This window comes from Mangifera indica, chromosome 4 (genome assembly GCF_011075055.1).
Source record: "Mangifera indica cultivar Alphonso chromosome 4, CATAS_Mindica_2.1, whole genome shotgun sequence".
NCBI lineage: Eukaryota > Viridiplantae > Streptophyta > Magnoliopsida > Sapindales > Anacardiaceae > Mangifera > Mangifera indica.
The window spans coordinates 10,069,811-10,141,899 of NC_058140.1; the positions used below are offsets into that span (position 1 = coordinate 10,069,811).

General features: G+C 32.8%; 4 protein-coding genes, 1 long non-coding RNA gene and 1 pseudogene across 9 annotated transcripts in view; 5 read left to right on the forward strand and 1 right to left on the reverse strand.

Annotated features, from left to right (window-relative positions):
• Positions 1-10,748, forward strand: part of LOC123213971 (dynamin-related protein 3A-like) — a 12,965-nt gene extending 2,217 nt beyond the window's left edge. The window contains exons 2-21 of one of the 5 annotated variants that reach the window (XM_044633628.1): positions 1,577-1,859; positions 1,943-1,971; positions 2,080-2,181; positions 2,564-2,632; positions 2,724-2,783; positions 3,113-3,226; positions 3,552-3,600; positions 3,746-3,855; positions 5,889-5,981; positions 6,124-6,216; positions 6,307-6,444; positions 7,638-7,751; positions 7,862-7,957; positions 8,128-8,170; positions 8,278-8,426; positions 8,547-8,693; positions 9,240-9,292; positions 9,434-9,533; positions 9,880-10,129; positions 10,235-10,748. In XM_044633628.1, coding sequence (XP_044489563.1) covers positions 1,577-1,859; positions 1,943-1,971; positions 2,080-2,181; positions 2,564-2,632; positions 2,724-2,783; positions 3,113-3,226; positions 3,552-3,600; positions 3,746-3,855; positions 5,889-5,981; positions 6,124-6,216; positions 6,307-6,444; positions 7,638-7,751; positions 7,862-7,957; positions 8,128-8,170; positions 8,278-8,426; positions 8,547-8,693; positions 9,240-9,292; positions 9,434-9,533; positions 9,880-10,129; positions 10,235-10,248 — 2,106 coding nt within the window. In that variant the 3' untranslated portion in view covers positions 10,249-10,748. Of the gene's footprint in view, positions 1-1,576; positions 1,860-1,942; positions 1,972-2,079; positions 2,182-2,563; positions 2,633-2,723; positions 2,784-3,112; positions 3,227-3,551; positions 3,601-3,745; positions 3,856-5,888; positions 5,982-6,123; positions 6,217-6,306; positions 6,445-7,637; positions 7,752-7,861; positions 7,958-8,127; positions 8,171-8,277; positions 8,427-8,546; positions 8,694-8,833; positions 9,119-9,239; positions 9,293-9,433; positions 9,534-9,879 lie in introns of those variants that run through there. The other 4 variants (XM_044633627.1, XM_044633629.1, XR_006501783.1 and 1 more) reach the window with 4 other exon arrangements.
• A 6,646-nt stretch (positions 10,749-17,394) lies between these two features.
• On the forward strand, positions 17,395-18,096 carry LOC123212760. Its single transcript, XR_006501609.1, has 2 exons — positions 17,395-17,632; positions 17,720-18,096. It is a non-coding gene; the product is annotated as an uncharacterized LOC123212760 (long non-coding RNA).
• Positions 18,097-18,707: 611 nt separating this feature from the next.
• LOC123214261 lies at positions 18,708-19,868 on the forward strand. The gene has a single exon (XM_044634036.1). The coding sequence runs from the start codon at positions 18,708-18,710 to the stop codon at positions 19,866-19,868; it is 1,161 nt and encodes a 386-aa protein (XP_044489971.1).
• Positions 19,869-21,262: 1,394 nt separating this feature from the next.
• Positions 21,263-24,444, reverse strand: LOC123212680 (annotated as a pseudogene).
• Positions 24,445-32,283: 7,839 nt separating this feature from the next.
• LOC123214262 (NAC domain containing protein 50-like) lies at positions 32,284-32,835 on the forward strand. The gene has a single exon (XM_044634037.1). The coding sequence runs from the start codon at positions 32,284-32,286 to the stop codon at positions 32,833-32,835; it is 552 nt and encodes a 183-aa protein (XP_044489972.1).
• A 13,419-nt stretch (positions 32,836-46,254) lies between these two features.
• On the forward strand, positions 46,255-48,188 carry LOC123214263 (L-type lectin-domain containing receptor kinase IX.2-like). The gene has a single exon (XM_044634038.1). It carries the CDS (start codon positions 46,255-46,257, stop codon positions 48,022-48,024), a length of 1,770 nt encoding a protein of 589 aa, XP_044489973.1. The 3' UTR covers positions 48,025-48,188.
• The last annotated feature ends 23,901 nt before the right edge of the window (positions 48,189-72,089 follow it).

Below are 72,089 nucleotides of genomic sequence, written 5' to 3' on the forward strand. Positions count from 1 at the left end.
TTGTTTGATGGGGTGAGAGTTGAGATATTGATGTTTTTGGGTAGATTTTCAACATAACTGTTTTTGGTTGGACTTTCATTTTTTTACTGGTTGAATAATGAATTTGGACTACTTATTTAAGAAGGGTAAATCTGGCGATTGTCAGTAGAAGACTGAAGTAGGAATAAAGTTTACAACTTAATCTCAACCTTAACTGTACAACAATTAAATTGCCAAAGTTTTCCATCATAATTTTGGAATATAAAGTTGTTCTAATACCTAAATCCAGGAACATTGAGTGGCAATGACATAATGATGGCATTTGATGTATATATGGCTCCATTGTCATTTTTGGGTTCCAAGTCATCCTTAAGTCTCCATGCAACCTTTGAAGCCAAGAAGAATGAAGTTCCAGCAAATCCCAGGAAGCATTGCACCTTCAATTTTGGCCCAAAACCACTTTTGGATATAGTCTTATTACATCCACCCAAGGTCCAAATGAATAGCTTGCTCCAATTGATCCAAAAGTGTAACTTTTGAAGTCCATCAATGGTCCAAACGTCCAAGCATCATTTTGAGAAGCCCACTTGAAGCCCAAGTAGATGAGGCAGCCCTCTATCACTTAAATGGAGCCCAAGATGCCATGAAGCCCATTTAGTTGGATTGCAACTAAATGGGAAGCAACCAACTAAATTGGGAAGCAAGTAACTTTAGTTGGTGGACATAGTTCCACTTTTTAGGGAAAAGTTGTTCCCTTTTGTTGTTTTCTTCAATTAATATGGTATGACTTTAGTATTAAATGAATGGTTAAACTTAAATGAAGGGAAAAACTTCCATGTCAAATTAATGCCCAATTTTTGCCACCACTTGCGCTTGTATATGAAAGTGGATTTTCACTTGTAAAGGGTTAGACTTCTTTGATAATGAAATATTCAAGTAAAGCTTTGTAGCTTTTCTTTCGTTGCTTTTTTCTTTATCCAGTTCATCTTGGAGAAAGAATTGGTGGTGGAAGACCCCAAGGTTGGTGGAAATTTCCTTTATGCCTTGGTTAACTTTCTTGTTACCCTTGAAATCCAAAGTGTGAATGTGTGTTGTATGCCCGGATACTGTTCACAGTATGTAATTTTGCCATTTTCAGATTTTTCCATCAAAATTTGAAACAAGTTTTGAATGCCTTGTTGATTGAGTTGTGATTGCTATAATATACCATTAGAAAGCTCTTTGAATACCCTTTCCAATGATCTATCCTTTTTATGTTTTCGAGGTCATTTGATTGGTTAAATTGGAAGATAAAGTGTTGCTGTGCCATATGAACATTAATTTCCAGATTTGAGTTTGTAAATTGTTGCATTGTCTTGATGGATATGCACCATTATATACAATTCACAAGTATATAGCTAAGATGGTTAGTTAAAGCTCAGATGGTAAAGTCGAATGAGTTAAAAGATGTATATTCTTATTAATTATATTTTGATAATTAAAGCTTGCATCAAACATTTGTTAATTTATTGTATTTTTTTCTTTTAGAATTATTAATGCTTTTCTGTTCTTTTAATCATCTTCTTCTTCTCTTTTCAATAATTCAAAATGGGTATAGGCTCAAACAGACAAGGAAGCAGGAGGAAACAAAGGTGTATCAGACAAGCAAATCCGTTTGAAGATTTTTTCTCCTCATGTTCTTGATATTACACTTGTTGATCTGCCTGGTATAACAAAGGTTCCTGTGGGTGAGCAGCCTGCTGATATTGAATCACGAATCAGAACAATGATTATGTCATACATCAAACAACCAAGCTGTCTCATTCTAGCTGTTACACCAGCAAATTCAGATTTAGCAAACTCAGATGCTCTTCAAATTGCTGGAATTGCTGATCCAGATGGTAATTCTGCTTGCAGTAGCCATAGTAGGTTGGCATTCAATATTTGTTCGGTTTGTACTTACCACTTGTATTTCTGTCTCCAGGTTACAGAACCATAGGTGTAATCACAAAGGTGATTATTATGGCATGAAATTTGCTTTCTTTATTTGCTGTGTGACTGACTTCCACTGGTTTTTTTTATTCTCTAATGAGGTTTTACATATTTTCCCTGTGGCTTCAGTTGGATATTATGGATAGAGGTACTGATGCTCGTAATTTGTTGCTTGGTAAAGTAATTCCCCTCCGACTTGGTTATGTAGGCGTTGTGAATCGTAGTCAGGAGGTAACTTATTATCTCATAAGAATCATTTTAATAACTAATTTTGTCTTATCTATTAATTTGTTTATATTTTACAAAGTTCAGGCTAACTTGTTTTGTCTCATTACAGATTAAATATGAATCTATAAATTTACTTATTCTCCTTTATTTCTTTCTGGTAGTTTAAACAATACTATGGAAAATGATCTTTTAGGCAATGGCGTTATCTTATATGCTATTATTCTTTTAGTGTTAGTGCCACTTCTAATATTGTGTTCATTATAATTCTATTATTGTGCTGTTGATTTGCAATAGTTTTCAATAATTACGCATAAATTGTGCCTTCAATCTGTTTTATTAGTAGACTATGATCTTAATGGACTGTTAATTGATATTCTCAACACAGGATATTATTCACAACCGAAGTATTAAGGATGCTCTAGTAGCCGAAGAAAAGTTCTTCCGCAGTCGTCCGGTATGACTTTACTAGCTATTGATTGTTATTCATGACTGTGGTGTTGGATAGCATCATCTAGTTGTCCATTTATTTTAGTGTTGTTGTTCAGGTATATAGTGGTCTGGCAGATCGTTGTGGTGTTCCTCAGTTGGCAAAGAAATTGAACCAGGTATAACATTTGAATTTTGATTTTCTAAAATCCCAGAAGTGTAATGAGCATAATTTGTTATTTGGGCTAATAGCTTATATTAAAGCATTTCCATCAGCAACTTCTGTATCTGGAAAATTCTTTGAATTATAGCAGATCATAATTTTAACATCTGTATTATGTAGAGGTGATTCTTAAATCTAAATCTGAGTTTTAACTTACTAAGCTTACTTTCTAACTAGATGGAGTTGCCTGTGTATTGGAATGATACATATATAGCCCTTGTGCAGGTAGTGTTGATATTCTCCAAATCCCTTACTTGAACCTTTGTTGTTCTATTCTCTTTGCAGATTCTAGTACAGCATATCAAGGCTATACTTCCAGGGTTAAAGTCCCGCATAGGCTCTGCCCTGGTTTCTGTGGCAAAGGAGCATGCAAGCTATGGAGAAATCACAGAATCAAAGGTACTTATGATTTTTCTGCAAGAGTATTTTCACCACGTCCATTAGTTGGTTCGTTATTTTCAGTTGAAAATTTGCCCTAGAAGGAAAAGTGGACTCTTACATCTGGACTTCTGTAAAAACTTAAATTTATTGTTGTATCATGATGAGTGATTGCTGCTTGAGGTTCATTATTTGTTATTTAATGTCAGGATGTTGACAGCCTCGTGCTTGATCATGCATTAATTTCTTTTACAGACTCTGACACAGTGTAGACCTTACTTTCTAATGGATGATGTTTACTATGTGTTTGTACTAATTAGTTCTTGTTAACTTTTGTATGTGATAGGCTGGTCAGGGAGCTCTTCTCCTGAATATTCTTTCTAAATACTCTGAAGGTATGGAATGTGTATGCCTACTTCTTGGTTTGATTTTCTCTCTAGGACTTTTTCTTTCTTTAATAGATGTTTGAACCATGCCTCAGTCTTGTCTATTTTATTATTATTTGTGTTGTGCTTAACCTCACTATTTTGTTGGGAACAGCATTTTCTTCAACGGTGGAGGGGAAAAATGAGGAAATGTCCACATCTGAGCTTTCTGGTGGTGCAAGAATTCATTATATATTTCAATCAATCTTTGTGAAGAGTTTAGAGGTGCGTATATGGTCATGCATGCAGGAATAGTTTTTGTTCTATCAGATTTTGAGTTCGGCACTCTATGTTAGAGGTTCATTATTTTGGTTCTCTTCTTTGTAATCAGTTCTTTTGCAACATTAGTCCATAACTTGGAAAATTTGTTTTCACTGTCGTTTTTTGTCATTATATCTCCACCAATTAACTATGGGCTCTATTTCTCTTCTTTAATCACTCGTTTGGTTGCTTGTAGAATAGGAAAAGAAGAGAAGCGTAGCAACCATTTTAATTCAAAATGGTTTTAGAGTTGATGTTAATTTCTCTTCTTCATCCCCCTTCAGCATTTACTGTACTCACATTAATCATTACATGATTTCTTAGATGTTGAATATTTTCTTGAATAGGGCCAAATTAGTATTCAAAATACTTAAACCAAACTCCTGAATTATATTACATACCAATACTACCTAGAGGAAAATTCTTTGCAGGTGTTGAGGATAGAAATACTGCTGTAGAAGATTTTCGATTATTTGTAGGTGAGATAGGAAGAAAGGTGTAACATCTCTGGTCCAATAACCCGGCCCACTGTCAAGATATTGTCCACTTTGGACACACAGTCCATCATGGGTTTGCTTCTGGGTTTTGCAACCCAAAACTCGTCTTAACAGTTTAAGGAGCTCACAGATTATTTAACCACTCAAATTCTCCCACCACTAACCAATGTGGGATACATAGACAGACCTAGCATCTCTCTCGTACTTTGTCGATGTGGGATTCGCCTAAGGGTATCACATACACCCCCTTACGGGACTCAGCGTCCTCGCTGAGGTTTGCCCCACCATCGTTCAAGAGGACACGTGGAGCTGCTCTGATACCATTTGTAACATCTCTGGTCCAATAACCCGGCCCACTGTCAAGATATTGTCCACTTTGGACACACAGTCCATCATGGGTTTGCTTCTGGGCTTTGCAACTCAAAACGCGTCTTAACAGTTTAAGGAGCTCACAGACTATTTAATCACTCAAATTCTCTCACCACTAACTAATGTGGGATACATAGACAGACCCAGCATCTCTCCCGTGCTTTGTCGATGTGGGATTCGCCTAAGGGTATCACAAAAGGTGAAGTAGGAGAGAAGCAGAAAGGGATGTTTCATGTGGAAGCCAGTTTGGTGGGGTTGTAAATTGTGAATATTTTTCTTGTGCATGAATCTTGCAGAACCTCTCTTTTTTTGTCCCAAAAGAGCCAATGCTAGATTGATCCCTTATCATTGGTCAACATAGAAAATTACTCAAAGAATTTCTGATTACTGATTATTTACCAATTAATGATACTCAACAATTGTCTCACTTATTGCCAAGGTTTAGATAAAACTTTAAATGCTTATTTGGACCTTTCTGCAGCAATTTCTAAGATCCTATACAGAAAAATATGGACTGAGTTGGGGTGGAGTATGGGTACGCTTGTGGTCTAATGTGTTGAACATATTTGTTTGTTGATTTTGGTGTTTGTGAAGGAAGGTAGTGTCTATGAGTAACTGATGATGGTAACAATTACTGAAAATAGTTCTTTTTTTCTTTGGTAATCGGTAGCACAGTTTTCTGAGAGAGAGAAACATTTTATTTTGTTTGTTTTAGTGTGATAATTGCTCTGCCTTATTTCCAAAATTAAAGTTGAAGAGTATGTTTGATAGTCCAATGCCTCTTGTGCGTAGTGAGATTCAGCTGGGCTTTGCCGACTTAAGGACTTTCTTGGATGCTCTAGACTCTTCAAATTTTTTTATTTGATTCTTTTGTGCTATCTGACATGTTGTTGTGCATTTTTCTTGTGGCTAGCTTTTTCACTTTCTTGTAGATTTTTTATATACTGAATCTATCATCAGTTTTTATCCAAAAAAGAAAAAAAATGCTGTTTAGCATTGTTGCCTCCTTTGTCTAATGAATTTTAGTTTTGTTTATCTTGTTGGCACAAAAAATTTCTGAATTCAGTCTATATTGCTAGTTTTCAGACTGCTATTAGCTGTGGAACTGATGTGGTTTAATTACTAATGCAGGAAGTTGATCCATGTGAGGACTTGACTGATGATGACATTCGAACAGCTATTCAGAATGCAACTGGTCCTAAGTCTGCACTATTTGTACCAGAAGTAGGTTTTATTGGTTCATTTTCTAAGGTTAATTAGCTCTATTTATGGCTCCCTGAAAAAGTGAATATTATTATTACTTTTAGATTGGACAGTGAATCTTTTTTCCTGTGATTGAATTATTTTGTTCTGACTTTGTATATAGGTACCATTTGAAGTTCTTGTTCGACGGCAAATTGCTCGTTTGTTAGATCCAAGTCTTCAGTGTGCCAGGTTCATATATGATGAGTTGATAAAGGTAGAGTGGCGCATTCATGCTATATTTGTGTTCTTGATGCACTGCTCTTTGCAGTTGCAAATATCCTAATAAGATTAATTCTCCGTTCAGATTAGCCATCGCTGTCTTGTGAATGAACTGCAACGCTTTCCTGTTCTCAGAAAGCGTATGGATGAAGTTATAGGGAACTTTCTGCGTGAAGGCCTTGAACCCTCTGAGACAATGATTGGACACATTATTGAAATGGAGGTATACCGAAACCAGGATTTCTTGAAATCTCATTGCTTTTTATATCTAAAATTTATGTATTGATGGTTAATGGTTTATTCCCTTTTTAGAAAGGACATTGTCTTTCCCAGTTCCTTTAAAAAACTGTGGTGTTGACCATCCTGTATATGTCTTGAAACATATTTTATTTTGGTGATGGGTGTGTGATTTATTTTTCACTGGGCTACAGTGGCTTAGCCAGAAATTCAAGTGAGGTAGGGTGAATGTTAAAAATAATATAATTAATAATTTTCAACATAATGATAAATGTTAAAAAATTAATAATTATAAATATTTTCTAATTCAAGATAATTGCAATTGTTTTCAACGTGTTTTAATGTTTTTAAACTATTATTGTCAACACTATTTAGCAAGTCAAATAAAAGAAATGATACTAAGTTAAAAGAATTATAATTTTCATATTAGAATAGATATTATAAGATAATTACATGTTTTGTCCTACATTAAAACCATGCTATATTAAGTTTAGAAAAAAAATATTTGCTTTATAATTTTTATACATGCAATGAGTTGATTTAAAGTTTTATAAAATTGGCCTTATTTATTTATTATCTGACTATCTTATTTATTTATTTTTTTTGAACATGATTATTGAAATTGATTATTTAAAAAATATAGACACTATTTGGAGTGTAATAGTAATTTTATAAAATTTATGGGTCTTTTAACAGTTTCAGGAATGGTATAGGTCCACCCTTGGCCAATACTAGCTCCAGCCCTGGTTGGCTAGTGCTTGATTTTTCTACTTGAGTCATAATCATCAAGCAAGTTGAATTCTTTAAGTTAACTTCCACCTTATGTGCTTATGGTCTCCATCTTCCTTTTTATGTTCTTGTTTTCCTCATTTCTGTGACAATGTTCATCAAATCTGTGATTGAAATGGTGTTTCCTTTTTACAAATATTATTGTCATTGTGATCATCAGTCCCCTGCAAAATTTTTTTGGGCATAATTGCTGTGGCTGCAAGATAAATAATTTTAGTTTTGCGTCTGTTTACATACACTTTTTTCTAGCTTTCCTTGGTTATTTATTTTTCATTTTTTGATTATGTTGGCTCTTTTTAACTTTTCTGGTCTGATATCCTTGTTTCATGAATCTATCTTTGCTTTTCAAAGATTCACAGAGATTTACAATCTAAGTGATTTAAACTGTAGATGGACTATATAAACACTTCCCATCCAAATTTTATTGGTGGAAGTAAGGCTGTTGAGATGGCTCTGCAACAGATTAAGTCCACTAAGATTCCTCTACCAATGGGGAGGCCAAAGGTAATTCTGTTTATGCAGAGTGGATATTTGTTATTATCTTTTTCTATTCTGCTAACCTCTTGCTCAGTCAGATTTTTCTTTTTTCCCCTTTTTGTCTTTCGGTTAACTAGGATGGTGTGGAGGTTGATAAGGCACCAACATCTGAAAGAAGCTTAAAGTCTCTAGCTATTCTGGCAAGACAAGTTAATGGAATCATGTCAGATCAGGTTAGGAAATTTGGTTTTGTTGCGTGATCAAGCATCCTTCTTCCCTCTACCTTCTCTAAATATTTGTTTATTTCTGGTTGCTCTTACTTGTTAGATCTGGAGAAGCAGATTAAAAATGTTGATGATCAATCACTCTATATTTGTCTAATTAATTGTTGGATTGCTTGCAGGGAGTTCGGCCTATGGCTGAAGTTGAAAAGGTTGCATCCTCTGGTAAAAATGTTGCTTGAGATAATTCACTTACAACATGTTCTGATTCATTATCATACGCTATCAAGCATCACTAGACTTAAGCTCTGAGCATTATAATGATTGATCAGGAAACACAAGTGGTTCAAGTTGGGGAATTTCATCAATTTTTGGTGGAAGTGATAGTCGCACATCTGCTGCTAAAGAGAGCTTAACAACCAAGCAATATAGTGAACCTCAGAGCATGGAGCAAGTTTTCTCTATGATCCATTTGAGAGAGGTAATAAGAGGATATCTGTTTGGGAGCCTCTAATCTTTGCAAAATTGTTTATTGTTAATTCATACGTATTTACATTTTTTAAATTCATACTAACTAGCATGTGTTTTATATACTTCTAAGCCCCCAACTGTGCTTAGGCCCTCAGAAAGCCATTCAGAGCAGGAGTCTGTTGAAATTGCTGTGACAAAATTGCTATTGCGATCATACTATGACATTGTTAGGAAGAATATTGAGGACTCTGTACCTAAAGCAATTATGCATTTCCTGGTAATTCAACTCTATGGATTTGTCATCTACTTTTGTTTTTCAATCGCTCTGTCAGATGGTTGAGACAAACTATTGAAGTATGATGAATTTTAATGAGGATCTTCCATATTTTAGTGGCCAAATTAAACTTCTTTTCTCAGGATCCAATAGGGCGTTTATGTGGTTTGGGTGAAGACAAAAAGCAACGTGTGTCAATGAGAATATTATACATCTCTCAGGCTCTGGTTTATTTTTACCTTTTCTTTAGTCATTAGGATACACCTATTATTTGGTACTGTCCTCATTAGTAAAGTGAAGACTGAATCTCAGGTCTCTGAGACAATGTATAGATTTTAGCTTCAAGGCCTGCTGTTACCTGTTATTATGCTCTTTAATTCTTTATTTATTATGAATCTATGTGGTGGTTATGCCTTTGATAATGATTATTAATATTATCTTGTTCTTTACTTGCGTTTTTGGCTCTGATAATTGTGTTTTGGAACTTGAGTTCTTGCTTATTACAGGGATATTGACATCTCTTTTTCCATAATTGATTTATGTCTCCAGGTGAAGCATACAGAACGTGAACTGCATAATGTCTTTATTAGAAAGCTTTATAGGTGACTTTGATCAAAATCATTTCTTCTTTTTGTCACTTTGTGTCCCTATTCTCTGTCCATCTTCTTTCAGCCTGTTGAGTTGTCTGAATATTTGCACCTCTGTTAATAATTGATTGCATTGCATCTAATGATCCAATACAGAGAGAACCTATTTGAAGAGATGTTGCAGGAGCCTGATGAGGTAGCAACAAGGAGAAAGCGCACTCGAGAAACACTTCGGGTTCTTCAGCAGGCTCTCCGGGTGGGTTTTTCGTGATTATCTTTTCTGTTTAGGACAAGAAAACAGAACAGATTCCTGTCAATACTCAACTATAACTAGCTTTGCTTTCAAGTTTTGGCTCTTAGGAGTATTTTGGTTTTCAGCTGTCCTTTGGGCAGTTAGGATTAAGATTTTGTTTTGATTTTTCTGGAGGACATTGAAAAAAAAATTTTAATATTGAATAACTTGGCTGCTTGCAAGTATTTTTCATGACTAATTGAACCTGGTATGTGATTTTCTACGTGGAACTATTTTTTTCTGAAAAACTATGATAGTGAATGTTTTGGCACTTCCCAACTTATTTATTGATTTTCGTTCTCACTACCAGACACTGGATGAATTGCCGTTGGAGGCTGAATCAGTTGAGAGGGGATACAATATGGCTGCCGATCCAACAGGGTTGCCAAAGATCCATGGGCTATCGACATCATCAATGTATACCACTAGCAGTTTTTCCAATGATTCTTACACAGCTTCTCCAAATAACCCTAAGTACAGGAAGTCATCTAACTCAGGGGAGCTACAATCACATTATACTACTGCTGACTCTAATGGAAGTGGGCGAATGTACATGCCAGGTCTCTATCCAACAATTGATATATAAGCCATTTGAATGTTGGTGTCCTCATTTGATTGCGCTGTTTCGTTTAATCCGACAATAACATAAAAATTTCTGCCTTCAGGAGCTGGCTCATAAAGTGGAGTCGATGTTAATGGCTGACATCGTCCGTTTTCTTGTCTGTCACTTGCATATATAGGGGTTATAAGTGCATTGTTTACAAAGTTCTGGAAATAATAACAGGGAGCAAAGTATCCCTTATTTTGTCACATGCAATAGTTCTCAATATATATTTTTTTGGGAAAGGGTTTTGGTTGGCGATTTGTTGAGCATTGATGATATGTTTTCTGTCAATTTGGCAGCTGAGATGATCTTTCATTTCTATCACATGATCATCAACTTAATCAGTACTAGGATATTGCTTCTTGAGGTTTCATGTAAATATGAAGTAATGTCTTTTTGTATGGTTTTGCTGCTTTGTATTTAAGAGACAGGCTTCATTTAGAGGGCCTTGTTCTCTTTTTCCATTGGTTTGGTTGGATGTCAAAGTGCCATGTTTTTTGGATCAAGCTGTTTGCTTCAATTGAATATTTTGCATTCATTCTTTGTAATAAAATTTTGATTTGTTCTTTGTAAAATTGCCTTCAAATTCAATTAATCTCTAATTCGCTGACAATTAAATTTTTTGTAATAGATCAAATGCTCTGGTTGTGGGATGCATGAATTTTTTGTCTTAACATAGTTTGTTCTTGAAACAAAATTGTAGGCCCAAACTGTGATTCAAATAGAATAAATTATTATCTTTTAATTTTATTTAGTTTGATTTAAAAGACTAAATCTTCAGGGGGATAAGCCCCAGAGAGATAGAAAAAAAGGCATGCTGCTGAGCAAAACTAAATCAATAAACGAATAAATATTAGGTTTGGGTCCACCCATGTGGGTCGACTCAACCTTGATGCAAGAGAAACTACCAAAGGGCAGTTGGGGAATAGTTGGAAGGCAGTTAGACTGCTATATTTATGTCCAAAATTGCCTCTTCAAAATAACATAAAGCGAACAAAAAAAAAAAGGATGTTTTTTGCTCCTCCTCCCTAGAACAAATACATAGATAACCGTGTCTCCCAAAATTGTGTCGTGAAAAAGTCTTATTGTAGATCTTCGAAGCTCATTCGAATCGGTAACACAACTGAATTCAAAGTTGAGTACATCACATTTATTTTTCCATAATTCAATTCATAGAACTAACATGCTCAATATTTTCCAACAACTTACAATGATAAACCTAACAAAACTTGGAAGGGATAACAATTTTTAACATGTTATGGATCATGTTAAACTATTGATAATCGATTAGTAATTAATATCAACATTCAACTGAAAAGTAAGTTCAGGGATACCCTAAGCATCTCAAGGTTCAAATTTATCATGAAACGAAACTATTGGAAGATACAACGCTTGTGAAAATGATGATGCTACTGAAGTCGTTGCAATAACTTTATAGAAGCGCTTTCTCCTCGTCTAAGGCACTCATTATTAGTACTTAGATGCCAACTTTCTTTGATGGGTTAGATGATAAGGAGTTTTATAAGATGTTTTTCTTGAGAATGAAAAAGAGGTTCTTTAGATTCCATGAGTTCGGATGATAATGGGCATTTGATGAGCTCATTGCCTATGGAGATTTTATAAAGCTTCTAACTAGTATTTTGCCATTGTTTTTCTGATTTACTTTTCACTTGCAATTATATTATTGGTTATTTTAAAGGGAGATATTAATTAAAATAAAAAAAGCTTTATAAAATAACATTAAATCAAAAAAAATAACGTGACAATCATGAGTTTTAAGACCAAATAATTTGTATTGCTTGTGAACACATCTTGATATGTTTGAGGCATAGCTATTTGAACTTTCACTCTCTCCAAAACTTTAGAGAACAGTTTATTCTCATATGTAGCCATAGTATAACATGTAGGAGACAAATATGTTCTTCTAGAATCCTATTGTGGAGACTACAATTCTTTTCTTATATTCATCTCTTACAAGTCCTGATGAGCATTTACGTTATCCTTTGACTTTTTAGCAATATTGAGTATAGTATTCACCACGTTATCACAAACATTCTTTTCTATATGTATTACATCAATGTTTAGTCGTATTAAATTATGCTTCTAGTAAGAGAATTTAATAAATATACTCTTCTTTTTCCATGTTTTTTGTCTAACCCCACTAATTTCATTGTTCATTTTCCATAGGTAAATTTTATATCTTTTAATTGATCTAAAATTTCTAATTCAGATGGTGGAACAAGAGTAGATCTCAATTTAATAGTCTCATCAAATGATCTTGCATCAAATTAAAACTTATGATTTATATCTAAGAAATGTCGATAACTTATAAAAACAAAACTTTTAACTACTTCTTAATTGCCTAGAGCAAGTATCTATATTGGAAGGGCATGCAAAACATCTATAAGTGTTCCAACTAGAATGATCACAATAAGTTATGAAATCATTTATTGTCCATGTAATAGTTGTATGCAATTGAAAACTTCCTTAGATGATGCATCATAGGTATCCACCCCTATTCCCCATAATTAATTCAACTCCTCTATAAGAGGTTGCAAGTAAACATCAATATCGTTTGTAGGAGCAAATGGACAAGGAATTAACAATGAAAGCATAAAGAAATCTTGTTTCATACACAACCATGGTGCTAAGTTATAAGAAATTAAAATAATCGACCATGTGCAATGAGTGCTTTGCATTATATCAAATGGATTGAATCCACACTTGCTAAACCCAATCTAACATTATAAAGGTCTCTGGCAAATTCAAGGTATCTAGAGCCAAAATTTTTCCATGCTTCTAAGTCAGTTAGATGTCTCAAAGTACCATCCTTAGTGCAGTCTTTGTCATGTTATGTCATTAAATATGAAGTTTTAGATGACATGAATAATCTTTGAAGCCTATGTTTTAAAGGAAAATACTATAACATCAAAATTTTCTTTTTTGTCACAAAATTCAAATTTGATGCAGTATTACAAGAATTATTGTCACTAGTTTTCCAATGAGAAGCCCCATAGACACATCATCATAAGACTTTTCTTTCCAAAAAAACATATAATTGTTAGGACAAACATCAATTTTTTTTTTTTAATATTTAAGACCTAATGCATCAACAATCTATTTTGTTTCAAGGAAAGAATTTGGTAATGTCTCACCCCACCCTCTAAAAAACCATTTTTCATAAGCTTAATTAGACATTAAGTGATTCATTGGACCAACCAAAGCAACATTTTAAATTTTGGAGATGCAATATGAAAGAAAATGTATTAAAATTCTTAGACCTTGATATAATTCCTTTTTGACATCTTCCATTAATTTTCAAAGTTTTCGATTGATGCATGAGATTGTCCTATATTTTCTTGTGGTGGAATATGCTTAAAAATAGGCTCCAATGAATCCCTTATATCCATATCTACATTAACATTTTGACCCAACACCCAAAAAACATTATATAACATTCCCACTATGACATAATCTCTAGACATTTCTTGTTCTACTTAGACATCTATGTGAAAACATTGCGTTGGCATTGGTTCACTATAACAAAACCAAGTATGACACCCTTATATAATACTATCAACCAAAAGATGTTCATATATTAATATTTTTGTTTGATCTCTATGGTGGCAAAACTCACACTTTTTGTAAGGACATGAAACCTTTTCATTAATTGATTTGTTTCTAAATGCAACATTTACAAAGTTATTCGCTCCCTCAAGGTATTTGTCACCTAGTACATCAAAATCTATCTATCTTTTACGCTTGCGATTATCCATTAAAGATAAATAATAAAATAAACAATATTTTAAATTATGCATTTATATTTATAACAATTAAAGTAAAATGATTACATTTTTCTGTATATAAAGTAACATGCATGTATAACTATAATATATTGTCGTAGTTTTTTGTCTAGCGCTAAATGAAATCATCATAACTAAACAATCATCAAACAAGTTAAATTTCAATTATAACTATAATATAGTTAAAACTATCAAAATTAAAACTATAAAACACACCTAGATTGTAGATTGTAGGTTAAACACAAATATATGTCAAAGTAGCAACTCTTTTTTCTTGTGTAATGAACTGTAAAAGAGATCCCACATGCAAGCCAATATACTAATTAAAATAGTGATGAAGGATAAGACATAAAAGTCAAGACATGAAAATATATCAATTTTAATGATTAAAAGTTTCTATTAATCAACACATTGACATTTTAAATTGCACTAATGCAATCACTAGTTTACAAAATAAAAGTATAGGACAAGCTAACAAGAAAGCTTGATAAAACTCACGAATCATCATTTCATGTGCTATTTTATTATCATTTTTGGTTTGACTATAGTATTGAGTCTAGCTTAAAACTTAGCTCGATTCAATACTCGAGTCGAACTTAAACTCAACTTCACTTAAACAAGTCGAGATCAAACAACTTTAAAGAGATCTCCATGAGCTTGAGCATAAATTGGTTATTAGCATTGGTTATCTTAAATAGCTCTTGGTTGCTGTTCGCTTTAGCTAGGATTAAATGGTACCACATTACAGTGGGGATTCTAGAACTCATTGATACCATTGAAAACATGCAAGAGTAGATCAATTACAATATAAGGGTGAATGCAAATAATGTCTGTACACTATTTTACAGATAAATTATACCAAGATTGGCAAATCTAAGTTCAATTTGAATTGTTCCTCCTTCATGCACAAGGTATGCAAGGTAACCATGAGTTTGCATAGTGGACATTTAAATTTCACTATGCATTTAGTCGTTTCACTTTCTTAACCATGGAGCTTGAAAATCTTGTTAAGTTGCTTTGAATGTGTACAACTTCAGTTTAATATCTTTATGCAACAATGGAGGCAATTCATATGAAATAGATGCATTAACATTGATTGGAAAAAGAAACTATCATATATCAACAATGTGAGAGGTAAATGCTTTAATTTGGATTAGTTTGTAATAAATTTCAGCTTTATAGATTTATTAGATTTGAGTGAAGAAACTTAAGCTCAGTACATTTGGACACATGCAACATGAACCCATTGAAAAGTTTCTTGGTTCTTTTGCATAGTCAAAACAACACCTATACCAACTCTTTCATTGCATACAGACATGTCAACTATCAAACACTTGGTTAGTTTTAGAAGACTAATGGCATATTTGGGGTTATATATCATGGTCATATGCATAATTCATTTACCCCTTTAAACCTACAATAAATATTCTTCTTTCTTTGACTTAAGGTTTGATATATTTTATTTCTCGTAAAGGATCATACATTCTATATGTCTTCTTTCTAAGCCAACTTTCACCAAACACATAACAAATCTAATACAAAATTACAAATTTATTTTATTTACATGGAAAATAATAAAACTGGAATCATAGCTCACTGTTTCACACAACTCTTTAGGAACTTCTCAATACAAATTCACTGTTGGCAAAGGGATCAGATTTATTTTATGCACGTTGGTACGTGCTGTCGTTGACACCCAAATTAAATCCTAAATTCCTGTAACAAAAATGTAGTAAAGGAAAGTAGGGATCGATCCCTCGAAAAGCTTTGATTAGTATGTCGTCACAAATAAATCGAAACAAATAAATAAAAAGGGGGTTTTGAACTGAATGCAAATTATAATGGAAAACAATAAATAAAAATTCAGAAAAGTAATCTAAAAGGAATAAATCGATTTAACAAACCTTGGTCTTCGGTCACATCCACCATTGGAACTACGATTGATCATCGAAACAAAATATCAAATTAATTAATTGAATATTCGTTGTGGTATTAAATTAACATGTCCTTCCTTACGATTAGTTAACCAAAAACATGTATTCCAATTAACCCTTATTGATTAATAATTTGGATACGATCTCGAATTTAATTAAACAATAGCATTACGAATTAGAAAGACCAACGAAGCAAGACAACACAAACGTACGACGTTGCATTTAATCTAGTTGATTATTTTCCTAGGATTAAAGTTTCTGACGCAGCAAACGATAAACCTAGTTGCCACTTCGATTAGGTGGATTGAACAATTACGGATTCAGCACCTAAACTAGCAATAGATTATATTAATTGATAAACTAATTGCGCACCTTAGAAATCAACCAACACAATCATGAAAAATAATTCAGAAAGATAACCAATACTCAAATAATTAAAAGATGCATTAAAGAACGAAAATAAATCTCACAATCATTGTAGTTCTATGGTTTCAGATCCCTTCAACCAAGATAAATTACTCAGCCACTGTAGAACATGTTTTGCTCTCTAATTCTCTCAATACAATGGTTGATAATTCTCAAATAAAAATAAGAGTATATATATTTTCTTCCTACTAAAAATCTGGAAATTGAAACTAATCCTAATCTCCTAATCCAATCAAGCAAAGTGATACATATCTTCCCAAAAAGAAAGGAAAAGATATGTATTTTTAATATAAATCCTTCTTCCAAAAATATCATTCCTTATTTAGCTCAATCAATCCTCTTTTCCAGCTGGTGATTATCCTTTTTCTAGGAAGCAAATCTTAATATTTTCTGGACTCTTGCAACAGATCTGGACATTCAGATCTGCTTTCCGGATTCTGCTTTCATCTTTCACGTGCCCACGCCTAGTCTGCATTACGAAATTTCCAGTTTAATATATCTGCTGCAGTTTTTCCTCTTTTTGGCCCTATTTATTCCAAAATTGCTCAAAGCTTCCTAAATGCAAAAAGATAAGTAATTCCATTAGATTAAATCAAATTTCCACATAACACAAGGGAATTATAAATCAAAATAGTAACAATTAATGGCCTTATCACACGTTGTAGAAATAACGTGCTAACCTCAACCCTAAGATCATTAAAATTTAAAAAAACTGAAACAAATCCTATTATTAGAATTCATCAATCCTACATGGAATATTATTGGACAAATAAATTTTACATATAAAAAAACACATGCTGTAGCAAGTATGAAGCTGCTGGCAAACCATTCGAATAAGTTGTTCCCATTATGGATTTCCTCTGCATTGAATAGTTATTTACACCTGGTTCATTCCAGTTCTTGCCACTGATATCAAGCAGAGATCATTAAGTCGATAAAACATCTTAGTTACTTCAGTTTTAGTTACTCATAGCATATTTCTAGGTAACAAAAATCTAGATTATAAATAGAACATAGAGGAGATGAAGTTATTGTCTTGTCTGATAATATTGGTATATGGCACTGCGGCTTGAAGTAAGCTGACTGCATTTAGTTAAGGCTTACTGAGTACCCAATAAACATAATTTTCTTTCCTTTAAATCTTATAAGAAAATTTTCACCATCAAACTTGTTATGTGCTTTTATAGTTTAATTTGTTGAAGTGTGGAGATTGATTATGTCTAAAGGATGCAGGATTGGCCAGGAGTTATTGCAGAGTGCAACCCCACAAGCAAGGGTCAAAGGACAGTAATAGACGTAAGGATTACCCTAAACCCTAAACCATGTAAATCTATCTTGTTCTGTGTGGTTAAACATTCACGTCTTTCACGTTTTTTTTTGAAGTTTAGAAAATATATCTTGGCAAGTCACAGTGAGTGGGTTGCCATTGATGAAGCTATGGAGCAGTGAAGTTGGCTGTTAGAAAATTCTGAATTTTTGAAGATGGTTTTGGTGCAGAAAGTTAAAGCTGATGTGGATTATTTTTGTAGCCTTAAAGTGATGACAAACTTACTTAACCATTTTGTAATGTTTTTTCTTAGATTGCAACCAAACCGAAATTGTAGTAGTTGTGTTTGGTGTACTTTGATAATGAAGGTTTGGTTAGTTTGTAAGAAATTGTATGGGTAAGTTTATTTTAAGCTGCTGTTGTACATGAATTTAGTGGAACTGATGTAAATATAAATGTAACAAAAAGAATAGAAAAAAGTAGACTTTTCACAGCCAAAAGCTTATTTCGTTCCAGCTCTCTGTTTTTGCATTTTTTCATGTTTTCTTTGTATACAAATCTCTATTAAAAATCAACAATTGGTATTAGAGTTTTCAATTCTTTGTAAGGGCCTGTGCCAAGAAAAAAATTTGAAGCAAAGGAAGGCTAGTGTATGCAATAGGGAGAAAAAACTAAGAATACAAACCATGGCTTCAAGCAGTTTTACAGTGGTATTTGCACCAGTTTTTTCCGATGAAAATTATGTAGCCTAGGCAATGAAGATGAAAGCCTACTTAAAAGCTTTTAATTTGTGGGATGTAGTTAAGATGGATAAGCAACCGAATCTAATACTAGAAAACCCAACATTGAATCAAATAAAACACCATTCTGAAGAAGTGGCCAAGAGCTATAAGGCTTTGTCTTGTATTTATTTTGCTGTTTTAGAGCTAATGTTTGCAAAGATCATGGCCTGTGAGACAGCAAATGAGGCATGGGATAAGTTGAAATTGGAATTCCATGGAAGTGATAAATCAAAGCAAATGCAGATTTTCAATTTAAAAAGGGAGTTTGCCTTGCTTAGAATGAAAAAAAGGTGAATCAGTTAAAAATTACATTAATAGGCTAATGAAAATTGTGAACCAGCTTACTTTTCTTGGAGAAGTGATTTCTGAAAATAAAGTTGTGGTGCAAGTGTTAGTGAGTCTGTCGAAAAAGTTTCAGGTAAAGATCTCCTCATTGGAAGATTTGAAAGACATGAGCACCATGACCATTTCAGAGCTTTCAAACTCCTTACAAGCTGTGGAATTGAGACAAGCATTCAGAGATAAAGTTATAGTATATGAAGGGGCTTTTGCTGCAAACCAAACAACAAAAATGCATGCTGGTTCTAGTTCAAATAAGCAGCAATTTGGTAAAAAAGGGAAAGAAAAGAAAGAGAGCTTTGATAGAAGGCAAAAAGGGAAGAAAAGTAAATTTCCACCTTGCCAACATTGTAAAAAAACCAGCCACACAGAGAGGTATTATTGGTATAGACCTGAAATGCAATGTAAAGGGTGTAAAGAATTTGGTCATATGGAGAAAGTATGCAAGAACAAGGGTAAAACAAATCAGCAACAAGCTCAAGTTGCTAAAAAATTACAGGAGAAGGAAGAGCAACCTGAGGAGCAGTTGTTTACAACAAACTGTTATAGAACTCAACTCTACTCTCAAACTTGGTTATTAGACAACGGATGCACCAAACATATGACTTCAGATGAAAGTCTTTTTGTCAACTTGAAGAAGAGCAAAATCTCTAAATTTAAAATTAGAAATGGGGAGTATTTGCAAGTGAAAGGAGTTGGCACAATTTTTGTCAACACATCATCAGGTACAAAAATGATTAATGATGTCTTATTTGTGCTTGGTATAACTCTCAATTTATTGAGTATTGGTCAGATGCTAGAAAAGAATTACTTTTTAAAATTTGATAATAAAAAATGCTTTGTGTATGATTTGGATGGGGTTGAATTAATGATAGTCAAAATGATGCATAGAAGCTTTTGTTTAGAGTTAAGTGAGTTGAATGCTCAAACATTTGTTAGTAGTGATCAGGAGTCAGTTAAATGGCATAAAAGACTAGGCCACTTTCATGGAAAAGGGCTCAAACTTTTGCATGAAAAAGAGCTCACTGTTGGGGTGCCAAAAGTGGCAATGATAGAAAGAGTATTTCAAGCTTGTCAATTAGGCAAGCAAACCAAACTCTCATTCTCAAAGAATGAAACATTGAAGGCCAAAGAGAAACTATAACTAGTGCACACTAATGTGTGTGGTCCTATGAAGAACAGTTCTTTAAATGGAAGCAAATATTTTGTTTTATTCATTGATGATCTCAGTAGAATGTGCTCGGTCTACTTTATGAAAATGAAATTGAAGTTTTAGATTTGTTTTTGAATTTCAAGAAACTTATGGAGAATGAAAATGGATGCAAGATAAGAATAGCAAGGAGTGATAATGGAGGGGAATATATCAGTGAAAAATTTGAAAAAATTTGCGAGGAAAATGACATTAAACATCAACTCACAACTTCTTACAACCTTCAACAGAATAGGGTGAGTGAGAGGAAGAATAGAACAGTGATGGAAATGGCTAGATGCCTTTTGTTTAAAGCAAATTTTCTAAAAAGCTTTTGGGCAGAAGCTGTGAATACAACAGTCCATTTACTAAACAGATTACCAACAAGAGCTTTGAAGGAAATGACACCTTATGAGGCTTGGTTTGGTTCAAAGCCAAATGTGAGTTATGTGAGGATATTTGGCTGTGTCTGCTAGAGTTATATACTAGAAATGAAGAGAGAAAAGTTAAGTAAAAAAGCTGAATTAGACATCTTTGTTGGCTATAGTGACTTATCAAAAACATATAGAATATATCATCCTTTAATTGGAAAATTTAGCATCCATAGAGACTTAAAATTTGATGAAGAGTCAGTATGGAATTGAGAAGCCAATGAAGTACATGTATAGGTGAAAGATGAGCCTAACTTGCAAAGTAAAGAAGTGCAAAAGATGAGCTACAAGGTAATAGTGATGATGAAGATAAAACACCCAAAATGAAATCACTTGTTGATATTTATAGCAGGTGTAATGTAGTTGTATTTGAGCCTACAACATATGAAGAAACATCAAGGTTTTCTAGTTGGAGGGCTACAATGCAGGAGGAGATAAAGATGATTGAAAAGAATGAGACTTGGAGGCTTGTAAAGAGACCTCCTAATAAGCGTGTAATAGGGGTTAAATGAGTGTACAGAACAAAATTGAATACTAATGGTTTTGTAAACAAGTTAAATGCTAGGGTTGTAGTGAAAAGGTATACTCAAAAGGAAGGTGAAGACTACTCTAAAGCCTTTGCTCTAGTTGCAAGGTTTGATTCGAGCTCATCTTTATCTAGACCTTATTCACGATCACTTGGATCGAATCCACCATTCCATAACAGAAACTTAGTATTTACTCCTACTATATGGAAGTAAGTAATTATATTTGGTTGCATCAAATCAAAACTCAATAGCATTTTCTTTATATCTCGATATATTTTATCCTAGCTTCAGATAACTTATATATAATGCATTGCACTATAGAATGGACTGCCTCAGACAAGCTATTTTTAACTGTGTAATAAATTTTTCTATGTATTATTAACTTGGGTTTCTAACTGATGAAAGTTGCATACAGAAGTTGATTCCATATGTCTGGAAGGCCAGCAATACACCAGTGAGTGTAGTCCATGCCCTTGAAGCCATTATAAGAGCTAGGATGTGCATCTTTTCTTAGCTGTGAAAGAGTAGTTATGTTAAGGAGATGAACTGGTTTCTTAATAGTACTTAACACTTCTTGTAATACGTATGATGCCGCAGGCAAGCCACTCGGATACGTTGTTCTCGTTGCAGGTTCCTCCTCCACCAAGCAGTTTTGCACACCTGGTTCGTTCCAGTCCTCACCCATGATCAAACACAGATCATATAGCCAATAAAAAATCTCAATAACAAGGAAATCTAAAATGCAGACTTGAATAGAGCAAGCAAGGTGACTAACTTGTAATGAGAAGGCGAGATTCCTTGATAAAAGACTTTAGTTTTTGTGGTATCTACATCTGAATCAACCCATTTGGCCCAAGTTGTTAAAGCTTCTCAAAAAGCAACCATACGATCTATGTCCTTCAGAATCCTGCCACTAGATTGAATATAGTCCCATCTGGGTGGTTCAAGAGGCATATACAGAATTAGCTCAAGTTAAAATCAAGTGAAATAATAAATAAAGGGGTGGATTCGAATCAAACTCAGAACGACCAGTTCAAGATCGAACTTAGGTCATTTGGATCATCCAAGAAAAAGAAGACTCGGATCTGAGCTGAAGCGGATGAACCCCTATTATTAATGCCAGTGGTACTAATCAGCTAAAGTCTATAAAGCTCTTGCGGTTGTTTAACTCTGCGGTACCACCAAAGCCAGGAATTGAAAAACCAAAACATCAACATCCTTCCATATATTGCCATTCTTAATCGAATCAAGTTTCAGAACTCGACCAATATTCTCCACTTCTGTGTCCAGCAAGTATGCTGAACCAAACAGTATCACCGAAACATCATAGTCCTGCAAAATCAAACAAGTGATTATATTTCTAATAAATTTCCAGTTTATAGTAATTAACAGATTATAAATAGAACCTGGAAGAACACTGTGGAGGTCGAGCCATTGTCCTGACTGATAATATTGGCATTTGTATCAGAGGTTTGAAGTAAGCATAATAGCGACTGCATTTGATTAAGGCTTACTGAGTCACCTATGAACATAATTTTCTTGCCTTTAAATCTTTTTAGAAAATCTTCAACATCAAACCTGCAAGCAATGTGAGTTTACAGTATAATTAAAACCTTATGCCAGTTTTTGAAGCAAAATACATCAACGGGTAGTAGGAAACGACAAGTCAGTCACATTTCTATGCAAAACTTGAAATGTTTTTTTTTTTTTAAATCCTTGGAGTAGGAAACAACAATTTGTCTTTTAGAAACTAGAAAGTAGAGGCAGTCTCGGCTCAACCCATCTCACTTGTGGGCCATGTCAGGTCAAGATTTATTATGATACGAGTTTTATGGGTTAGGCCGACTCACTGTAAAGTGAAGGTCTATGATACAGCCCAAAACCTCTTAGGTTGTATTGTATCAGACTTTTAATGGATTGATTTGCATGCGTTTACGGATTGACTCATCAAATTTTAATATTATAATATTATAATATTTAATTTTATTTTTTTTAATAATTTTTTATTGACTATATTAGACGACCCACAAGTTTATCTTCAGGCCTCAATATGACCTGTATGACTTATGACTCTAATTTAACCGGTTATAATAATGGACCATACCCCCATGAGCCGTGCTAAGATATAGGGAGTTTGGGCTGTACAATGGGCCAGCCTAGACCCCTTGGCATGTCTACTAGAAAGTGATACTGACTTCTGGGTTTTAGATTAAGGGAGAAAGGAGCCACTAATTACTGGATAAGTAATGACAAGTCGGTTTTTCCTTTATTAGAAAGTGACAGATTGGTTACATTTCATAAATAGCATAAGACTAAACTAACAAAATTTCTAAAAGCTACCATAATTGTAACAAACTTTTGTTGATTATTAAAGATATATTATATTTAATTCAAAATTATTAATATAAATAAAATCTTGTCTATAAATAATATCTATAAATTTTGATATGTTATTATTGAGTGTTGTTGTACCTCTAATTTAAAATTATCTAATTACATACTGATAACAAAAAAAGACACATCATGAAAATGATGCACATTTCAAATACCAAATGTAATCACTTTATACATTTTATATACATCACCATGTGTCTTTTTCATCATAAAAAATTATTCTTCCACATAAACTTCTCTGGCTTTTACACTTTAGAGGGTGAAATTTTGTATGTTGCACTAGATTACGTGGATAAAAGTAATTGGGTCAATAATGTCTATGCTTACACTTTTATTAAGTTTTTTTATTAAATTTAGGTTATAAAATATAACTACGATAATGTGTTAAAACAAATCTTTCCCTAAACTTAAGTTAAAGTTTATTAGGAGTAAATTTGAAACGAGTCTACACTAGAGTTATAATTTGATAAATCGGTTAGAGTTTAACATTTTCAGTGATATTATTCATTTTATTGATGATATTATTAATCATTTTGAGAATTTTATTCATCATATGATATTTTTCAATGTCATTATTCGAAATAACCTCAAATTAAGTTCAAGGGAAACTTTGATTCAGTTTGGCTCAAAACTTTTACCTCGATCCCACTCACTAACCGGGCAATAGGACCTCAGCGCAGGGGAGCTTTGCCCTTTGACCCTGACTCACTTGTCAAGATTTCTCTTAAACATGGCAAGACACCACGCTCCAATCAGATGGCTCTAAAGAATGATAAACAATTAAGCAAAAAGAAGAAGCAATGTAGATTTATGTACCTTGGCAAGTCACAGTGGTTGGGTTGCCATCTGTATTTGAGGTAGAGATGATCGGGGCGACCGTACTTCTGGCAATCGAATTCCCGTCGAATGTTCGGGCAGTCCCATGAATTGTAGAGCGGATATGACTCGTCGTACACCATCTCCCTTCATATATATTACAACTCCTCTTCTCTTTACTCCATTTCCCCACGTTTTCCGAATTCGCCAGACAAAAACATGACAAAACAAGGAACATTGCAACCGAGAAAGAAGAAGATCTGAGAATCGCAGAAGTCATTTTCATTGCTCAATTCTTGAGACTGAGGGGAAGCAGAAAAGAGATAGAGAAGGTGAGAGTTTGGTTTGAAGGTTTTTTACTGAAACTCTCTCTCTCTCTATATATATATCTATCTATTAACTGTATTGAGTGAGTGATATAATTTATAGACAGAAACAAACTAACGAGTATTGACTGATATAATTTTTACTTTGTTAATACTAAATGATTTGTACCCGAAATATTATTGCAGAAATTAATATGAACCATGACCCATTAACATTCAATTTGTTTATTATTGTATTATGTAGACTGCGTCATGGTTCATGAACTACTGATTTCGATTTAGAACCATCGGTTTACAGTTCAAAAAAATAGAAACCCTGAACTAAAACTGTTACAGGACGGTTCAAAACCGATATTAAACCAACGGTTCCAGTTCATGACCCTAGTTTGAAATTGACATTAAACCATCAGTTTTAATTCATGGCCTCTATTTATTTTTTAATTAATAATTATAATAATTAAAAATTAAAAAAAGACTCGGACTTAATTTTTCAATTAAACTTTCTACTTATCCTCTTGGGATTTAGAAGAATCAAATCCTACGTAGTTCTTTTACCTTTGCATATCCGATAGCTGACGGTACCCTCTTACCTTATCATTCACCTTCATTATTTTGACTACTTGTTCTTGTCATCGAATTATCCATGGTTAAATTAAGGGGTTCTTTATTGAAATCCACTTTTATATCTTGTAGGAGTAATTCAACTTTTGTCTAATTGTCCACACGTACTTGAGCTTCAATAGATTTAGGAGCCAAACTTGATTGCCTCTTGTCCAATATATTGCTTCTTTAACTAAAAGTTTGTTCCACTACGACAGTTGATGCTAGTATTGCTAGGACTTGTTTAGCAATAACTGCTAATGTTGGAAAGATTGATGCATGTCGACTCTATTATTGTAGAATTGGAAAGTCTTTTCCTATATTACTGTCACCAAACTCAAAAATAGTGGTTAGATAAATATCAAGCTCTGAGGTGAAGTCTGATGTTTCTCTTGGTCTTTTATCCTTTTACATCATTATACGATCACTATAACTAATATTTTGGATTGGTTATGAGGCAATAGGTGGTAGAAAGGAAGAAAAACCACCTTAGTTACCATAAACTAATGAATATTCAGTATAAATTTCTTTAATTAAATTTATAATGGTAGTTATAATTAATGAAATATTAACTTCATTCTCATACTCTAATTGCACGCATTCATAATATAATGTTTAATAATTTGTAACACTATTTAATTTAAACCTAAGATCAATAAAACAAGCAATAAAAAAATTTTTGGAATTTTTTTATAGCAATTTAACCATTTTATTTCAATAAAAAAATAGTTTATTTTAAAATAACATTTGTCCAGCGTCTTGTAAAAACTCAATAATATTAAGGGTTTCATTTAAAAATAAAAGAGAAGTGAGATAAAAGCCCCACTCAAAGTAAAAGTTGTATTATTAAAATTTTTTAAAATGTCTAAAACTGTCTTACAAATATCTCAATGCTAGGAATATAATATAACTTGTGACATATTTTGTGAAATAAATGTGTACAATAATTTTCTATTATCAAAAGACTCGTTGAGTAATTCATATGTTGAATTTCAATGAGTTGACACATCTTTATAAAATCTTTTTAGTCTTCTATTATGTGTTTTACAAAATTTATCTCATTCTTTCATTGTTTGTGGATATGTTCATAAAAATGAAATTATTGTTTTTATTAGACTAATATAATTATTAAAATATCTTAAACCATTTTGTACACATAAACTAACATATGATATGCACATCTAATATGAAAAAATCCATAGCCTAAATTGGGTTTGTAAATTTTTGTTAAATTAGTAATTGATGTCGTATTTGCAGCTGTATTATCAAATGAAATTGAAAAAAATTTAAAAACTAATCTATATTCTTCTAATATTTTTTTAATTATTCTATAAATATTATTGATTATATGTCAGTCATCAAACACCCTAAATGCTAAAATTCTTTTTTGTAATTAAAATTTATCATTTATCCAATAATAAGTTATACCCATATAAGAGTAAATTTGCTAATGGTCACTCTAAATATCACTATATATAGATACACGTTCATCTAAATTTAAAAATAATTAAATTAATTCTTGTTTTGTTTTTTATATAGATTTAATAATGATCTTTTTAATGTGTTTCTTGGAATAGTTTTATATGCATGATTTAATACAGTTTTATAATAATTATTAAACCCTAAATTTTCACTAAAATTAAACGCTAAGTGATCTATTGCTACTAGTTATTTGTGTTATTTTTTTGGGATGCCTCAACTTCAAGTGTCTTTTGAATGTCCCGTATCTACCTCTTTGCTTGAATTTATAAATTTGTTTACAATAATTGCGAGCAACTTCAAAAATACCATTTTTTTTGTATTTTCTTGAAATGAATCTTGAAAATATAAGTGGTAAGAATTTTTTGGGGTTGTTGTTCCAACTCCACTTCTTTTTGTTGTTGTTGTTGTTGCTTCACCTATACATATTGACTTCCATTTTTTTGTGTTGAAAAATCTTTTACAAATTGATCTTTATTCACATTTGATATATATGAGTATTGACTAAATCTCCTATTACCTAAAAAATTTTCACTACTTGCCATTTTTTGATAATAAATAAAATTAATTATATAATTAATTATAAAAGATAATGAGAAAAAATAATAATAAATAATAAATAAAATTAATTATAAAGATAAATTTTATAATTAATTATGAAATTGTATAATAGAAAAATAATAATAATTAAATTATAAAAATTAAAATTGGAATTAATAAAAAAAAGAAAGAATTTAATTCAATTTGATTGAAAGATTGAAAGAGTATTGAAAATTAAGAGAATGAGAATAAATGCACAATAGTTTTACTTTTACAAGTAAATTTTTTTGTAACTCCAAAAATACCCTCTCAGCCCTATAGGTGTAGACGCTGGAAGGAAGGTGTGATGCGCGCGGTGCGCACACCCTCATATATATATATATATATTAAATAATATAATAAATAAATATATATTAAATATTATAATATTTAATATATATATATATTAAATAATATAATAAATAAATATTAAATATTATAATATTTAATATAATATATAAAAATAATAATAATAATTTTTAAATATATATAATAATATAATATAAATTTAAAATTATTATTTATGTATATTATATTAAATATTATAATATTTATTATATTTTTTAAATATTATATTATACTATTTAACATATATATATATATATATATATATATATATAAGAAAGGGTGCGCGCAGTTGTTTATATATATATATATATATATTATATGAGGGTGCGCGCACTCTGTACGCACTGCGCACTGGGTACGCACCGCACGCACTGCGTACGCACTGTGTGCATTACACACGCACTGCGCACACCACGCGCGCTCTGCACACATCACACGCACCATGTCTTCCTTCCAGCGCCTGCACCTACAAGCTTGGGAGGGTATTTTTGGATTTACAAAAAAATTTACTTATAAAAGTAAAACTACTGTGCGTTTGCCTAAAAAGGTTTAAGCGAAAAATTTTTTGCCTATTTTAATTAATATCTCAAGTATTTATAAGGGAAATTTAAAAAAAAAGGGGCCTAACAGATAATTTTAGGGACCAATGGTCCCCTACAAAACTTAAACATTTGTAGGGACCGTTGGTTCCCTTTTTTAAATTTAAAAAATAAAAAAATTTAAAAAGATTTTAATAATCCCGGTTTATGAACTGGTTATGAACCGATGGTTTGATGATTTAAAAATAGAAAAACCTAAACCAAACTATCATAATCTGATTTTGGTTTCAGTTCAGACCGGTTTTGGTTTTGACGGTTCCAGTTTTGGTTTTATATCGATTAATTTTGGTTTTATATTAATCAGTTTTAGTCTGGTTCACAAGCCAAATCAGCCTGTGACTGAGACTGGTATTATGAATTGATGGGTCAATAAAATTTTCACAATATGAATAACAAACAAAACAAAATAAATTGATTAATATAATATGTATATGACATTTTAAATATATCGCAGCTTATTTTTTTTCATATTTTGCACAGCGAAACTAAGTTTCCTCACCGATTCATTTAAACAGAGGCATTAAGAAATCCTTAAAGCTTAGTTTTAAGGAATTAAACTATGTCTAGTCTTAAGGGAATCATACTTTGAATTTGTCATATAAATCAGCCATACTGACCTTTTGAGGTTTTATTTTTAGATAAATTAAATAATAATTTTTTTTGTTGCTATTTTTAGCAGAACAAAATCAAAATTTTAATGATTGTCATTACAGATAATAAGTAATTGTAATCCTAAATTTATATCTTATAGTCCATGAATTGACATATTGAAAGGGTCGGTGACCGTAACTAAAATTTTTAGAGATGGGAAAGTTGAAGATCTAGTGGTTCATAATTCTCTCCAAACAACTCATTTAGTCAATTTGTTGATACCCTGAGTCTTGCATTTTTCTGTGGCTATTTGCTAACCCTAGTATTCTATATACCCTATAATTGCCCTTGGCAAATTGAATTTTGAGCTGGACCAGCTATAGGTTGTGACTTGAAAGTTCAATTGAAGTCCATATTGTAAAGCCTGGAATTTCGGAGCCCAGGCCCATTAAAGCTTTTCGTTCTTTCGCTTTCAGAATCTGAAAAACCTAACTTTTTTTCTGATTTTTTTTTTCTTAAGTTGACCACCTTGCAAACCATCTCAAGGAAAATTTAAAATTATGAATTACCAACCACAAAGACGGAAATACCTATAAATCTCACAAATGATAACCACTAGGTTGTCAATTTTTTACATGATTCGGTAACCTGAAACAATATAATATGGAAAAAATCGGTTTAAGGTTGAGTGTTTTTTATATAAAAATTAATTTGGGTTGGCTTGACACAATTCAAAACAAAATAGGATTATGTTAAGGTTGATACGGTAGTAACCCAAATTGATTTGAATTTTTTAAAAAATTGTTTACTGTAGTAGAATTTGTTATAGACAAATTAAAAAAATTATTGAAGGGTAAGTTTAAAATCCTTATATATTCTATATAGTTATATCTTCATATGGTTATAATTGCTTTGATTATTTTTTAATCTTATTTAAAAATTTTATGTTGTTTTTTGATAACGAGAATGTGATTTGAATATTAAAATTATTGATGTGTTTTAAAGATTTTGATATGTAAATTTTTTAAACTATTTATAAATACGATAAAATATTATAATGTGTATAAATATAATAGTGAGCTATGCTTAGTCATATTAGATCGAATTGGGTGCGGCTCACATACCCCTGGATGTATCATGCGCAGGCCCATCAAATGCTGAGCCTCGCAAGCATAAAAGGCCCATGACAAAATCAAGGCCTCTTAAGTTGTGTTTTCATAAACCTCTTAAGGGCCGACTTGCAATTATATATATATTTTTAAATATTTTTTAAGTTTATATAACCAGAAGCATATTTGGATGGGCAAGCAACTCAAATTGATCCATTAGGAAGGTAAGGAAGTCATTCAATGACTTCGTCCACAATGTCATGGTAAGTGAAGAAAAAGTGATCGGCTCCTTGAGTTCTGTTCCAACATGGGTACTTGCGAAATTAAGCTCTCCGCGCACTCTTTCACAATCATAGTCATGTTTCTTCACTACAAGGAAAACAACAGATTAAATATACCTTTCATCAGACAAAATTGTGGTTCTGCACACAAGAATAAACAAAATGTGTGAGCTTCAACACCAAGTATAGCATTTCGGAAATGATACTAATATGTGTAGTTAGTTCTCATGTACCAGAAAATTCGGAACTGTACATCTGGAGGGCTATGAAGCCAAAGATCATATATGAACATGTGAAATGCATCATATTCGAAATGGTTCTGAGCCTAATTGACATAAACAACGGATTCATAGAAGATCGAGTCACATGCGAGAAAATGTTAAATTGTACAAAAGTATGATTAGACATTGGGCAAATGTTATTAGAAAACAAAACAAGAGTTGCTTTTTACAGGGAATTGTTGAGCTTCTGATATGCCTTTAAGAATGCACCTCAGCATATTAACATGTTTCCTCTTGATTGTAACAGAAGATTTCTTCCAGTCAAGAATCACCATGAATGGCAACTCGTAATTTGTAGACCAAATAACTGCAGACAGACAGTTAATTAGCGAAAGTTTTCTTCCAATAAACACTAGATTTGATGGAAAGAGTAATATTTACCAGGATCACATCCATATTTAATTAAATCTGCAACGCAGACGCTATCAGCAGCACTTATTGCTGTAGAATTTCCTTCTGAAAAACAAAATTGCATCGTCGTCACTACTATCACAAGCAGTAGGTCTTCTCAATTGAGAAACCAAAAGGCAACGTAAAGATAGTCCTGAAAATTGAATTATGTTTCGATCATCATGATATGAATGTTTATACATAGTAACTTATAAAAAACATTTTCCAACTCAAAGTTTGACCTAAAAACCCGCTTCCACCCCTGGTTGGCATAGATAACATTTTCTCACCCAAAATGGCATATATAATATTTCATGAATATCCAAAAAACTAGAACTTTTCAAGGTTCCACTAAACTTCACCAAAAGGCTAGTGCATCGCTTGTATTAATTGCAGAAATTGAGTATTCAAGTAATTCTGTATAAACTTCACAATAATCAGTTCAGAACAACTACTAAATCAATCAACTGTTTCAAATAATTCTGTACTTTACGAACATGATGGCGCAGCCTGAGGTCATACATCACCATGTGAAATGCATCACACTTCACCGGAAGTGTACTCCAAAGGAAATGCCACTGAGCCTGATTCACAGAAACAAGGCAGTGATACAAGATCGAAGGTAAGAAATATACTGCTGGCTGCAGAAAGGAGTTTCTGGCATTTAAAAAGTTTCAAAAATTATACCCCATTTGATTAGACATATTCATTAATCTAAGAAAAGTTAAACATTATTTCCTTATGACAAGGTCTCTCAATATTTATTTACATTGATTGTGTTTCCAAGCAATTCAATGAATTGTTGAGAATCTGATATGCCTTCAAGAATGGTTTTCACCTGAGAAACATTATCCTTCTTGAGTATCAAAGAAAAATTCTTCCAATCAAGAATGTCATTGAATGGCAAGTCACAGTGCTCTGACAAAATTACTGCAGACAGAAACACCAATTAGAAAGCCAGGGATTTAGATCAAAACAACTTTGACACATTTAAATGTTTGTTTATAAGAATGAAGAGATCTCCCTCAATGTCATGCCAAGTGACAAAAAATTGACCAGTTCCTTGAGTTGTTTTCAAATATGGGTACTGGAAAATCAACTTGTCCAGATACTTTGTGACAAGTAATTATACATACCTGAGAGGAGTTGAAGTGCAAAAAAAGAGCAAGAGACCATGAAAGTTTCAAGTCGTTCAATTGGATTGGACCAAATATTATCGTAATAACTGCATAATCAAGAAAGAATATAATTGGTGTGTTTAATTTCTCAAATTTTATAAAAAATAAAATTGAGTTTTATTTCAAATATTCTTTTAATATTAAAATTAATTAAACAAAATTTTAATTAATGTAAACAGATTAGCAGAGGTTTCCTATCCTATTTTGATATATAAATAGATCAAGAAAATAGAAAGTGAAAACACAAACAAGAATCTTCAGTGACCCACTTCTCCAAGTCAATGGATTTATATAAATTGCATTCAAACTCCCGTTATCACTCACTTAGCATCACATTCTTTTACTTTCACGACAGAAAGCCCTTTTTCTTTTTCTCAAGAGACTCAATTCCCAGAGAATCCTACTTTTTTTTCTCGAGAAACTCAATTTTCAGCTGATTCCATGGCCTCCATGCAAATTCCAGAAAACTTTACTGCGATTATTCCCGGCTTAAGGTTTCGTCCAAGTGATGATGAATTAATTGGTTATTACCTGCACCGCAAGATTTTTGGTTGTTTGCCATTGCCCTGTAATATCATTGTCAAAGTTTGCGATCTTTATGGTTCACAAGAACCTTGGGAGATATGGGAATTTTATAAAAGAAACTTTGATGACAATGAAGATCTTTACTTTTTTACTGCATTGAAGAAGAAGTCTAGTATGAGCAATCGTATTTCTAGGAAAATTGGTTCAGGTTCTTGGATGAGTGAGGATGCAGCAACAGAAATTCGAACTGATGGTAAGGTGATTGGGTGCAAAAAAAGATATAGATATGAAAAGAAAGGGTCTGAACATGATGGAGGTTGGATAATGCATGAATATTCTTTATTGGGTCATGGTAAGTATGTACTTTGTCGAATTCAAAAGAATGATAGACTAGCTAAGAAAAGAGGTTGGGCAAAAAAGACCCACGTCAATATGAAGACCCTCCTAATAGTAGTAGGGAAGATTTAACAACTTAATTAGATGAATTGGATGATGAGTTTTATGACTTTACACTTGTTTCATGGTAATATATCGATACTCTTCGATTGATTTTTTGTGAATTTAAATAGATTATAAAGGATATTTAAGTGTAAAGTTAAATTCAATGAATATATTTTTCAAAGTGTTTTTTATATATACTTACTTTTACTTGCAATATATAATTAGTCTTTCTGGGCTTAATGATCTATGCTAGTTTTTGTTGGATTCTCTATTGAATCACACTTGAATTTTTTTGGGGGTTATTTCTTGAAGAAAATTTATTTAAGATATTTAATTACTGAAAGATTTTTCTCTATTTTGTTGAGAAGTCATATTAATTTTTAGATAACCAAAATAAGAAAACAAGTGAATTCCGATCATAGCTCATCTTGAGTGCTCCCAAATTTCACAGAAATCCCAATTTAATAATATTTTAGAGAAGTAATGAGACCACAAACATTACATATTGCCTTCCCTGCTGAATTGTAAAAATAGAAATATGAAAGTAAAATTTACCCTTTACTCTTTAGTGTCCAAACTTGAGGCTGAATTGATTTCTTAATAATTGTTAAGTTTATTTATTATATAAAATTCATCCCGTTAAAGCATATAAGAAGGATAAATATATTCCTTTCAATTGTACATAAATAGGGACATAAACTTTGTATCATTATACCTACAATGAGACAAAACAATTTTATTTCAACGAGGCATGTATTTCCTGTACATTAATGAGAAAATCCTTCCATTATTGTGTCACTGTTTTAGTCTGGGTGTAAAACTGAATTCTAGCCTTGTTGGCGACTCAGAGAGTTTCCTTCTGAATTTTTATATAAATAATGTTATGCGTACTCATTTCTTAATATGCAAATACATATATATATATATATATATATATATATATATATATATATATATATATATATATATGATTTATCACTAATATATTTTAATTTGATTATTAGTAATAAGTAATTGTGATCATAGTTCATCTTATGTCAATTGAAGATGTTAGGAATATCTTAGTTCATTATTATTATTTTTGTTTTGAGTAGTGTTATATGCATTAGTTAGTTTTTAAATTAGAGATAAAATAACATTTAATCATATGATAACATATATATACCCTTATTATCTATTTAGATAATGGAATTAATTAATAAAACTAAATGACAAATAAGAATTAAATTTTTTTTTTAAACAACGAAAAAATTTTAGTTAAGTTTGATATTTTTTTGGATAAATTCACTCATATTAAGTAAATAAAACTAATAAGTTAAAAATGATAAATTTCATACTCATTAAAACTAATAAGTTAAAAATTTAATATTAAAATATTATTCAAAAAGATATAATTTTTTTTTATATTTGAAATCTCATTTATTATCATTTCAACTAATCGTTGAGTCTTAAAAAAAAAAAAAAAAGAGAAAAGAGCATACTCGGTTTCACTCTATAGTGGCTGTAAAGTAGTCGTTTGCTGTTTTAAGAGATATATTCGAAGTATCGACAGGCAACATGGTTGCAATTGCAAGAAATTCAGTGCCAGATAGTTGCATTTTTATTTAATTATAATTATTAATATTATTTTTTATTTTTATTTAAATATTTTATTTCATTATTAAGTTGTAAAAATTTGATTTATATAATTAGATTATTGATGCATTTAAAAAGTTTTCACATATAAATTTTTAACTATTTGTCAATAAGACAAAATATTATATTGTGTGTTTTATTAATAATATGTTGAAGTAATTTGATGAAAAAATTAAAATAATAAAAACATTTTAAAAAGTAAAAGCAATAGATAATTTGAGACAAATTGGTCGGGTCAGATCAATTCGAATATTAAAGTATTGGATTAAGATTAAAAATTTTTGATATAATTTGAATTCAAATTGAGTTAAAGTTGAATATCTCTGACATGATATGAATACGACTCCCATGACATGAATTTTTAGGTCTAATCTCTTGTTTACTAACACTTTTGATGATTAGAATAACTACATCAATGGTATAGTTAATGATTGATGTGTATTACAACAAAAACATCGAGATGATCTAATAGCTTGTATGACTCTCTTGTACAAACTTTTGTTTTTGTTTTTCTTCTCCATTTTCTTTAGTAATCCTCTCTTATTTATAAGATTTTTAAAGGGAAATTACACTCAAATTGGTTGGATTAGGACTAAGTCCTAGTGTGATTACAACAAATATGTTCCTATTTAAATTTAAATATAAAGGGATATGGTGGATGCCAAATTAGTCTAGTATAGGAATGTGAAAATATCTTCTTGTTTATTGTGTGATCATATGAGAATATTTATAAAATACACTTAATAGATTCCTCTTTAGGTAGAAGTGAAATTGTTGTCTCTACTTAGGGAAACTTTCTTTTTCTTGTAAAGTATCAGATAAGAATTGTTTGATCACCAGTCACTTGTTTGGACAACTTGGGTTTATTTTGAGATGTGCCTCAAGTAGAGTGCCTATGAGCTACAAACTATCATATGACAGTTGCCCCTTAGTTTTTGAAGTGCAAAAAGGACTTCAAAAACTTTGGAAATCTTCTACTATGATATTGTGTACAGGCCAGGTTGCCAAAGCAAAGCAATAGATGCACTATCAAGGAGGCCGAACGGTAACAAAGAATTACATGCTATATCAATCCAAATTCTTGTCAGTGTAGAAGAAGTGAAGAATAAGGTGGCAAAAGATGATAAACTATGGTGCATCTTGCAAGACTTGTTAGTTGGGTCTAATACAAATGGTGGCTATGAATTGAGAAATTGGAGTTTAATGTACAAAAATCGAATAGTGGTTCCATGTCACTCTAGGTTGATCCCAATTTTTTTAGCAAAGTTCCATTCTTCTCCCAATGGTAAGAACTTTGGATTTTTATAACACACAAGCAAATTTCTTCAGTTCTCTATTGGGAAGAGATTCAAAAGTGATGTTAAGCAATTCGTAATTGAGTGTAAAATTTGCTAGCGAGCCAAGTATGAAGTGACTGTCTTTGCTAGTCTCTTATAGCCTCTCCCCATCCCAGCAGAAATTTGGGAAGATCTATCCATGGATTTTATTAGTAGAGTGCTGAAAGTAAAAGGGTATGACACTATATCTGTAATGATTGATTGACTGACCAAATATGGACATTTTGTTTCTATTCTCCATCCGTATACATTGAAGGATATCATAGGCATATTCATTAAAGAAATCTTTTAGCTTTACAAATTTCCTCACACTATAGTTACAGATCGAGATTGTATTTTTATGAGTGGTTTCTAGTTTGAGTTGTTCAAAGCATTAGGGATAATGCTTAAATTTAGTTTGGCGTATCATTAACAAACTGATAGGCAAACTAAAGTTGTAAACCGTAGCCTAGAAACTTATCTCTGATGTTTCTGTTTTGAGCAGTAACACACATGGCCAAATTGGCTACCATAGATGGAGTATTGGTATAATACTACTTTCAATGTATTGGTGGACATGACACCATTTAAAGTAGTCTATGGAAGAGATCGTCCCCCACTCTTAAGGCTAGTGGAAGAAACTTTAAGATTAGAAGAAGTAGATACATTAATTTGATAGAGAAATATGGTCTTGGATAGGCTAAAAAGAAACCCCTTTAATGCTAAACAAGAATCAATGAGAATTAGAATACTCTATTGGCGATTAGGTTTTTTTAAAGCTATAACTATATAAACTATGCTCTTTGGCTGCGAGACCGAAAGAGAAGTTTAATCCTTGCTTTCATGGACCATTTGAAATTGAGGAAAAAACTAGAATAGTAACCTACAAATTAAGGCTTCCAAACATAGCAAAAATTCATCCTATTTTTCATGTCTCGCAACTAAAAAAATGGGTAGGACCTTTGGTGTCTAGCATGCCTCTTCTGAGTTGCTTGAATGATGAGGAGAAATGACAACACAACCTAAAGAGGTCCTGAATTTCAGGTTCTCACAACAAGGTGACTTAGAGTTACTCATCAAGTGGCATGAGTTATTAGCTCATGAGAACTCTTGGGAGCTGTATAAAAAGCTTGATTCAAACTTTTCCACACTTGTACCTTGAGGACATGGTGCCTCTGGATAAGAAGGGTAATATAAGAGTTCGTGTGCATATTAAGAACAAAAGAAGCAGAAGAAAGGTTGTTTCAAAGGAGCAAACAATAAAAAGGGCAAGTGGTACCATTGATAACAGTGTAGATGGAAATGTTAAGGAAACAACAATTGGTAGTACCCATAAATAACATATATTGCATAACATCATCAATAACACAAGGGTATACAGGAAAAAGGGGGAACCATGAATATTTTGCAAGATGAGTTGGCGTACTTGGATTGGACTAGTAAAAGTGTTAAACAAGGGGATAAAAAGGACCTGGAGAGAGGAAAGATGATAGAGAAAAATTATCTTGAAGAAAAGGGATTCAAGGGAGAGAAATAACCTCTCTAAAATCGGGGTAGAAACTTGATGAAGTTTTTTGAGTGTGGTTCATTTTATATAGTTGTTGTAGTAGTTGAGTCCATGAGTATGGTTTTGTGCACTTAGTTGAAAAATGTACTTTAGTCTTGTTATTGTTTTTACTGTGAAAAAACTACTGGAAGTTATTTTTGTATGAACGTTAAAAGTATAATGCTCAACTAATTTTTTGTATTAATTCTATCAGAATATTAATACAACAATAGTTATTATTCAACATTGTTACAACATAACCAGACTGTTACAAAATACCAATATTCAACAACATTTTTCTATAATTACGAGCTTTACGAAATTGAGAGTAATTAGAGCTACCTTCGAACCTAGCTTAAGAAATCTCCAAGTACCTAACAAATTGGTATCAAAGCATGACGAGAATGAAGAATCGATTAGAAGGACTTAAGAAAAAAATAACAGTGGTTCATGAAAAGTTAATGGAAATAGGTAACCATTTGGAAGAAATGAACAAAGAATTTGGTAAATTTAGTGTATAAATCATGAAAGGATACTTCCGAGACCTTAAGGAGGCCATGGATAGGAAGGATGCAGGCGACAAAGTGAAGACCATGAGGGGTGTCTGTGATACCCCTAGGCGAATCCCACATCGACAAAGCACGAGAGAGATGCTGGGTCTATGTGTGCTCTATCTTTGGATCCCACATTGGTTAGTGGTGGGAGAATTGAATTGGTTAAATAGCCTGTGAGCTCCTTAACTGTTAAGACGCGTTTTGGGTTGCAAAGCCCATTAACAAACCCATGATGGACTGTGTGTCCAAAGTGGACAATATCTTAACAGTGGGCCGGGTTATTGGATCTGGGGCGTTACAAATGGTATCAGAGCAACTCCGCGTGTCCTCTTGATCGATGGTGGGGCAAACCTCAGCGAGGACGTTGAGTCCCGTAAGGGGGGGTGTATGTGATACCCCTAGGCGAATCCCACATCGACAAAGCACGGGAGAGATGCTGGGTCTATGTGTGCTCTGTCTTTGGATCCCACATTGGTTAGTGGTGGGAGAATTGAATTGGTTAAATAGCCTGTGAGCTCCTTAACTGTTAAGACGCGTTTTGGGTTGCAAAGCCCAGAAGCAAACCCATGATGGACTGTGTGTCCAAAGTGGACAATATCTTAACAGTGGGCCGGGTTATTGGACCTGGGGTGTTACAAAATATGTGATACCCTTAGGCGAATCCCACATCGAGAAAACACGGGAGAGATACTGGGTCTGTGTGTGCTCTGTCTATAGTCCCACATTGGTTAGTGGTGGGAGAATTGAATTGGTTAAATAGCCTGTGAGCTCCTTAACTGTTAAGACGCGTTTTGGGTTGCAAAGTCCAGAAGCAAACCCATGATGGACTGTGTGTCCAAAGTGGACAATATCTTAATAGTGGGCCGGGTTATTGGACCTGGGGTGTTACAAATGGTATCAAAGCAACTCCGCGTGTCCTCTTGATCGATGGTGGGGCAAACCTCAGCGAGGACGCTGAGTCCCGTAAGGGGGGGGTGTATGTGATACCCTTAGGCGAATCCCACATCGACAAAGCACGGGAGAGATGCTGGGTCTGTGTGTGCTCTGTCTATAGATCCCACATTGGTTAGTGGTGGGAGAATTGAATTGGTTAAATAGCCTGTGAGCTCCTTAACTGTTAAGACACGCTTTCGGTTGCAAAGCCCAAAAGCAAACCCATGATGGACTGTGTGTCCAAAGTGGACAATATCTTAACAGTGGGCCGGGTTATTGGACCTGGGGTGTTACAGTGTCAGACCTTTCTTATCTCAAACCCCTGTATAGGGAAATACAACCCTTATGAAGAGGGAAACCACACCATTTCATCATCCTCCTATTGGAGAGACATTAACTCTACCAATAGCAAGAACATAAGAGATTGTCAGGGATGATGAAGTGATAGAGGGCGAAAGAAAGAAAAAGAACTACTTAAGAGTAGGAAGGAGAGATATATAGTTTAGGTGACTTAACCTACCCTTATTTGACAGAAAAGGAACTTTAGATTAGTTGGAGAAGATTGAGAGATATTCTGATGTCAATAGGATAGTTGAGAGAGATAAATTAATAGTGATAAGGGTAAGTATAGAAGGAGTAGTGTTTCACTGGTTCTGATAGAAAAGGATGTTAGAAATTTCCTGATATGGGCTAACATTAATTATAGTTTTGTTTAATAAAACTGCGTAATAGAATAATCCAATATCAGTTTACAGATGAGCTTAAGTGATCAATAAGGATAAACCCAATACACTTAAAAATTATGATCTGGGTGGTAGCATAAGTGTGGGCCTTGAAGTTTATTGGACTTTGATAGAGGGTTAATTAACCTCTTATAAATTGGTTTGGTCTTTGCTCCAAAACCTAATGCAGTATACCTATAGTATAGCTTACCCATATAAAATTGTCATTCAGAGAGGTTTATAGAGTAGAAGACCAAGTTACATTGAGAGGTGATCTTGGTAGGTAATTCAAGTGATTTCTTAAGGTTTTTCAGTTACAAATTGTATAGTGATCCAGGTATTACTAAAAGCCCTAAAGTTTTAATTCAATATTTTATAATCTATAGGCAGATTTTGGGATTTTAGTTGATTAATTTATTTTATTTAATTTATGAAAAATAAATCTTATATATGGTATCAGAGTGAACGCATTAGGTTATAGAATCTGAATTAGATAATTGAAATCAGGATAAATTTTATAAGACAAGTTTTGATTGAAAACCCAAATTAGCGTTTATTTCCATTAAGGTTTGAGATTTAATTTGTAATTTGGGTTTTCAATTGAGAAACCAAATCCTAGCATTAAAAACAACATATTGAAATTGAATTTGGAAAATTGGATTTCATGATAATTATGAAATTTTATTTAATTCTTGAAATTAAAATTAGAATTCCTAAATTCTGAAATTAGGGTTTGTCAAAATCCAATTAGGATTTGTTTTTGGTTGCGTTTAAAATTGAGAATTCAAAATTAATCCAACAATGATGGCGAATAATTTTGTAAATTTTTTGATTTTGTTAATTTAAAATTGATTTCAAATATAGATTATACAATTTTTTGAATTGAAAATAGTTTCCCAGCCGAAATCAAAATTGAAAAACAACCTCCCAAGGTAGCTTTCTTATCGTGATTTGAGACAAAATTGGTAGTGTTCAAGCCAACACTGACGTGAACCATTTGTTCATGTCCATTCCCCATCGGTCGGAACCACCACATGTGACGAAATTGAGCTAAAAATGGGTCATTGGAGTCACCTTTTTTCCTCTTCTTTCATCTTTTTCTGAAGTGATTTTGAGACAAGGACACCGATCCTGATGACGCCGATATGAGCCCTTGATTTATCGTCCATTGGAATCAATAATCATTAAAGCAATTGCCAGAATTTTTGTCAGAGTTGTTGAATCGGCTAATTAAGGTTTTTTTTTTTTTTTATGTTTGTGGGTCAAAACCAAGTTGAGAAAACTCAATCAAAGTCAACTTGGGTCATAAAGATCCAGTCAACATTCTATTCGGGCATGGTTTTACCCATTTACTAGAATCATTTTAGCTATCTGACTCGACTTGGAGCATGAGTTACACGTGTGATAGATGAAACATGATGCATGGAACGTGCGTGCACAAAGAATTATTTGAGTCAAGCATATGCACGCTCATGAAGGCATTTGATGAAGACCTTGAAGAGCATAAAGACGTATGATGAAGACCTTGAAGTGCGTAGAGGCACATGAGTTAATTCTAGAAGAGCATGCATCATTATAGAAGTACGTGTGAGTGTGTTACACTCTTCCAAGGCGTGTGTAACCTTTGTGGATAAGGATAAGGCACGTGAATGTACTTTAGAGGTGTGTTTGGTGCATAATATCATTTAGTTAGTGTTTTGGTAGTCTTTAAAGGCAAGTATAGGCTTATAATAGGTGTAAACAACATGTAGGATCATATAGACATATTAGTGTGTGTGAATGTCTTATAAGAGTGTGTAATAAGATTTTAAAGTTCTCCTGGGGTACACAAGACACATGAAAGGTTCTATAAGGTGTATGTGAGGGCATGAAGGTGAGTTAAGCATGTTAGAGTGTGCAAAAGTCTAAGATAGCATGTGAAACCCAATAAGAACATGTGACCATAAGTAGTTTAAAGGTTAAAGATATATGTTGGATTCTCTAAAAGACAAGCAACAATCTATGACATGCATGGAAAACTTATGGTAGCACTTGAATAGGTTGTGGTGGCATATAAAAATATATTAGGCATCTTGTAAGTCTCAATTTGAAGATGAATTGAATTTTAGGTTAAACATTGTGGCATAAAATACTCCTCTAAAGTAAAGATTATTATTCATTGGGGTAGATGCAATAATTTAAGGAAGATTGTCAAAGACAATAAGGTATCATATTTCATGAAATCTTAATTTAGGGCAATAATATTTAGCATTATTGAAATATTTTGTGAGTTTTATGATAGTAACCACTAAAGTGATATATTATTGAGACTTATAAGATTTTTCCCATGGTAATGATACATTTTTTATTTCTAAAACATAAGGTTAATTTTGAAAATACACTGGTTATAAAAAACTCAATACACTTAAAGGTGTTTGGGCTTATTCAATTGACATGTGTTTTCTTATTAAGTAGAGGAGGACCAGTGGTCTAGAAAGTTTTATTTGCCCAAAGGTGATATTTCTTTCAAAAATTATATGTTCTAAAGGTCCTCAAATGACTTTAACCTTGTGTCTAGGGTTCTAATAACATGTCATTTTTTTGCCCAAAGGTGATTTAATAATGATGCATCAAGAATCCTTATAAGGTGTGACTTATATAGTTTTAAAGCTACCTTAGTTTTTGGCTAACATGAATTTGTTGCAATATTTAATTAAGACTATTGAGATAATTTGGAGTGGTATCTCACGAAATCTTAATTTTGCCAATATTATTTAGTCTCAGTAGAAGTTATTGTAAGTTGCTAAAATGTTTAATCACCAAAATGATGCATTCATTAAAGTTTGCAAAATTTCTATATTTGGTGAAAAAGATATTCTTCAATTGACACATACAATTTCCTGCCTAAAGGTGGTTATTGTGTGTTAAAATTGATGTTGCATAAGGTGTTTGTGGAATTACAATGGTTGTAAAAAATTCAATTCACCCAAAGGTAGTTGTAATTTTTCAATTGACATATGTTTTTCCTATTAGTGTGAAAGGGAGCAGTAACCTAGGGGGTTTATCTACCCAAAGGTGATGATCTTTCTAAAAGTTATTTGTTCTTTGTATTTGTAATCTTATGTTCAAGGGTCTTAATCATGTCATATTCTCTACCCAAAGGTGATTATATGATGATGCGTTTGGAACCTTTATGGATAATAACTTATAAGGTTTTTAAGATAATTATTGCCAACAATATTGTTTATTTATTACATCCCACCTTTAATAAAATCCATTATTGTGAACAATAATAATAATGTCATAATAGAGGTTCTGACTTTAATTTTAAAAGTTAGAGATAAAGTTTGAATTTGTACTACTAATTAAAGATATATTTTTGGCCCAGTGAGTTGATGAATCATCCAAGCTTAAGATGAAAACTTGATTGAATAAAAAGACTTCTATGTTGAGTGGGAGAAATCCATCAGGCTAAGTTGCTTGCCATAAAGAATTAATTGTTGCTTACTTTATTGGAAGTTTACCTTAAGATTTACTAAAGTGTCCATAATATTGGAGATACTCGTTTGGTGAGTGGTATAACTTTGATAAGGTATGATAGTCCTAAAAGAGTCAAAAATTGATGAGTATATGTAAAAGTTTAAAAGGCACCATAAAATCCTCTTTTGACTTCAGTCAAATCAAGACTAATAATGGTTTATAATAAGATATAAGGTACTGTTAATTTGATTCATAAATGATTTTGAATAAGAGATACTAAGTTTATTGCCCAAATAAGATTAAAAGTGTTGGATGTGAAGTTGGTCAATAGATAAAGGCTCAGAAAGTGGGAGCCCATATTTAGGATTAAAAATTGTACAGACATTAAGGTTAGCAACATAGGTATAAAGAAAATTTTACCAAATTTTCAAGATTTTGGGACTCCAAAATGGTGTAGCTATAAAACTCAATTGTAGTTTTAAATTCATTATGAGAAACAATTGTGACTAAGTATCCTTGGGGTAAAGTAGACAAGAAAACATAGTATGTTATAAATGAGTTTTCTAGTAAATTTATGCCAAAGATTTTGTCTAAGTTTTGGAGCATTCTATAGAAAGGAATTTATCATCTCATTTAAGGTACTAAAGTGATTAACTCCAATATGGAAAAAGTTTTCAGCTTTGAGATTTTCAAAAATGATACTATTCCATTTTTAAAGAATGTGACATAGATTCGTCTAATTCTTAAAATTTCCATAAGGTATGAATGTGTTATGAATAAGATAACAATGAGAGTCAATGAGGTTTACAAAGACCTATGGAATTTGAGATTACCTTAAAGGATGTTCCCTTAAATAATTGATAGCTAATCTAATAATAGATAAGTTAAATACAATTCATGAAGGTATGAAAATTCTGATAGAATTGTTTATTATAAAAAGATGAATAATGATAAACCTAATAGACTTAAATGTTATGATCTGGGTGGCAGCATAAGTGTGGGCCTTGAGGTTTATTAGACCTTGATGGATGGTTAATTAACCTATTATAAATTGGTTAGGTCCCTACTTTAAAACCTAATGTAGTATGCCTATAGTATAGCTTACCCATACAAAGCTATTATTCAGAGAGGTTTATGGAGTAGAAGACCAAGTCACATCAAGAGGTGATCTTGATAAGTAATTCAGGTGATTTCCAAAGGTTTTTGAATTTCATATTGCATAGAGATCCAAGTATTACTTAAACCCTAAAGTTTTAATTCAGTATTTTATAATCTATGTGTAGAATTTGAGATTTTAGTTGATTGATTGATTTTATTCAATTTATGCAAAATAAATCTTATAGAAGAGATAACCTTTCATCAATTTAAAAGATTTTTAAAGTGCAACTCTCAAGTGTTTCAAGCCAGATAATGAATGCACCGCTCTAGAGAAGCTATTTTCTATTCACCTGATTGACTCAGTTAAAGAATATAAATGCCATTTTGAGCTACTTTCAATAAAAGCGGAGAACCCATCGGAAACCACACTAATGGTAATATTTATGAATGACTTAACAAAAAAACTCAGAGAAGAAGTATAATTGATCCGATCGTTGATACTAGAGGAGGCCATGGAAATGGCACAAAAGATAGAGAGAAAAAACACTGTGATAGAAGATAAAGCTAGAACTCAACCAAGAAAAACCAACCTAAAGACCTATTACACCATAACTTAACCTCCCACTTAGTGAGTCCCAACCCAATCAGCTCTGTTAGCAACCCACTTCCCTTGTAACCCAAATAACTCCAGCCTATCCAACACCCATCTAATGCAACCCACACAATTAAATTATATCCCCCCATAGCTCCAGGATCTGACCTAACTTGCCCTTCACTTAATCTTCGCCTATTTGGACAAAATAAGATAGACAACGCCTTTCCTTATATATACCCAATGACAAGGTCTAGGGCCTCAAACTCTAATTTTGAAGGGAGATGGTTAATTACTAACTTTCCTTGTGGACAAACAATGCATAATTTTTCAGTGAACAAGAAAATCTTGTGATTCTTTAATGCATCTCCAAGTGATTTTTTAACAATTCTACGTACCATTGTTGATCCTAGGTGACCTAGACGGTCATGCCAAAACATCAATACATTTAGATTAGAGAAATTATGGTTCAATACTGCATAGGTTTCGATTGTCTTTATGATTGTATAGTAAAATCCTGATGATAAAATGAGAAATTTTTCTAATATAAGTCTTCTTCCAGAGGCATTACTAGTTATACAAAGGAATTCTAAACCATTTTCACTCATGGTTTTAATGTAATAACCATTCTTTTTTATATCTTTACAATTATGTAGATTTCTTTTAGATCTACTTGAATATAATGTATTATTAATGTGTAATTACGTATAATTTTTCAATAAAATTGTGACTCTTTAGACACCTTCAATCAGATTAATTAATCATGATATGATGTTTACTTTAGCTTCAATTGGTGTTAAAGTTAAGAAAAATTTCTTTTCTTTAAAAATTGTTTAGGTTATTGCATTATTCATAAAACATATGTCTCTATCATTAGTTTCTGAAGTTAATGTTTCAATTTTGCAATCTATATCATAAGTAGGTTATATTAATAACCTGTTATAAATATAGAAGAATAAAGTAAAATTAGATATAAATCAAAGAGACAAAATAAGAGAATTTGCTCAAATTCTCATCAGCTTTTTTATTAAAGTGAATAACCAATAAAAAACAATTGCATCACCCAAGATAAATGCACATAGCCCGTGTTCGAAAGTCAGCATTACACTGCCCACATTAAAAAGGGTAGGTATGAATCTCTTCATAGGCGGAAAAACCCACCAAGCACTATAATGGTTGTCTTATTTGTTGAATATTTGTTGCATGGTCCTAATGGTGCATCTGTTTGCTATGAGAAAACCTTTGGTTGTAACTTGCATTTTTCTTGACGGTCATTTATACCCAAGTTTAAGAATGACAATGAGTATAAATTTAGAAAATTTTGGAACCTAACCCAGGGTATGTCCTTTTCCTTAACACTAAAACGGTCATTTATAACTTAGATGGTGAAGTCAATGGACTTAACGTTCCACACGATTATAGAGAAGAAAAACCGGAATTGCCAGGCGAACTAGCCTCTAATCACGGAGTGTGAATCAGAAGACTTTCTCGCGCCTTTATTATTGTCATCTAGGCCACAGAAGACTTGACTTTAGATGATAATACATTTAAATTGGTTAGGGCATCACTTCCATTCCAACTTTACTAGAACATGTTGTCTGAAATTTCATTTGGATTTATTTATCTTGTCGGTTTAGCTCTCATCCCTCTCAGTAACTATGCCCAAGACTCACCTCAAGATTATGTAAATGCTCATAATGTGGTTCGTTCTGAGGTAGGTGTTGCTCCTATAATTTGGAACGACACTGTAGCGGTCTATGCAAGAGACTATGCTTACCAGAGGACAGAGGATTGCACTGCTGAGTATTCACACGGGCCTTACGGTGAGAACCTGGCTAATTGGAGTGGTTCAGTTAACTTATCGGGCACATATATCATAAATAAGTGGGCTTCTGAAAGACTTTTCTATGATTATGATTCTAATAGCTGTACAAAAAGCAGGTGTGGGAATTATACTCAGATTGTATGGCAAGATTCGCACTATCTTGGATGCGCTAAAGCTCCTTGCAAAGATGGGGGGCACGTCTTTTATTGCAACTATGACCCTCCTGGAAATCTAGCCGGTCAGCGCCCTTATGTTAACAATCCACCGGCTGCTTCACCTGCTCCTGTACCTGAAGCTAAAGCACCTCAGCCGGATTCGCCATCTCCTTCTGTTTCTCCTAATCCTCAAGCACTGACACCAAACTCTCCTTCGGTACCACCCCACAACACTGAAGCCGAGAAGAGAAGAACGTTGTTGGTAATTTTAATTGTTGGAGCAAGTGTCGTCATTGTTGGCCCAGTTGTTATTTGGATTGTTTTAAGATGGAAAAGGAAGCTACATAAAAATGAAGATGTCTTTGTTGTGTCATTCGGTGATGAATTTGAAGATGGAAAGGGACCTAAGAAGTTTTCCTACCGTGAATTGGCTGATGCAACGAATAACTTTGGGGAGGAACTGAAACTTGGTGAAGGTGGGTTTGGGGCGGTGTTTAAAGGTTTCTTAAAGAACATGAATATCTTTGTTGCTGTTAAGAAGATTTCAAGACAATCTAAACAAGGGAGCAAGGAGTATAAAACAGAGGTGAATATAATTAGCCGATTGAGACACAGGAATACGGTTAAGCTTATAGGTTGGTCGCATGAAAAAGAATTGATTCTCGTTTATGAGTTCATGCCTAATGGCAGTCTAGATTCTCATCTCTTCAAAGGAAAAAGTGTGTTACCATGGATGGTAAGGTACAAAATTGTGCAAGATGTAGCTTCAGCTTTGCTATACCTACACGAAGAAGGGGATCACTGCGTATTGCATAGAGATATTAAATCAAGTAACATTATGTTAGATTCAGATTTTAAAGCTAAACTTGGAGATTTCGGATTAGCTCGACTTGTTGGGCACTCAAAAGGGTCAAAAACCACTGGCTTTGCAGGAACAGTGGGTTACATGGCTCCTGAATGTCTCACAGCATTAAGCAAGGCTAGTAAGCAGTCGGACATTTATAGCTTCGGAGTAGTTGTGTTGGAAGTTGCTTGTGGAAGAAGATCAATAGAGCACAACTGTGAGGAGGATCAAATTTCACTGGTTCCTTGGGTTTGGGAGTCATATGGAAATAGAAGGATCCTTGATAACGCTGACAGCAAATTGTGTATGAATTTTCATCCGGAACAAATGGAATGTTTGATGATTGTTGGGCTCTGGTGTGCACACCCAGATCGTAATCTGAGGCCATCTATAAGACAAGTTATACAAGTTCTTAATTTTGAGTTACCATTGCCCGAACTTCCACCTAAGATGCCCGTCCCCAGGTATGATATGCCCACTGCTACAATTGCAAGTTCAGGTAATCAGCCCTCCCAGTCTCTAACTATTCTTCGTTGATCCATATAGACTATCTTTTGACTTAATTTTATGTAAGTGCTAAGTATATTTAGCACGGGAGTTTGATGTCTAACGACAAAATTATTTACCTCTCCGTAATTGCAGCAAATTTGCCATGGATACGCATTCAATTAATAAGAGAAACTCATAACAAATTTGCCAAACGTTACTTTTAACGAGGACAACATTTCATTCTTAGTCTTACTAGACTTCTTGTTTGCCTTTTGATCTAAGATTTTGATGCAATAAATTTTAGTAGTTTAAGATATACTAGGTTTGTTTGTTTTTAACATATGTATGAGTTAGAACTCTTATTTGATCATACTTACTAGGTGGCATTTAGAGATGTGATCACTAACTAAATGAATAATGACTAACATGCGAATAAACGTCCCAAACCAAGAGGAAGCAATCTACCAGCTCATATTCTTTCTGTTAGCTTGCATTCTTTCTTTGTCTCATGTCAATGTGGGAAAATAATACCCGATCATATTAGGACACAATCATTATCCTAAATTTAAGTTGAATTGTAATCAATATGACTGCAACTTTGCCTTTATATTATCTAACTATGAGTAAGCTTAGATTTGAGCCGAGCTTGTTTGGACTCGAGCTTGGCTCGATCGATCTGAAACGAGTTTGGCTCAAGTGAGGTTGAGCTTGATAGTTTAATATCTTCGAGTTCAAGCTCAAACTCAATCTTTAGGGGTGTTCGACTCGAAAAGTTTGTAAGCTTGGAATTTTGATATGAATTAATTAAAACAATGTCGTTTTTACTAATATGAATTTAAAATAACGTTGTTTCATATTGAATCAAACTCAAAGCTCGATTCGAGTTTGCCTCCTCTCAAACGAGCCAAGTTTAAAGACCTTTGAAGTGAGCTCGAGTTTGACTCCATTGAAACGAGCTCGAGCTTGACTCTACTAAATCAAGCTTGAGCTTGACTCTACGTAATTCCAATCCTAGCTATGAGGCTTTTAAAAAGATTCAGTCATCCTCCTTAGATATTTCTCTAAAATCAATTCATTTTCAAGAAAATCTCTATTGTAAATGTTATTCATGTTCTACTAAAACATTTTCCCAAAGTCGTTAATAATATAGCCATGGATATAGATTCTTAGTGTAACACCTGCTCTCTAGAAATACTATCCTCCTGAGGAAAAGGTCACTAAATTGATTATTTTGTGCATGTATTTAATTAAATAATCAATTAAACTTATAAAATAACTAAATAAACCTCATTTATTAAATTTTGTAAAAATACAAAAAATACCTTTGTCAAACAATAGATGGGAGCATACAAAAAATGTCTTAACTCAAAAACATAACTAGGAAATAATAGTGTATAGTCAAATACAGAAGTGAACTCATACAAATAAAATAAAACTGATAAAAGCTAAATATGTAAAATTACATAAATGCCCTCATTGCTTTACACAAACATTGCTCGTCTTGTAGCCATCACGATCACCTATACTTGAGCACATGAAAGTAGGGGAGTAAGTGATAAAACACTCAGTAAGTAATAGACTTTACTGTTATTTTATACTTAAATCCCTAAAATGCTCTCAATCTCGACCTTTACTAGCTTTGTCATCTAGAGTTGACATTAAAATCCCCTGTTGATGATGACGAGTCTTATATCTTAACTTTGTGGTCATACTATACTCTAGAGAATATCTATGCAATGTGTCATAACTCTCAGATCGAATTATGTGTCATTCAATCATTAAGGAACCATTCCTTGGATTCCTTTCTAGCATAACCAAACTTAACTTAGTGGAAGCATCATAATATAGAAGTTATAACTGAAACTATATACTAGGTCAATTTGTCTGGATTAAATACAAGGATTGGACATTTTGGTCATATGAGTTAACTCTCAGTTCCACTACACTAATTTATATCAGTTGGGCTCTACTACTAGTAAGTACCCTACTATAGGTATGTTGTCTTATTGTGCACATGTCTTTCTACAAGTGGTGTAAGGATTGTGTTCTCACGGTGTAATGATCTTATGATGTCTAGCATACATGCACAACTAAACTTGGCTTGTCTTGGCTTCCACCTATGTATGCATATATCTCATGCCCACTAACAGTTTTCTTTGGCACACGAGGTACCATTACATACCTGAATCTCTATACTATTACTCGAAACGACCCATATATCTTTTGCCTAATTCTCTCTCTTTTTCTTTACTTTGCTCCACACACACGAGTGTGTGTCCGTGGACTCATGGGAATGTGTCCTCTTTTTATTCTATGCACACAATTACCTCCTCATGACATCTCCTCATGTGTAAATTTTCTGTACACACAAGCATGTGTTCTTGGACATAGAGGCGTATGTCCTTTTAGATATTTATTTCGCTTTATTTTTCTATTCTCTTCTCAATCGCACTACTACTTAGGGGTATTTTAGTCATTTCACCCAATACACGATTGTGATAAAGCTACACATGGAAAGTTATCCATGTGCCTTACTTGACTGTTCACCAGTCCAAAGTGTCTAATGTTTATCAGAACATTAGAGTACTCAACTTGAAATATGGAGTTTACATATATGGGCATATGTCCTATATAACACAATTGTGTGGCAAGCCCAAAGTTATAGATCAAAAACCCTAAAATTCGATCCCTAGTTTGTCATTACACGCTTAATCACTAATTGAACACTCTTTGGTGCATCATAAGGATCAAATCATCAATATAATTCAACTTTAAACACAATTGATCACTAAGGAAACATTATTCATCAACTCCCGACATACTAATCTCAAACTAGCAATACTATCATGAAATACACAAATAAACACTTCTTCATAGCAGCACTATAATATTAATCACTTATAGCTGTCTCTACTATACAATTTTCATGTAACAATATTGACAATTGAACAACCAGTATATTTATCTAACAAAATAACATACACATCAACATATCAATAATCAAGGTTATATTCTTTCTTTATAAAATCATAACCACATCATTACAAATTATAATTTTCACCAAGGTGCATATTTATAATATTATAACTCATATAAGATCAGAAGAGGTCAAACCTACTTACCTTTTAGAGATTTCTACCATAGCAAAGTTGATTAAAAGGGTTATTTCTCTCTTACTTTCAAAAGCTACCAACAAAAAGCTGGGAGATCAAACATCAAACTCTTTTTCTCTCTCTAGATGGTACGTGCATTAGGTCAGGGATTAAAATTCCTAAAATGTAGAAAACGTGCTTTTTATAAAACTAAAACTATGTTTAGCACACATAAGAGTATATCATAGACATACAGTCATATGTCACTTAAATTTTAAATTTATATGGAATCATCTTATCTGGCTAATGTGGTAATGACACATGGGCATGGTCTTTATATGCATGATTGCATGCCACTTAAAACTTATATTTTGACTTTCAATTCATACTAAATCCTTCATACAACAATTATATTCATGCATAAAGACTATTTGGCCCTTGAAATATACCTGTGGATTTTACAATTCCTTCTCTCTTATCAGAATTTTGGCCCTAAAATTTACTAGAAATAGCTTGGAATGCTCATCTCTCATGATTTGTTCTATCTCCCCTGTAGCATCCTTAACTTTATAATTCCTTTAGAGTACCTTGACCAAGATAGTTTATTGGTTTCTCAACTGCTTGATCATTCTGTCTAGGATCTGAACTTGTCTCTCATCATAACTTAAGTCTCTTGATAATTGAATCTACTTGGTTCTCAACATATGGGAATGATCACCAATATACTTGTGTAATGATGAGGCATGAAACATATCATGAATACGATTGATGCTCACCAATAATGAAAACCTATAAGCTACCTTACCGACTTACTCTATAATCTCATACGAGTTTATATACATGGGCGTTAACTTACCTTTATTTTAAACCTCATCATATGCTTAAATAGGGCTACTCCGATGAAAACTCTATCACTTACACTAAACTCTAGGTCTCAATATCTCTGATCAACATAACTTTTCTATCAATCATGAACCTGTTTCATCCTATATTTATTCAACTAGACATCATGAATAATCTTTTAAGTCAACTTCGATCTAAGAGACTGAATCAAGATATCTCTCTTACCTAACTCATCTTAGTGTAGAGGAGAACAATAACTCTTACCATAAAGTGCCTTATAAGGTGTCATTCGAATCGTTGTGTAATAACTGTTATTATAAGCGAACTCCACTAAAAGTAACATTTTAACCTAACTCACCCTATGATCCAAATAACAAGCTCTCAACATGTCTTTTAACACCTGGTTTGTCATCTTAGTCAGACCATTAGTCAATGGGTGATAAGTCATACTAAATGTAAAGTTAGTGCCCAATGATCTGTCTAGACACCTTTACAAAGTTGACATAAACCTTATGTCTTTATCAATATTATGGTCTTGTGCACACCATGTAATATGAAAATATTTTAAACATGTGACTTCCCTAGCTGATCTATAGGGTTAGTGTACTTAATAAGCAAAAAGTACGTTGTCTTGGTCAGCTTATCCACTATTACCCATAGTGTATTAAGACCATTTTGAACCTTTTTGAGTTTAACAATGAAGTCTATGAAAGTATGCTTCCACTTCCACTTAGGTACATTCAAAGGCCGAAGTAATCCTAACGATCTCCAATGTTTGACTTTAATCTACTATCAGGTGAAACACTTGATAATGTACCAACCCACATCTCTTTTCATATTGGACCACCATAAAATCCTCCTTAAATCCTGATACATTTTTATACATCTAAGATGGATAGTGTAAAGAGAACTATGAGCTTTTATAAGAATTTTTTTTCTTAACTTGCTAGTTAGGTAAACCCTTAAAAAAAATCTTCTATAGTACCTTACCAAGCCTAGAAAACTATGAACCGTATTAACAATCTTTGACTTTTGCTAGTCTAGAACTATCTCAATTTTACTTAGGTCTATTAATATACCCTATGTTGAAACCACATGCCCCTAAGAATGCCACTTTATCAAGCCAAAATTCACAAATGGAGAACTTTGCATACAATTGTTTTTCTTTTAACCTCTATAAAGTAAGCCTCAAGTGCAATTTATGCTTTTCACAACTCCTAGAGTACATCAAATTGTCATTGATGAAGACTACTATAAACTTGTCCAAATAGTCATGGAATACCTTATTTATCAAATTCATAAACACTACAAGGGCATTGGTTAGTTCAAATGACATTACTACAAACCCAAAGTGGTCATACCTTATTAAGAAAGTTGTCTTAGGTATATCCTATTCAATTACCCTTCTTTGATGATAGCCTGACCTCATATCAATCTTGGAGAACACCATTGATCCTCTTAACTGATCAAATAGATCATCAATTCTAGGTAACAAATACTTATTCTTTATTGTTACCTTGTTCAGCTCTCGGTAGTCTATACACATTCTTATGGACCTGTCATTCTTCTTAACTAACAGGATGAATATTCCTTAAGGAGAGTGACTTAACCTAATGAGAGCATTCTCTAATAAAACCTGGAGTTGTTTCTTTAACTTGTGCAACTCGATTGGGGCCATTCTATAGGGTACCTTCAAGATAGGTATTATGTTTGGTGCCAATTCTATAATGAACTCTACCTTTTGCTGAAGAGTTAATCTCGGTAACTTTTTCAAGAAAATATTTGAAAACTCTTGAATAAATGGCATTTCATTAATGTCGAGGCCTAACTCCACCTTACTCATCATATAGGCTAAGAAACCTGTACACCATTTACTTAACATTTTTCATGCCTTTACTGCACTGAACATCATGCTCTTAACACACTTTTTGTCGAAGTCAAACTAATGCTCATTCTCTAGGTTGAACTAGACTTTCTTATGCTAACAGTTAATCTCAACTCCATTCCACCTTAAGAAATCCATCCCCAATATCATATCAGAGTCTAGCATCTTAAAAAGTATTAGATCCATAAGAAGTTGTCTACCCTGTATTTGTATTATCTGTCCTATTAATGTTTCATCACTTACTACAAAAACACCATCAAGTAACTTTATTTTGACTATTTAAGCCACCTTGACTGGTATACTCTTAACCTCTTTACTAGGCTTTTGGCTACAAAATAGTGCATAACACTACAATAAATTAAAATGTAAATATGAGTACCAAGGTAAAACATTTGGCAAGTAACAACTATTAGATTGACCTTAATTGGCCTCCAGGTGATGGTGCATACTCTGGTTGTGGCTTCCCTTACTGGTTAATTAACTTATACTGGAGCTTCAAATAGGATCTAGTTATGTGCCTTGGTTTATGACACTTGTAACAAATTACTTGCCTAGTCAAACACTCCCCTATGTGATGCTTGACACACCTCTAACAAGTTAAGATCTCAAGCATTCTCTACTTCTTATTACTCTTCTAACTCGTCTTACTCCTTTTGGATTGGAATAACCTCTTGTATTTTTTTTTAAAGAGGACCTCTCTGAATTGGGGTATTACTATTGTCTAACTATGGTATTGGTACTAGTGCTAGTGTTGGCACTAGTATTAGAGTTGAGTAAGTTAAGGTCTATCCATACATCCTTTTAACAAATACCTTAACCCTTAAGGCTCTACTTAAGGTCTCACTGTAAGTTTAAGGCAGTTGTATACCTGTAATGAGATTTTAGGCTATGATTGGATTAAGGCCATACACAAACTTCTTTATCTGCCTAATCTCTGTATTTGTTATTTCAAGGGCATATCTCACCAAGTGATTGAACTTGTTGGAGTATTCCTTCACTAGGTCTACACTTTGTGTTAATGTAAGAAACTTTTGAGCTTGGATGTAAGTCATATCTACCTCTTTGCACTTAGCCTCAAATCTCCTCCTAAACTTTGACCAAGATATCTCAAAGACTTTTGTCATTTATTTGACTAAGTTCCACCATGTTCTAGCACTTGAAGAAATAAGTGGTGTATTTGACTCTCTCATAGTCTATTATGCCAAATAGGGCCATCATACTCTCTATTGACTCCAACTATTCCTTAACTACAATCAGATCCTTAGCATAATCAAATTTCTAAGGCTAGTGCATGCTGGGTAAGATGAAGATAAGATATAACTGAGTTTTGGTTGGTGTTGCTATGGGTGTGGAAGTCACTTTTACTAAGCCTTGAACCTATGTTGACCCTATACTAACTCACTAGCTTGAGCTAGAGTACCTGCTTGCTCCCTGAACATCTCTTTAGGTGTTTCCCTGGCATCTAAAGCATTTAAGCCTGCTTAGGAACTTGGGATGCCACCCTTTCACACTGACTCTTTTGTGGGTTATCAATTTGTGTATTTTTGATGTTAGCTCTGGTTCTCCTCATTTTCTTGAAAAACCTATAACTATAAGTCTCCATAAAACTTAGTAGGTATAATAAAACTTTATTTACCATGATTGGCTACGAGTGTGGTCAACGTGGCACAAGGGGCTTACATCCCTACTATATTTGATTGCATATACTTTTAAGACATCTTTTGGGTTCCAAAATCATGTTAGGATACTAACTTCTAACACCCCCTCTAGAAGTATTGTTCTCCAAAGGAAAATGTCAATAAATTGACTATTTTGAACACGTATTTAATTTAATAAATAGTTAAACTTGTAAAATAACTGAATAAACCTCATTTATTAAAGTTTGTAAAAATACTAAAAATACCCCTGTCAAGTAACAGATACAAGCATACCAAAGATGTCTTAACTTAAAAACCTAATTATCAAATAATAATGTATAGTCAAATATAGAAGTGAACTCATAAAAATAGATTAAAACTAATAAAGGCTAAATATGAAAAAATGATAGAAATGCCCTCATTGCTCTACGCCCTCTGACCACAACTCGTCCTATAATTGTTACAATCACTTGTACCTGTACACATGAAAGTAAGGGAGTGAGCGATAAAACATTTAGTATCTAGGAGACTCTACTGTTGCTTTATACTTAAATCCCCAAAATTCCCTTAATCTTAACCCTTATTATCTCTGTCATCTAGAGTTGGCATTAAACTCCCCTTTGGATGATAGTGAGTCATATATCTTAACTTTATGCTCATACTATACTCTAGGGAATATCTATGCTATATTTCATAATTCTTAAGTTGAATTATCTCTCGCTCGGTCACAAAAGAATGCCTTGGATTCCTATTTGGCGTGACCATACTAAACTTAGTGAAAACATCAAAATCTAGAAGTTATAATTGAAACTGTATACTAGACAAATCGATTCAAATCAAATACAAAAATTTGACATGTTGGCCATATGAGTTATCATGAAAGAAGGTCACTTTCTAAGGGAAAACCCTATAACATAATTCTTCCATTTCTCTTCTCCTAACTTTGTTATATCCTTCAAAAGGGAAATACTCACTTTGCCATTATAAATTATATTAGGCTAATCAATATATTTTAAAGGAAAACTTATTGATTTAGTCACAAACAGGTTACTTAAAACATTTTTGGAAACATGTATTGAACCACCATCTTTACCAATGGTTGAAAGGTCCATAACCAGAAAACTGTCGAAGAAATAAAGAAAAAAAGAAACCCTAAGAAGTTTACCAAAGGAGAAAACTGATTGTAGGTCATATTCACTTTCATATGTTCCTAACTTTCAGAAGAGATCGCATTACTACCTGAACCTATTCTTTATCCATCAGGTTATGCCTGATTGACTTAAACTCTACTATCATATTTAACATGTCCTTTAGATGTTGTTTCATTGAATTGTTAAAGACTTTTTTATATATGTTAAATTTGATGGTCAACTACCTTAGTTTTGGAGATAGTAATTCCTCCAAACTTTTTCTTCAAAGCAATCCATATGGTATGTGTAATTTGGTATTATTGGTACTTATATACTATATCATCATTTTAAGATACCATATGTAATGGAGTATTTCTTCTTACATGCGTGATATGCATACATATCATGTTTGTGTTGGGCATTATTCGCGTTCTACCTCTGAGCCAGTCGTGGCTCTTCCATAACTTGATTTATGACCTCTAAGGTCTCTTACTCATCTAGGACATAATACATCTTCAGATGTCACATATTAAAGTTATCCTTATTTAGTTTCTCACCCTTATTCAAATCATCCATAATATTCTTGGATGCCTTAGTTAATCAGGCTACATAGACATATCAAACACAACATTAACTAATGCAATCATATACACATCAATTATCATATTTGTGCATTAAAATGTAAAATATCTCACATAAGGTAGAAAATCGAAAGTTCATTATAATCCAATTATCTTTTATGGTTCAAATGTTGGATATTTTAAAATTCAATCCAATTGCATCAATATTAATTCTGGATAAGAATTTTATTAAATCTTACCAATTTTAAAATTTCCACATTTAAAATTTATAATATGTGATATAATAAATGCGTCACTACTATGATAGGACCACTTCATCATCCCATACAATTCTTCGAGTCATTTCCATGATAAAGTTTCTATATTGTTTGCAATAGTCGATATGTCTCGCACTTTATTGATTTTGGAAAAAATGATAAAGCAATGGATTTCTCCCACTTATTACAATGCGTCACTTTGCATAAAGTTGTAATGCATTCATATAATCCTAAAATTTTTTCACATTCTTGTTCCAAACAAGAGCATGTATTACAAGAGTCCAATGGTCAGATATGGACATAAGTAGACCATATATCATCTATTTTTTGGTTAATAGTATGTGACTTTCTTTCAAGTCTAAATATTTAATGTGTTTGTGTGTATATATATATATATATATTCCCAACATACACCATTTAACTGTCGAATGGTCTAATCTTGTACTTCATGTAATTGTCCTTAGTCATCAAGTTTGCATGATTTAGAAATATGTGTTTTGAAACACTATTATATGTTTGCATGAGTCAGAATGAAGTATTAATTCTTTTATGTGCTGTAGGACCTACTAGATAAGTTTCATATGTTGGTTCAAACATCAACGTGCTATCACGTACCGATAAGATAGTTTGACACTCCAATGTGTCAGAAATAGTAATTGATGCACTCTTACACCTCGAGATAATGCCCTTACACTCCTTGATGCTTTGAAACAGTGTTGCAAGTGTCAGCACGTGGTAGAACAGGGTCACATGCTTTAACACATGCCAAGAATAGGATCTCATGCACCTCCACATGTCGATGGGTGACTTTTCGTTAATTTTTGACCGTTGATCAGTTAACCAACCTCTTAGGCTTTGACTAGTTTAGGTCACCCAGTTGATCAACTGGGTGACACGTTTACCAATGGGTTTGGGCAACCCGTTAGCTAAGCAATTCAGGTAATCAGGCTTTCCCAAACTAATTACAACCCGTTATGGTTCAATGACCCTATATTTTTATTGATCAAATTCATCGTTTTTGACCATTAATCAATTGGAAACTATAAGGCTTTTGAAGAGATCATGTCGGTGATCATGCTTGTACCAAATTCTGGTGTCAAATTTATCGGAATCCAATGAAATGACAACTTGAACATCACAACATGGGTCATAATTTCTAGGCAATTCCAGCCAAAATTTCACTTGATTCAAGTTCGAAATCATGCAACACAATTCTAGGCATTACCCTAACATGTTTCTAAGCATCAATTTCATGTAAATTAGCTTAAAATAATTCGAGCCCAAAATTCAGATTTCATCAAATTTTTAGCATAATAATCCAAGTTTACCAATAGATATAATTCAGTTAACAGAATTGTAGGCATAACAAATATATCAACCTTAAGGTCTGATACCAATGTTGGAAAAACATGTCAAATTTTGTAAATTCAAAATTATAGTAAACATACTTGAAATTCTCTTCTCTACTTATTGAACATGATCTGAAGCATGATTAATTAGTTTCCACAACACACTTTGCTTTCGTACTGCAATTCTGGATTCTATGAAGTAGTTGGGAGGCTCTGTATTTTTTGCCTTCTTCTGTTTTACATTTTGGGAGGAAATAAACTTCAACTTATATTTTGTATTGTAGCGAGCAATGAAAAAAGGGTAGTTTTGAGATATTTTATATGTGTCCAACTATCAATAACTCACTCTAACTACTACTAAGGCAACTTATGTAATTAGGTCGGATCGACTCGTCATGGGTAGACCCAAATCTAATACCCCAAAATGAAGTCTTTCTCTAAACAATCTCTATTCTAAGCATTATTCACTTTTTGTAACTTTTCTAAAATCGTTGATAACATAATTGTGGACATGGTTTCTGAAGCAACAGACCAATCTATATTAAAAATGTCTTTTAGTCCAATCCAAACACACACTCTTAATCATTTCATTATAAAGGATACCTACCAAAATTGTAATGAATCTTATGTAGAACTTATAATTGAGTACATCAATTTGATGGGGAAAATCATATCAATGAGATGTTTATCATATAAATAAACAAAAAGTTAAAATACTTAACTTTTGCCTGAATTATCTGAATTAATAATAACTTTTTTCTTTGTTTGTTATCAGCATTGCTATTAAAATTTATATAATTCAAATTGAAAAAAACACTTATGAACTATGTATTTATGTATTTTTTCTAATTTTTTTTGGTTTTTTAAATACCACATTAAAAAATATAACATTGATTATATATAATTTAATATATTTGTTTTGTTCTGACTTTTATAAATTTAATAATTTAAATTTATTTATAACATAAAATATATAATTATATTATATTTATTATGAAGAAATCTGTCAAAGTACCAGTATTGATATATTAACATATATAAAAGAAACAACTCAATATTTATAATCAAATATTAAAAATAAAATATCAACCAGCTTTAAGTAAAAGATAGGTTTAGCTTTGAGATAAAAAACAAACATTACCTTGTCAGTTTTTTCTTCATGGTTTCATGCAGTTACTTCCATGGCTTAATGATAACTGCTTCATGACTTAGTGGTCTGTAACTCCCATGCATTATGGTTTATAACTCCCATGCCATAACTCCACAAGTTGCGTAGCATTCTTGATGGTAAAATGCTTTTTAAGGCTATAAATAAGGTCCCTGGGTGAGCTTTTTCTACACTTGAAAACATACACCATTATATGAGAAAAAAAGATCACCTGGAAGACAAAACTTGCAAGCAATTTCCAGAGGATTATACTGCATCAAATCGTCAAGCAATGACTGGAGGTTAGTGTTTAATATTCTGCAATATAATTTTGGTTTCTATCTTGCATACGCAGTATATATATGCTTAGATAGAGGCCATATACATGTTCTAACATTTGGTATCAGAGCCAGGTTTTATGCCTTTGCCTTGCTTTGATTTGTATAACATGTAAAATTTTTGTTATCCTGAATTTCTTTAGAAAGAGAAAGTTGGCTGTTGACATTTTTTGAATAAAATTTTTATTTAGATTAATTCTACATCAAAAACTGAGAATTTTGATATATGGAACGTCAAAATCAGAGTTTTCTCTGAAACTGGGTTTATCGACCCGAATCTTGACCTGGCTAGAGGTCAGGGACGATCTTCAGATGACATGTCATTTGCTTTTGGTTTCTGTAGACGACATGTCAAACCCATCACTGCTGTCTCTTTTGTTATGCACTGCCAGCCGACATGACATCTGCATTCATCTCCAGTGGATGACATGTCGTTCATCTACTTTATTAAAATGTAAAAATTTCCTTCAGTCTCGTGTCTTGAACTCAGGTCATAAGGCATAAGGTTCTGAGTGAGACACTTACCGCTCAGCCAATTTCATTTTCGTTGAGAATTTGGGACATCGTACATTGTTATATGCTTTAGTTTTAGTTTTCATAAAATTCTAGTTTACTGGAACCCTTTACCATCCTCTGCCATGAATAATAACTTTGTTAGGGTTAAGTTTGAATATTTTTGGCCTTAATAAAATATATTTTTTTTATAATATGTGATTGCCAAAATTATTATTATTAATTTTAATTGGATAATTTAAGTTTCATTTATCCAATTTTTAGTGTTTATTAAATAATTTAATATTATTTATATGATTAATTTTATGCATAATTTTGGTTTAATTGAAATTATACTTTAAATAATTTCTTAAGGATTATATGCATAAAATTAAATGTCATAAGATTAGTATAATATTTGATTGATCATAGAGTAGCCACAACATCTTTGATTATATCAAAGTTATACATTAGGTATCCTGAGATCACATTTAGTTATATGACATCAATTGTAATTAATTAATATAAGTATGATAAATTTTATCCCACAGGAATTTTTATTATATTTATGTGTTTAATTAGGATGAAATAACAAATTATTTTTCTTAATCTACCCACAGGAATTAAGAAAAAGAATATAATTTGGTAGTTTTATCATACGGTTTATATATTTTGTATATAAACCTATTTAAATTAAAAACTTAGCCCACAGACAGTTTTTATGTTATATGGTTTATATATTTAAAGCATGTTTATACATTGGTAGAACATGATATTAATTTTGATAGCTTCAAATTTAGTGACTTAAGCGTGTATATTAATATTTATTTGTAGTTATTCAACTTGTGAATTTCTCTGATAATGTATGTGATGTTCCTATTTTGAGTGGTGACAATTATAAAATTTGGAAAAAAAGAATTCTTCTCCAGTTAGGGTGTATGAACATTGATTATGCTATTAGGAAGGATGAACCACCTACAGCTACAGAAACTAGCACTCAGAATGAAATTGCCTTGTATGAATGTTCGGAGCGATCTAATCGCTTGAGTATGATGTTCATCAGGACACGTATATCTGCTAGTATTCGTGGTTCAATCCCTGAGTGTAATAATGTCAGGCAATTATTGAAGGCTATTGATGAACAGTTTGAGTCTTCAGATAAAACACTTGCCAACACTCTAATAACAAAGTTTACATCAATGAAGCTCATTAGTGTTAAAGGCGTGCGTGAGCACATCATGCAAATGAGGGATATTACGGCTCAACTTAAGGCTCTTGAGATTGAGATGTCTGAACCTTTCCTAGTGCATTTCATTCTAAATTCTCTTCCACAACAAAACGAACCTTTCAAAATCTCTAATAACACACATAAGGAAAAATGGTCAATCAATGAACTTTTGACCATGTGTGTTCAAGAAGAAGGAAGGTTGTTGATTGAAATGAATGAAAGTGCACATATGGTTACACAAGGGAAGAAGAAAAAGAACCAATGAAAGTGCACATATGAATGAAAGTGCACATATGGTCGGAACGTGCAGATTAGTTTTGGATTCTGGTTTTGTTTTGGATTTAGAACGAACCTTTTATATTCCAAGTTTCTTTATAAACTTGATTTTTGTTTCAAGACTTGTACCCTTTGGATTTTCTTTTACATTTAATGAAACTGCATTTAGCTTGATTTATAAATTTGCAGTTGTGGGAAATGGTACATTGTCTGATGGTTTGCTCCGAATTCATTTACAAAACAATGTTTCATTTAATTTGATGCATGTTCAAGATAATGTTGGTATTAAAAGAAGTGTTATGAATGAAAATTCCTCTATATTGTGGCATCGGAGATTGGGACATATCTCCATAGAAAGAATTAAAAGATTAGTGAATGATGGAGTACTAGATACTCTAGATTTTACTGACTTTGATACTTGTGTGGATTGTATAAAGGGAAAACAAACCAACAAGTCAAAGAAAGGTGCCAATAAGAGTTCAGACATATTAGAAATCATACATACAGATATTTGTTGTCCTGATATAGACGCTTATGGTAAAAAATACTTTATCTCATTTATTGATGATTATTCACGATACATGTATCTCTACATGCTTCATAACAAGAATGAAACATTAGATGCCTTCAAGGTTTTCAAGGCAGAAGTAGAGAAACAATCTGGAAAATAAATTAAAATCGTGAGATCAGATAGAGGTGGAGAATATTATGGTAAATACACTCATGATGGACAAGCACCTGGTCTATTTGCAAGGTTTCTTGAAGAAAATAGGATTGTTGCCCAATACACTATGCCTGGTTTTCTAGACCAAAATGGTGTAGCGGAAAGAAGAAACTGAACTCTATTGGACATGGTGCGGAGTATGTTTAGCAGCTCTAAACTTCCTAAATCACTGTAGGTAGAAGTTCTTAAAACAGCAGTGTATATATTGAACCGAGTTCCAACAAAGGCTGTTTCTAAAACACCATTTGAGTTATTTAAAGGTTGAAAACCGAGTTTGCGACATATACGTGTTTGGGGATGCCTGTCTGAAGTAAGAGTTTATAATCCACATGAGAAGAAATTAGACCCAAGGACTATAAGTGGTTATTTCATTGGATATGCCAAAAAGTCTAAGGGTTATAGGTTTTATTGTCCATCACATAGCACTAGAATAGTGGAATCTCGAAATGCAAAATTTCTTGAAAATGACTTAATCAGTGGGAGCGATCAATCTCAGGATTTAGTTTTTGAGAAAGATTATTCAGATACTCAACCACCTATTTCGAGTAATAGATTGGTTGTTATTTACAACACCCCTCAAGTTCAAATGGATGTTGAACAACCAATTAATGAAGTTCCACAAGTTATTGATAATACTCTAATAGATCAAATTGTTCAACAACCTTCAGATATTGTTGAACCACCAGTTGTACACTCTACTCCACAAGAGGATAGTGTTACAACATTAAGAAGATCAACTAGAATGAAGAAATCAACTATTTCTAGTGATTATATAGTGTATTTACAAGAAATTGACCATAATTCAGGAGCCGAAGATGATCCTGTTACGTTTTCACAAGCAATAGATTGCAGTAAATCTATTTTGTGGTACAATGCTATGAAAGATGAGATGGAATCTATGAAGAGCAATGGAGTCTGAGATCTTGTCAAGTTACCTAATGGGGTAAAGGCCATTGGGTGTAAATGGGTCTATAAAACAAAGAAAGACTCATTAGGTAACATCGAGAGATATAAAACAAGACTTGTTGCTAAGGGTTTTACTCAAAAGGAGGGAATCAATTATACGGAGACTTTTTCTCCTGTATCTAAAAAAGATTCTTTCTGTATTATAATGACATTAATAGCCCATTTTGACTTAGAATTGCATCAAATGGATGTGAAAACAACATTCCTTAATGGAGATTTAGAGGAAGAGGTATATATGAAACAACCTGAAGGATTCTCCTTTAGTGATGGTGAGCATTTGGTGTGCAAGCTTAGGAAGTCCATATATGGATTGAAACAAGCATCCCGTCAATGGTATTTGAAATTCTATAAGGTTATCTCTTTATTTGGTTTTGAAGAGAATATCATGGATCAATGTATATACCAGAAGGTCAGTGGGAGTAAAATTTGTTTCCTTGTTCTATACGTGGATGATATATTACTTGCAACCAATGATAAAGGATTGCTTTATTAGGTGAAACAATTTCTCTCTAAAAACTTTGATATGAAAGATATGGGTGAGGCATCTTATGTCATTGGCATTAAGATTCATAGGAACAGACCTCAAGGCATACTAGGTCTATCTCAAGAAACCTATATAAATAAAGTTTTAGAGAGATTTCGGATGAAAGATTGTTCACCAAGTATAGCACCAATTGTGAAGGGTGATAAGTTCAATTTGAACCAATGCCCTAAAAATGAACTTGAAAAGGAACAAATGCAGAACATTCCCTATGCTTCAGCTGTTGGAAGCTTTATGTATGCTCAGGTTTGCACAAGACCTAACATTGCATTTGCTGTTGGGATATTAGAAAGATATCAGAGTAACCCAGGTATAGACCACTGGAGAGCTGCAAAGAAAGTGATGCGGTACCTTCAAGGGACCAAAGAATACATGCTTATATATAAACGGATTGATAATTTAGAGGTAGTTGGTTACTCCAATTCGAATTTTGCTGGCTGTATTGATTCAAGAAAATCAACATCTGGATATATTTTCTTGTTTGTCGGCGGAGCCATATCTTGGAGGAGTGCGAAACAGTCATTGATTGCTACATCTACCATGGAGGCTGAGTTTGTTTCTTGTTTTGAGGCTACATCACATGGTGTATGGTTGAAGAGTTTCATATCTAGGCTTAGGATTGTGGATTCTATTTCTAAGTCGATAAAAATTTATTGTGACAATTCAACTGCTGTTTTCTTGGCTAAAAATAATAAAAGTAGTAGTCGAAGTAAACATATCGACATTAAGTATTTAGCCATTAAGGAACATGTAAAAGAAAATAAAGTGGTCATTGAACATGCCAGCACTGAATTTAGCCACCAAAAAGTTTTAAGGATCATGTAGAGCGAATGGGAGTTGGTCTCATGTTGTAATAGTGATGGAAGTTGGTTCCATCATGTGATTTGATGTATATACATTTTCTATAATAAAATTATTCAGTTTTTCAATTGATTAAGTTTTCTTATTTTATGTGCACATTTTGGTTGAGAAAATAATCAAATTTGGACCCAGAATAAACATAAGGTTTATTCATTAAGTTATAGAGGAATGAATACATCGTGATACATGGAAGATAATACTCGTTCTTAGAGGACTTATCGCCATGATTCTTGTATTTTATTTCTTTACATCAGTATGTGGATTGATGGGTTATAGACCAAGTGGGAGAATGTCAGTTTTTTCTTCATGGTTTCATGCAGTTACTTCCATGGCTTAATGGTAACTGCTTCATGCAATTACTTCTTCATGGCTTAATGGCCTGTAACTCCCATGCATTATGGTTTATAACTCCCATGCCATAACTCCACAAGTTGCGTAGCATTCTTGATGGTAAAATACTTTTTAAGGCTATAAATAGGGTCCTTGGGTAAGCTTTTTCTATACTTGAAAACATACACCATTATATGAGAAAAAGAGATCACTTGGAAGACAAAACTTGCAAGCAATTTTCAGAGGATTATACTGCATCAAATCGTCAAGCAATGGCTGGAGGTTAATGTTTAATATTCCGCAATATAATTTTGGTTTTTATCTTGCATACGCAGTATATATATGCTTAGATAGAGGCCATATACATGTTCTAACACACCTTACTAAATTTTCTTATGGAGGAACTTTAGACTCAAGTGAGGAGTAGCCACATATTCTTTCTACCTCGAGATGATTTGATTTCGTTTAGCAGCACATATTATTCCTTTAGGATAAGCTGGCTTGCTGACCTCTTTTCAAATCGTACTTGAAGTTGAAGCCAATCCAGGCGTTTATTTATTTTTTTATTTTATTAATACGGTAAAATCTTTTAATATGAACTGAAATTAATATTGATTTTAGGTTACTACTTCACTCGAAAGTTTTTATAATTAAAAAAAAAAACCAGTTTAATGCGAAGGTTTGGACTTTTAGGTGGACTGGTTTATAAATATATTATAGTTTCCTATAATTATTAAAAATTCTCTTAAACATACCAAAAAACTTTGTAAAATTATCTAAAACTCACTTATTTCTTAAACAGTCACCCAAAATGTGTTTAGTATATGTTCCATACTTACTTCTTCCATAATATATTTATTAAGGGATTTCATAAGTAATTAAGTATATGTTCTTTCATGAATTTTGTATTTTTGTTTTATATATTTTTTATAGTATTGAAAATTATTAGAAAATATATATGAAACTGGAAAAATGAAAACACATTTTGCTTGTTTGAAAACAAAATAGAATAGAATAAAAAATATAAAAAATATATCACAGCCATATATAATTGATAAAACTCTTATATTCTCCACCAAATCCACATCATGCAATCAATATAATTATCCTAATTTTTATATAATTAAAATATATATAAATATCTAGAATCATTCTTGAATTAAAAATATTTATATAAATTATCTATATGTAATGTCACCTCTTTATTTTACAAATATAAGCACCTAAACCAAAGTATGAGACACAGACAAATAGAGAGGATCCAAGAGAGACTTCTTCTCCTTATTAGAGACAAAGGTATGATACACTACCTTTCTGATTTAATCAATGAACTTCTTACTCGTGGCTTAAGATTACACAAGTGAACTTCTACTCATGCGCCACACAAGTATTTTTAATCAATAAAATTATATGCATAATAATTTATATATAAATAATAACGTATCATTACATGATTGAATAATTTTGAATGATTGAATAATTTTGATATTATTTGAGTTCATTCAGGATTTTTTCAGAAAAAATGACCCAAAATTAATTTTTTTTCACTTTAGAATTTTCTTTGGAAAAAAAATAACAATTAAAAAAACTAAACGCATCATGTAAATAAACACCTAGGAGTACTTATAAATCAAATTATATATGGCTTAAATCTAAAATATAACGTTCCAAAATTGTTACAATATCATATTTTTCAGTTGATATCAAATGAATTTATAATTAATGCACTAATGAAGAAATCAGACCTATGCCTCTCTTGGGTTTTAGCTGCAAAAGGAACTGCCTAAATGTTTGAATTAAAAAGATTATGAAGTTTATAACCCTAAAACCGAACTAAATATAATATATACGAAAGTACTTTTTTGATTTGGAGTAGAAAAAATATTTTAAATAATGCATTTTGGTACCATTTTCTATAATCGAAATACATTTATCAAACCAATCTTATTTGATCTACGTGATAAAAAACCATCAAACTTGCCATTAGCATACTGGGTTATTTTCTACGTCAGGTTCAAAATATTATGTGCAGAATAGTGGAGGTAAATATAATTTGAGACAAAATATGTCACTGCCAATTTTTTTTTTTAAAAAAAGGAGAAATTGCTTTCCTAAATTAAGTAGGCTTTTAACTTACATCTAATCTGTATTGTTGTAATTTAAGAAAGAGTACTATTATGTACACAATTTTATATATAAATAACAGTATATCCCCATATAATTGAATAGTTTAAAATTGGTCAAAAGACTTATTTCCACCCAATGTTTAGTTCATTATTAAAGTCATACCTGTTAAGTTTCGAAAATCCAACACCTAGCTATTATCCAAATATGTTAATGAAATTTATTAATTTAATTATAAATTACTAATTTACTATTTCTAACATTTATAGATACGTACACATGAAAAAACAATATTTGTGAAAGAGTACATTATTCAACAGACTGACTTTTTCCCCGTCCTAGAGTTTCATATTATTCATATTTTTCATGTTACACAATCCCCCAAAGTATAGAAACATTACACTTACACCACTGTCTTCTACCATTTTCACAATAAACATTGATGACTTCTCTCTTCATCTTCGGTCAATGAATAAAACCAAGGAAAGCAGCTCGATCTAGCTGACTGCTAGGGTGGTGTAATTAATTTGAACACAGTCGACGCAATTAATCCATTGCACTTGGATCCTACATTCTTCTGAGAGGCAAGGACACTCAACAAATGCCATTAATGAAGATGGAGCATGCACTCTTTCGAGAGACAGCGACACTCGACAAAAACGATTCACAAAGGCAGGTGGAACTCCACATTTGGATTGCGTCAATCAGCAGGTGAGACTTTGGCAATAGACTAAACTTTGGGTGAGAATAAGTCTTTTGGTCATTTTAAATGAAAAATAAAATAACATCCAATTGTACAATAATATATCATTATTTATATACATAATTTTATTGTTTACGAAATAATCAATTAAATTTTAAGCAATAACAATAATAATGTATGACAAGTAGCTTTTAAAACCGATTAAGTTGAAGTTGCTTAAAAAATAATCAAATTCATAAAATAAGTCTGAAGCTAGAATAGGCAGCCATTAAAAATCAAATTACTTTTGAAACTTAATTTACATTGTAAAATCAAATTGTTTCTAAAGTTGATTTTACACAGTAAAATAACAAATATATTCATTGTTAATTCTGATGGAGCTGTAACACATAATCTCACTCAAGAATTTTGTTAAACATTAGGAAGACAAAATAATATTTACTATTGAACTGTAGCATTTTATTAGATGAAGAAGACTTTAAATATAAAAACTAATAATTGAAATATAGAAAAATAGTAACCCATTATCCCAATAATTATGTCCCACAAACATACGAAAATAGTGTTCCACTTTTCCACTATTTATTCCCTACTAACATTCCAAAAAACCAGCAACTAACTCAACAAGTTTTGACCAAAGCAATTTAAATAAATTCAATAGAATGGAAATAATAGGAGTAACATAAATTAATTTCTACATTAACTTTAACACTCCCCCTTAATGTAGAAATCTTCAAAACCTAACCGCTCTCTTAAATATGCGAATTTCTCCAATGGCAGTGGCATGGTGAACAAATTTGCTATCTGATCATTAGTGTTGCAGTATTCTATCTTGATGCTTCCTTTTCTGACCAATTCCTTTATAAAGTGATGATGTGTTTCAATGTGCCTTGTTCGATTGTGATTGCATTTTTCGTCATAGCAATTGTTGATTAATTATCACAATAAATAGTAGTTCCCTTAACTTGTGTTTGCTTCACATCATCTAAAATTCTTCGCAACCAAACTATTTGGCACGTTGCTGTAGTAACAACCATAAATTCAGCTTCCAAAGATGACAAGGCAGTGGATGGTTGTTTCTTTGAGCTCTAACAAATAGCTCCATTACCCAAATTGAAAACATAGCCTGTTGTGCTTTTCTAGTCATCTATCGAACTTGCCTAATCACTGTCAAAGAAACCAATCAACTTAAAATTGTTAGTATGTTTATACCAGATTCCAAATGAGATGGTTCACTTTAATTATCTTAAGATTCTCTTTGCAGCCCCTAAATGATGTTTGCTTGGATTTTGCATAAACCTGGATGGAAGACTTGTTGCTTGCAAAATATCTAGTCTGCTATTTGTGAGATAAAGTAGACTGCCAATCAAGCTTCTATAAGACTCCACATCAACTTTTTCTCCCCCATCATTGAAACTGAATTTTTGGTGAGTGCATATAAGAGTTTTCACAGGATTGCAATTTTTCAAGTAAAAATTTTTCAGAAGATCATTGACATATTTTTCTTGAGAAACAAAAGTTTCCAAATCACATTGGTTCACTTCTAGTCCCAAAAAGAAATTCATCATGCCTAAATCAGTCATCTCAAACTCATTTACCATCACACTCCTAAACTTATTCAACAAACCATCACTATTGCTTGTATAAATCAAGTCATTAACATAGAGACAAACAATTATAATTTCATTTGTAACTTTAGTTTTTTGTACAAGGTTGGCTCACTTGAACTTCTGTGGTATTCATTTTTGCTGAAATGTCCATCAATCCTTCCACGCCAAGCTCATGGAGCTTGTTTTAGGCCATAGAGTGCTTTCTTCAAATGATACACTTTATTTTCGTATCCTGCAATCTTATAACCTTTCGATTCTTGCACATACACTACTTCTTCTAAAACACCATTTAAAAAGGTTGATTTTTGTTAGGTCTCGAGTATACATTAACCGAAAAAAGAGAGCATTGGAAGATGGGACACGTGGCGACAATAGGATCAACAACAAATCAATTTATGAAGAGACATGTGGCAGCGCAATAGTGGAGTAGAGGGCATGCACGCAGGCACTAGGACCACCAGCAGAAAAGAAAAGGATGGATAACAATTTAAAGCAGAAGGGAAGCGAAAAGGAGGGAGGGCAGAAGAAAGAATCGATTTTGGGAAAGTACTAGGCCTCTAGAATTGCCTAGGGAACTTGGGGAAAATTGCTTGGTTTTGTTGTGTTAGGATAGTCATTTTGTAGGATGTTACAGATCTGTGATGATGAACTTGTATTTGGATTAATTCCAGATGAACGATTGTAAGCATGAACTATTGATTTTCCTTATGAAAAGTTTACTGTTCCATTAAGTTGCTAGCATAAGTTACTAGTTACAAATTATTTGTGATTGCATTGTGTGTGTGGGAACAGAGGTCACAACGGAGTGGATTCTCAGGTGAGATTACACTTTCTGAATTCCAGTAGTAGCTTGGGTCCATCAGGTTCCTAACAAACTTGGTATCAGAGCCAATGACGAGGATGAAGGCTAAAGTTGACGGTATGGAAAGAGAGTTAGAGAACATGAGAGGTAGAAAGGATGGGTTCAACAGGAAGTTAGAAGAAATGAACGACAAAATGCAGAACGTTAATGGATGTTTACAGAGCATGGAGACTGGAATGGAAACCATGAAAGAGTATCTAAGGGAGTTGAGATAGTTGTTAATAGTGAGGGATGAGGGACCTTCCAACAAAGGAAAGGCTCTGATGGAGCCCCAATCATCCTTGTCGGAGATATCTCCGAATGAGGAACCCATTCCCCCACCATCGACCAGGCTTGTGGAAACAGGACGCAAAGGATTTTCAAGGGAGCGGAGAGATGAAACTGATGCTAATACTAGGGATAACCAACGTGAAATGGTTCACCGACGCCTAGAGTTACTAGTGTTTGTTGGAGAGGATCTAGTGGGTTGGATATTCTAAGCTGAATAATACTTTTCCATTAATCATCTAACTGAACGAGAGAAATTAGCGGTGGCTATAATGTGCATGGATGGGAAGGCATTGAGGTGGCTTCAATGGAGTGAAACGAGACAACCCTTCGCAGACTGGAATAAGCTAAAGAAGGAGATGTTGATAAGGTTCCGTTCAACCCAAGATGGATCGCTGTACGAGGATCTTATGGCGTTGAGACAAACCGACACAGTAGAAGAATATCGTGGCCAATTTGAGTCCACTTCAACACTTTTGGGTGAGGCAATAGAAGAGGTCCTACTCTCAGCTTTCATGAATGGACTCAGACCAGAGGTGCACACATAAGTGAAGCTCTTTCGGTCGCCATCGTTGAAGGAGGCGATAATCAGGGCATAGGAAATAGAAGAAAAAAAATTGGATCATTGACACCCGACCCAGAAACTATCCTCCATGCCCCAGTTTCAAAACCCAACACCAAGCCCATATCTGTCTTATCTACATTACAAACACAACTAACCTAAATATCCATAAGGCCTCCTCTGTAACCCAACCCAGTAGCCCAAATTCATTATATAACCCTCCCATCCATCGATCCAACCCAGCCAACACACACCCAACCCAAAACCGCCCAACCCGATCCAACCCGAGTGCCCAAAATTATCAGCCT

Excerpts from the sequence above, each read along its gene's own strand:
- LOC123214261 (XM_044634036.1), top strand. The coding sequence starts at position 18,708 with ATGAAAATTGTGAACCAGCTTACTTTTCTTGGAGAAGTGATTTCTGAA.
- LOC123214262 (XM_044634037.1), top strand. The coding sequence starts at position 32,284 with ATGGCCTCCATGCAAATTCCAGAAAACTTTACTGCGATTATTCCCGGC.
- LOC123214263 (XM_044634038.1), top strand. The coding sequence starts at position 46,255 with ATGTTGTCTGAAATTTCATTTGGATTTATTTATCTTGTCGGTTTAGCT.